The sequence below is a fragment of the Protobothrops mucrosquamatus genome, unplaced genomic scaffold (genome assembly GCF_001527695.2).
Source record: "Protobothrops mucrosquamatus isolate PMUCROS unplaced genomic scaffold, P.Mucros_1.0 scaffold975, whole genome shotgun sequence".
Classification (NCBI taxonomy): Eukaryota; Metazoa; Chordata; class Lepidosauria; order Squamata; family Viperidae; genus Protobothrops; species Protobothrops mucrosquamatus.
This window is the reverse complement of record NW_015387218.1, coordinates 176056-248144: the sequence shown is the minus strand read 5'-3', so window position 1 is coordinate 248144 and position 72089 is coordinate 176056. Positions and strand designations below refer to the sequence as shown.

The window sequence follows — 72089 nt, the reverse complement described above, 5'->3', positions numbered from 1 at the left end:
GACAACACAGGCTCATCCCCAACAGCCTGCGCCTGTCTTCAACAGTGAAGGGACAAAGGGCAGAAAACATCCTGTAGCCAAGAAGGCTCCACACACATTTGCACTAGTCAGGTGACCCTGAGGACACAAGTAAACCTCCAAACGGCCTCAATGACTCTCTAAAAGAATGCAAATGACCAGCAATGAATATAAATCCTTCCATTCCCCACCATCCAGTCAGAGCTGAAGAAGCTTCTTGGATGAGAAGCGAAACATCTTCAAAGAAAAACAAGAAAGTGGGATTCCTATATCACATCTCTCTTGAAGCATGGTGGAAAGGAGTAGAGATAGTGATGAGTAGGCAGTTATGTGGAAAACAGGGAAAATTCAGAGCAGAAGAGTTTTCCACTTCACCTTTCATAGATGTACCTGGGTAACCTTTTGACACCCAGGAATGCTTTGACCTTCAGTATTAACAATCCTTGCCTAACAGATTGAGACTATAGCCACATTAGCACATGGTGCTAAACTTAAGTAGTGCAATATATTAGCACAACACACCAAATCATTAACCCACCAAATTGGCTCTGTTCATACAACATGTTAAATAAAAAAATAAACACATATATACATACAAAACCTCTAGCCATAAAGCCCTCTCTGCCCTCCCGAGCCTTGGACTAAGGGGGAACAAAATCTTTTGCCAGTTGTGTTTTGTATATGTTTTAGTATTGTTTGGCCAGATTTCCTACCTTTGTCTCTCCTGCCAGGTCTCTCACTGACCTAGTTAAGCACACAGTGGGAATCCAGCCAGGAAAAAAAGTTTCTTTGCTTCTATCATTGAAACGGAGACAGAGTTCCTTGATTGATTAATTATGTGCCATCAAGCTATTTCCAGCTCTTAGTCACTATATAAATTTTCTCCCCAATGCTAAGATCACGTTAAACACTAAACGTGGTAGGTTAACTGAACACCTGCAGTCTTTACATGACATACAGTATTATATCCAGTCAAATAAATTAGATTATGGCTTAAGCTAGTGGCCTGATTGTAGTGGCCTGATGCTCAGCCAGAACAGAAACAGTTGACTGGTCTGGTCATCTAGAAAGAGCCTGTTGAAAGACCCTACTATCAGGTTTGTGGGATATGGGTCTTCTTTGTGTCAACCCCATTTAGGGACCTACATGCAACTCCTCCTTGTTCATATTCTATAAGCAAGTCAGGGTGTATTATTTCAGTGAGGCGGGGGCCCCTCATAGTTGTGAATGGGGGTATTCATCTACATTTAATTTTGGGGTTTAGAATTACACATTTCTATTCTCTTTATTTTGCGGTGTACCACCAGAGACCTCCAGAATTGGACAGGTTACAAACACTGCGAAATATATGAAATAAGTAAGCCTAATGCTTAGCCTAATGTGTTAGGCAAATTCATCCTTAGAATGATAGTTGATAAGCTTCCAAGAAGCTCCTGGATTACCCTGAAGTTTATTTCAAAATCCTTGCTTTTCTACAAGAGCCTGATATTTGACCATCTTAATACTTGCCAATTTTAATAATTACATGTTGCCAGTATTAGTCTCCATATTTGTACCCAGTTTCTTTGCAGACATGCTGTTGCTAGTGGTAACATATAGCTTCTATAGCAGCATGAAATATTTAATTAACTGCCAAGTAGGATAGTGATTTTTTTTAGCATTAAACTTTCCACCATATACCCCCCCTTCTCCATGGAAGAAAGAAGAAGTGAGTGTAAAATATGACTTTTCAGATTGCATTAGGCTGAGAGGTACCAATACAGATAATTGCAATATCCTTTGATACATATGTTCTATATTTACATATATAAAGGAGGTGTAAATTAATATTTCTATCTCAGACAGCAGAGAGAGAGGATTGAATTATTATTTTTGGGTATTCTTAACAGAAGGAAGATTTATATAACTGGTGTCCTTTTAGAAATGATGTAGTTTGCATGAATATTGGGTTTAAGTTCCTAAGAAAGGGGTATAAAATGCTGCTGTATTTATAGGACTATTATACACCATTGCTTTGCATTAAAGTTGGCAGGAATTTTCATATTCTCCAATCAGGACCACCCAGCCTTTTCAAGCCAAGGACTGCCACTGACATTTAATAGGATCATAGTCCAAAGAGTAGGCCAAGCTAGGACAAATATAACATTGAACTTAATTCCATTCAATTTCATATAATGTAATCGCAATTAGTTAAATGCAAGTAATAGGCTCATGTACTAAATTGCTTTCCCCTTCGTCATAATTTGGCGACAACTTTTGGAAGATTATATAAGTGGAACCCAAGGCTCTGTTGGCCATCTGATCTTCTAAGGTTAAAAGATCTTCTATGCTTGACTTAAGCTTTTCAAGTTGTTTAGCCTATAAAACCTGTATCACTGTTACCTAATTCACTTTTAAAATAGAGATGCCAAGGGTGGAACCTGGGATAATTTACAGGAAAAGTAAGAGCTCTGCTAAAAGTCAACCTCATTGAAGTCATGTCCTCTTCTCATAGCCACCTGTACTATCCATTTTTTGTTGAAGCAGCTGGGCTACAGTCTAAATGGAACTCCAGGTCTTCAACAGTTTACTCCTCAGCCAAAAGACCAACTAGACCAGCTTTCTGTCATGTGGGACTTCAAGATAAAATTTAAAAATGTTTAATTCAGGTTCAGAAATTGAAATAAATTGCAAAGAATACCTATGAGAGAAATGTGCCTCATGGCTTCAATGCAATCTGTATAAGGGATAGGACAATGCACCCTTGAAAACCTGTTTGGAAGAAGTATTTTGGGCCTTTTTTGGTATTCATTGAAACAGTCATGTCTTTCTCCAGGCTTTCATGTTAAGTATGAAAAAGTCAAGTTGCTTTAATGATTTGACCTTTTATAGCTCTAAGATTTTTTTTTTTAGGCTCATGAAAACCCAAAAAAGGTGTGGCTGCTTTAATTAGTAATAGAGAGATGCAATGCTTGTGCAAACTCTGAAGTACTTCTATTAATCACTTTCAAAGCAAGCACAGTCCTCACTGAATTCTTGACCATGTCACTGAGTGATAACCTTGATATAGGAATACAAGAATCATTAGGAGAACCATTAAGAGAAAATAAATGCCAACTTATTTCTAAGGAAGGAGAGAACGTGAGAAAGAAATTCAAAACAGTCCTGTTTCTGTTTGGTATAAGGTAAACTGGCAGGTTTTCAAAGATTCTGTTATTATAGTGTACAACAATAAAGTCAAATTCCTGTAATCAATGGGGTGTCTGTTTTCTGACCTGACCTAACTCAAAGGGCTGCCAATGATGCAGCCAATTATTCCAAGGCAACTCCTTAAAATAGTGACATCTTTTTTTCAGACTGATACAGAAGGATCTAGCTGTCTACAACACTTTTCAGAATCATCTTCAAACTACACCCAGCCATAATAAGAGGCAGCTTAGAATTTTTAGAGGTTTCTGACTTCCTCTACAATGAAATCATCACAATCTGCACAAATATATTAGAAGGGATTGGGATGATTTAGAATTAGAAAAAGATAATAATGGAATCTATTGGAAACAAAACAAGGTTTATAGATTGCCAAAATGAAAATTGAATATGAAAATTGCTTTAATCCCTAATCCTCGTGAGTAATGAAAGGAAATATAACAACAAAGTTCTAATCAAACAGGGATTATATCATATTTTCACATAACTGGTCATGTTCAGAGGGAATTTTTTGCCTTTGTTTCAACAACTTCACTTCATTGTGACAAAGCAGTACTTAGATGACATTGACTGACTCTAAAAGCTAAGTAGGATTAAATCTGGTTACTATATAGATGAGAGATCTCCACATAATTCCAAGGTTAGACTGGGATTCTGAATGAACCTTCTAAAAGAAGGCAGTGTTAATCCCATTTTTATAACTGTTGCAAAGAAACCTCTATTAAAAATAATTGCAGATCATAATTCCCTGCCAAGTTGAAAAACATAAGGATTTCCAAAAACTAAACCATCACCGAGTTTTTCTTATCTCTTTGTACATCAAAAATAGCCAGGGGCAATCACCAGGAAGGTACAATTGAAAATGTGAATTGCCATCTTTCTAGCCCTATCTATCACAGATCAAGAATGGATAGATTGGATATTACCTTGGCTGCTACAGAAGAATTGGGCTTCTCCAAAAGGTCCCAGAGTTTTTTTCTCTTCTCTGCACAGCAAGTGTTATCAAATTCCTCTCCCTCCCTGTCACGCATGGTTTCTGCTTCTCTCTTGAGCTCTTCATTCATCTGTTCCTTTTTCTGATGATACCTTGCCTGGCAACAAGATTCTAGATAAATTTCATCAATTCCCCAATAGTCCAGTTCTTGGCTGAAGGACAAGGCGCACATTTCCTCCATCATGTGCAACTTGCCTGTGCGGTAAAAGTTCAAGATAGAAGTAAATGCCCCTGGGTGCCTATCAAAGAAATATTCATTCTCCTCCAAGTTATAGTCATCACATATATCCATCAGGGATTCATGAGTATTGCAATCTCTGAGTTTACCCAATCTTGTCCGTGGTAACCTGTCCAAGGTTCGCCATAAAACCTCATGTGCCAAGCCCCCCACATTAAGCTTGACCCTTCTGGAACAAGCTTTGCTCCTGACAATCTCCATGGGATCCGGGGGCAAAGAGGTAGTAGATCGAGATCCATGTTTATTCATTCCTGCAGGCATTGCTTATCTTTAAAAGATTGAAACAGGCTGACAAGTGATTCCTGGGTCTTCACAGTTCCAGACAGGTTCTCTTCATCTGTTTTCCGGCTCCTCCATTCCTGTAAACAAAATAATCCACAGAATTACTGGTAACTTCAGCAAATTAAATTGAAAGCTTCTTCCTTTGTTTGCAAACTGCCTGTTGTCCAATTAATCAGGGAGTTATACAAATAGCTCAGTTAGTTTGCTCGAAGGAGCAGCAGAGACAGGAGATGGGCTATAAGAGCACAGGCTGCTGTTCAGTGTCATGGTGCTGAAACTGAACAAAAAGTCCTAAAGAAAGTGAACTGAAGGAAGGGAGAAATGCTAATAGGGGCTTTTAGCCACTGAGTTAACAAAGCCTTCCTACAGCCTTTGTCCAATTTCATACATTTTAGTGGTAGGGAACACTTAGAGCTATCCACTACCTAAAGTGCTGAAGATGAATTCTTTACATATCTTCTCCCAGAGCACAAATATCTGTGCTGTGTTGTTCTGAAAAGGCTGATCATCCTCATAAGCCCAGCATCCATTTTAATTCATTTCAACTTTCTCAAAATGCAAGGCATTTCATGTTTTTCATTTTTACCTATCCTCCTTTTAGATTAAAAATTAACATAAATTTTTGTGGACTTTTTTGAACGGATAAGTGCATAATGTGTTACCCTGGCCAATCATTCAAGCTATGTTAATATTTGTCATTTTAATGCCAGTTAGCCTCTTTCTTTCCTTGTACAGTTCCTTCTCACACACATATAAGCAGAGGTTCCAAGCAAGAGCTTTCTTCTTGATGTGTGGATAAGGTTGATATTGATAGGATGTTTTCTATTATCATCAGAAGCTTTGCGTTTTGGGGAAAGGATGTGTAGGAAATTAGGCCTATGGAACAAGCTAAAGGATCTGATAGTTTACTACCCTGAGGTAGTATGATTCTCAGTATTTCATCCAGAAAGACCAACAATCAAACCTCTTTACCTGTAAAGTATATATGCCATATGAACATATAAGGAAATAATCAGACACAGGCTCACCAAAATGTATATTCCATTACTCAAATATGTACTTTTCTGTATAAAATCTTAAGAAAACACATTATACACTATATTATAGTTTCCCTGGGAGAGAGAAAGAAGAATTTGCAATAATGCTGACATAAATGTTTTGCAGCTATGAGTACAATTATCTACTGATTTCAAATGATCTACCTGATCATCTATCCACCAAAATACGTGCATTTTCAGACTGAAATATCAATATGTATTTTGTATGCACTAGTTCTAAAATATCAAAGCATTGCTCATTGTACCTATGCATTTAGCTGCATTTTCCAGATAAGTTCTCCTTTGCCAAAGGGATGAATTATGTTTTAAACAGTGAACAGATTATATTTAACAATTTAAAGAAAATAAATAATATTTCCCCTTTACCCTCTTCATGTGTGCTTCTCATCTTTCTGTATGTATAAACTCAAAGACAGGAGCCCAGGCTGACATTAACAATTTACAATACCGTAATACATCTATTAGCAACCTTGCTTTTAAAACTTACATAGTTTTCCTTCTACATCAGGGGTCCTCAACCTTGGCAACTTTAAGACTTGTGGACTTCAATTCACAGAATTCCTCAGCCAGCTTTGCTGGTTGAGGAATTCTGGGAGTTGAAGTCCACAAGTCTTAAAGTTGCCAAGGTTGAGGACCCCTGTTCTACTTGAAGAACATCTAAGACAAAAGAAAACCATGGTACTTTCACAGCATTATATTCTTACTCTCTGAAAGTGGGAGCAATAGCAAACTGGCTGAAGTTAAAACAAACCCCCAGACACATGTGCATGCACACACACACACATACCCAGGTCCATAATGTGCCTAAAGAAAATCATCCCTCCCTCCAGTATTTTAAATATCCTTACACAACCCATTTGAGTTAAAGAACGTTACCTATTTTAAAGGTTGGCCTACAGGTAGCTCACTAGATGACAAAACATCAGGGCGGAGAGGAGAGACAGACTTTTGAATAATTTGCTATTAAAAGGACTGTTATGCCTTGTATGAAATGGGAGAAGTTGGGATTTAAATTTTTTTTTAATACTGTATAGTGGAAGACAAAAGCTAAAGCATTCTGCTTAAGTTTGTAAAAGATGACATCAGCAAGGGTTGAAAGAAGAGCCAGGGTGGAAAGGGGTGTGTGTGTGTGTGTGTGTATGTGTGTGTGTATTCATAAATGCATTTGTGGTAAATGGGGTGTGAGGCCATCCAGTTATCAGCTCAATGCTTCCAAACAATCTGGCAATGGTGGAGGGAGCAATTAGGCTAGCAATTAGGTAGGGATAATAAGAAGCTAAACTGAGTTTTTAGCCTAAAGGAAACAATGATGTGCATATCTTTGTACCGATCTCTGAAGGAGAGAACCCTTCCTCAGCACCACCACCGGGGACTAACTCACGAGAGTCGTCATAACAACAAAATATACATGTCTGCATGTATCCATATTTATATGTATATATTTGGAAACGCCGTCAACCCCGAGACGACTGCTCGCCTCCTCTCCTTCCTCGCACTGTTGCTTTCTCCCAGATCAGATGGCCTCAACCACAAGATCCAGCGATCCGTCGGAGGAGCAGAAAACCCTCCAGCCTCTCCCAGCCAAACCAGCCCAGATTTCCCGCGGCCCGCCAAGGCGAATCCCCGGCTCCCCACGGCGCCGAGCGATCACGGGATCCTCCGCCGCTGCCCCCAATTTCTCTTCTCCCCCTCCCCGTCTCTCACCTCGCCACTTACTTCCTTTCCCACGACCCCAGAGCAACGCCGGAGCGGGCTGTCGGCGGAGAGGAGGACATCGGCCGGGAGAAGCTACATCCTGCTTCAGCCGAAGGAGGCGAGATCGGCAGGCGGGCTCGGCGGGTGTCCTCCCGGCGAGCCGGGGAGGCGGAGTGGAAGGTGGCGGCAGACGGGGGGGGGGGAGAGACAGCGGTGCAAACCCCCCCTCCGTGCACCAAATCCCGGGACCACCGAGCAGATTGGGAGGGGCGTCAGGCGGCCCCGAAGTCTAAAACCTGCCGCTCGTTCCCGAAAGGTAAATCGCTGAGAAGGAGGAGGAGGAGGAGGAGGAAAAAAAACCCCATAAGGCCCTCCAGTGGATCTTTGAACTCCCGGGTTTATCAGCTTCAGATCCACCGAACGTGTGAACGTGGGCTCCGGGCTCAGTTAGAATGAAGAAGCCGGGCTGTGCTTCAAGACAATTCCTCCCCCTTCTCGCGTTCTCGTTTCTGAACGGAGATCAACAAGTCCGGTGAACCTCCGTCTCCCCCTCGCAATTCTGTCCCGGAGTTTGCGGACAGAGAAGTGGAAGTTGAACAGGGGGAAGAGGAGAAGAAAAGAGCGCCATCTCGAGTTCGGATGCGGCATTGCGGGCAGGGGTTTAACGCTTTGCTCTCCTTTGGAGGGGTTGCGACAGAGGGAGGCCGGCAAAATTGCACCCGGTTTAATATGGAGAAGGATAAAGTGTCAAAGGCAGGTCACGGCATGTTTTTTTTTTTTAAGAGGGGATTAAACCATCTTTGGATTCCCAATGTCCTGGAAGACGAGGCGGAAGTACTGGCGTTCAATACAGTACAGAAAATTACAGGTTTATTTTCTACCTTGTCACCTAACAGGCTAGGCTAGGGCAGTGGGGTAGTGGTGGAAGACTTCCTCTGTCGGACATCCTGAGAACTTGCTGTCAATTCGAGCAGTTGCTTTGATGGTTCAGACTCTCTCTCGAGTTGAGCTTGACTCTCCGGGGACATGTAGTATTTTTTGCAGCAGAGAAAAGAATTGGCAGAGGCCATGGAGGCCTGCGGAAGAACAGGACACTTAGCAAAATTGCAAGCTGCCTTCTTTTCCTTCTATTTGAGCCTTTTCCCCAGCATCAACATAGCAGAATTGCCAATAAAGCTGCAACTTTAAAACAGGTGTGGCAGCAGATGGGAGAAGAGCAGAGGAGACTTGTGTTTTGGAGCAAACCGCAAACTACCAAATGAAAGAAGACATTTTTCCTTCAGAAGGATTGGATGGTCCAAAACAAAGGGAAAGAAGTGTAGTATCACAGCAAAACAAGGCACAACATAAAAAGGGTGCGGGAACTTTACATGCTGGCCATTAACAGAAAAAGAAGAAATCTCAGAGAGAGCGGACTCAAGACAGAACAGTCTTAAGAACTGTTGATGCATACAAGCAGTAGTATAGAGCATATATATATACATATGTATATATGTAATAGAGTAATAGCTAACAGTAATTGAGTAGTAATAGTATTGAGTATAGTATAAGCATTGTCATAGTAATAGTAATTGGACAGTAATGGTATACAGATAGCAACATAATATAGGAAGCACTGGCGTATCGATTTCATATGTTTGCTTTTACAAAATAAGATCTGTCCTCAACCCTTATAGGGAGATATAATGAAACCACAGTTCAGGGTCCACTGCTTTTCTCTTAAATCTGGGTCAATCTAATTGGGCACAGATTAAAAAACAACCCTTGATGAAGCCCAACTCCTCGCTCAGTACAAAATGCATATTAAAACATACCAGGCAAATGGTTGATCACATCCTGTGAAGACAAGACCACCCCTTTTCCTAATAATTGATTGCACTATCAAACTATTCTTGCTTTCCATAATTTAAATCCATCATTCATGTACTATGGTTTGGAATAAGAAACAGCAGACCTTGATCATCTATATGACATATGTTTATGTACTTGAAAAGTGCTTCTATATACCCTTCTCATAGTAATCTTTTCTCAAGGTTAAATTTACCCCATTCCTTCTGTCCTTATTGTATATTCACCTCACTTCTCTAATCCATCAAAGGATATTTTTTTTTACTGTATTAGTTCTATCACTCAATTTTGGGCCATCAGCAAATTTGTTTTGTTTAGCTTTGGTTTACTATTGTATAATGTGAACCTAGTAACTATTGTGATTGGCAAACCATATTTTATGACTAGGCTTGTTGACCCAGTTCTGTGGGGTTTTTAAATAGTATTTTAAAAAAGTGTTGTGAAATGTAGATTATGCATTATATATTTTAAATAAAGTATTCTGTACAATATAGATTAAGTACTAGTAACATCATTATGTTTAGATAACAGATCATTGGAGATTAAAAAAAGAAATATATATCAGTATTAATTACGATTTAAAACTTCAGTGTTAATGAACATAAAATCATTTAGCTTTTTTATACAGAATTAAATGTAACATTTAAAAACAACTGCAGGTTGCATCAAAGTATTTGCTGTATAATAAAGGTTTTGATCTTAAGCTCATTACTTAGTATTAAGGTCTCCACTGTATTGTTACTTAATATTGTTTGTGGATATTGAAAAAAAGAAAAAGGAAAATAATTTTGACAATAATTAAATACAAAAAGAGAAGGAGAAAAAGGAAAAAAGAAAAAAAAGACCATTAAATCGTTAACTTCCCCCTTTTTTGCTTCTGGTAATTTACAATATTTGTAAACAGTTGGGTTGTGAATGTTTATTTTTATTGTGCTGTGTAATGACCCAGCTCTGTATTGTCCACCTGCTGCCCATTCACTTGCCAAGTCCCTGTGGCCCCCATCCATGCCAGCTTTCATAGCCTTTTGTGAGTTACAAAAGACTGTAATCAAACAAAATGGAGGCTGCACTCTTTTTTTCTTTCCCCATCTTTTAGATACGATCATAGACCCTTTGCCTAATCCCTTCAGGCCCAAATTGACCTGCTTGCCCCAGACAAAGCCCCCTGCAAACCCATCTAAGCCAAAGAATAGAAGCCTTCTCACCAGCCCAGCCCTTGGGCTGCCTTGACAAGGAAATTGCAACACAGAGTAACCCCAACCTTCCATCATCTATCACAGCATTTCTCAACCTTGACAGCTTGAAGATGTGTGGACTTCAACTCCCAGAATTCTTCAAGCTGCCAAGATTGAGAAACGCTGATCTATCATAGTGTTTCTCAACCTTGAGAACTGTAAGATGTGTGGACTTCAACTCCCAGAACTCCCCACCCAGCTAGTCAATTCCCCAGTTGAAGTCCACGCATCTTAAAGTTCTCAAGGTTGAAAAATGCTGATCTTGTCAATAGATGGCCTCCTCATTCCATCTCCTTTAACAGTGGACTTCCTCAGTTCTGCTACCCTCCTAAATGCCCATTTGCCTGACAATAGAACTCACCATAGGTACAAGGATATGTAGAGCTCCAAACTGGTCGGCACATCGTCTCTCTCTCGGATTTCCCACAATGTAGCCTTTAAATTCCATACAGGTAGTCCTTGCTTAATGACTATTCAAAGTTACAATGGTGCTGAGCAAATAAGTATTTGCAATCGGACCTCGGATTTACAGCCATTGTAGCATCCAGCAGTCACTTTGGGTGCTAGGCAGACCACCCACATTTACAACTACAAGGTGAGCTTCAATTCTTCCCACCCACCTTTCTCCCATCTCTGCCCTTTGGTGGCCCTGCACTCTGCTGCTCCCTGCCACTTGGAGCCAATATTGGGAAAGTTTTGCATAGCCAGCAGCTGCCTCTTAAAGGGCCAGTCATGCATGCCTCAGCAGTGGGAGAGAAAAAAATGGCAAAGGTCAGCTGGGGTGAAAGGGAGGATGCAGGGGTAAGCAGAGTGCAGGCGGTGGTGGTGTAAGGCAGCCAAAAGGGTAGAGATGGGGGGAGTAGAGAAGTGGGAGGGGGACTTGAAATGGAGATGAGCATGGCAGAAGCAGGAGAAGTGTGAGGTCAACCACAACCAGGACTACCAGAACTAAGCATGCTGTCCCATGGTGTTTTGCCTCATGGCGCTTTGCATAGTGATGGATATTCTGTTCCTAATTAGGGTTGTTAAATGAGGATTAGCTGTATAAATCTTTGCTTTTTGGAAAGCAGACTGCATATTGTTGTACTATGTGATGGGAATGAGATTGCAGAGTTCTGGAAGGGCTTTAATGAAGGAGATGAAAGGTTGTTTTTTTGTTTTTTTACAAAACATCTTGAAAAGAGAAAACTGGTACAGTATCACAGTGAGGGCTGATGTAACATCATTCTTCTTCTTAAAGAATTGTTCCTTTTGGGGACTTCTTTTTTTTAAAGGCATTTCTTTGATGTGTATATAGAGAAAGATAAAGGAGAGCAGCGTGAAGAGCATCATGATAGATAGCAGCAGCAAGGAACATATTTCTCTTTGGATGTCGGATTATAATACCCAGCCACCCCAAGCCACAGAAGTGATGGTAAAAGATACTAGGAGTTGTGGTTCAGCAATATTGGAAGACCAGAGATTCCCACATTCTTGCAATCCACAATTCTGCTGCATTTGTATATTGTAACTATGGTGACAAACTCCTTCCTCAAGGCAGCCATTAATCAGTCAAACCTCCTTACTTATTGTTCTAACATCATTGCCTAAAGGGAACCTTCTTGATTTAGTTGTAAAATACTTGCTTTGCATGAAGAACATCTCAACTTCTGCCCCAGGGCTGGGGCTGTTGAACATAAGATCCTCTACATGAAAAACACCATATTCCATCACAGAGCTTTGGTTTCCTTTTGTCGATCTGACTGAATTTCTGATTCTGACAAGGCCTTTATAACTTTTTTTTTTAAAATCACCATTGATATTTTGCATAAAAGGATCAAGAAAGCGAAGATGCTATGTTGGAGGATGCAAAAACGTCTTAATGGGCATTGTACTATAAGTTACCCTGTTGTATGCTAGTGAGACCTGGACAGTGTACAGGAGGCACGTTAGGCAACTGAATTACTTCCACATGACTTGCCTTCGTAGAATTTTGAGGATCCGGTGGCAGGATAAGATACCAGATACAGATGTCCTCCCCAGAGCAGGCTTATCATCAGTTTACACTCAGTTGATGAAAGCCCAGATGCGCTGGGCAGGCCACGTTGTAAGGATGCCAGACCATCACATCCCTAAACAGCTCTTCTATGGTGAGCTGTNAGTGTCCACATTTCTCTGTTCAGTATGTGGCAGAACATTCCGTGCTAACATCGGTCTCATCAGCCATCTACGGACACACCGTTGATGGCCCACAATCCACAAGATGTCAAGGTCTTCATCGAAAATCGATGGACGAACAACAACAACACTATAAGTTATACTTCAAGAGCAAATTTAATGGATCCTCTGAATGTAGATGCACACTGTTATGAGATGCTGAGCATAGAGGGTATGCACGCATGTTTCTGAGTAGAGCTGGATTTTTACCCTCCAGTTTTCATAACCTTTGCTGCCTCATTTTCTTTTTGCTGTGCTAATAAAGTCCATGTAGTTTTCAAAGACTGATGCAAAGTAGCAAAAGGTAATAAATGTAAGCTATAATTCTAATTCTGAATAAATATTTAATGATTCTAATGCTATGTTATGGACAAGTCAGCCAGAATAACCTGGAAACATGTGCACAGTGGGAAGAGCTGTGCTGCAAAGGGGTTTGGGGTAATTGGATACATTAAGCCTTCAGACCACAAGTCCCTGAACAGCTATAAGCATTTGTTGCACTGCTGGCTCATTCATGGTGAAAGATCTCTGATAGAGGCTGCTCCATGTCAAACCGCCAACCTTAGCTTTCATTAAGAACCACTGGCTTATCAGGAAAATTGGACTTCACATTAGGTAATCTTCTCCTGAATCTAATGTTTTTAAATAATGATTAATTTAAGGAAGATTGAACATTTTGTGATGGGAGTATTTGCTTGAGAATATACTGTATACATATCAAAGTGCACTTCCAGGGCTTGTAACTTGAGGTTTTCATATTGAACAAACTGTAAGTAAGATTAGATATGGAAGATAAGATATGGGATCTGGTTGCTCTCGATACAGCACTTGAAGATCACCAGGTTGGAAAATTTGAATTAACTGACTGAACTCATTTATTCATGAATAGAATAGAACAGAACAGAGTTGGAAGGGACCTTGGAGGTCTTCTAGTCTTCTAGTCAGGCAGGAAACCCTATACCAGTGATGGTGAACCTTTTAGAGACCGAGTGCCCAAACCGCCCCGCCCCCAGCCTGCCCTCGCTCCACCCACACACCCCCGCCCTGCTCCACCCTTACCCTGCCCACTCTCAGGGCCATCCACGGCCCGCTGCAGATCACCATGGTGGCCCTGCAGCGCCATGGTGGCCACACCCTCCGCCTGCGCCCCGTAGCATCATCTGCTGCCCTGCTGCCATGTGTTTGGTTGTGCTGCTCTGCCCGGGCTGCACCCAGGGGTGACTCTCCTCTGGGGGGCTGCTGATGAGGAGGGGGCTGTGAGGGAAGGCGGGGCTGGGGTGACATCATGTGTGCCCACAGAGAGGGCTCCGAGTGCCGCCTCTGGCATTCGTGCCATAGGTTCGCCACCACTGCCCTATACCATTTCAGACAAATGGCTCTCCAGTCTCTTCTTAAAAACTTCCAGTGTTGGAGCATCCACAACTTCTGGAGACAGGTTGTTCCACTGATTAACTGTTCTAACTGTCAGGAAATGTCTTCTTAGTACTGGGTTGCTTCTCTCCTGGATTAGTTTCCATCCATTGCTTAGAGCACATCTTGTACTTAGAGCTCATGTGTAATCTTATACAAAGAAATCCCCCCCCACATACACCCACAATTTGTTAAAAAAATATTTAGGTATTCTCAAGATGAACAAATGTAAACCTATCCAAAAGAAAGTTTGCAATAAAAGACAAGGCCAAACTTCGTAAAATTGACACTATTTATTTATGCTTGTGCTTTTATTTGAAGTATAACATTTTCCTCCCCTGCAGAGACAGTTATTGTAAAGTATTAAATGATTTCAGGGAATAACATATGATAGCATTGTTTAAAAAAGATTACTCAAAGTAATGTCCGCAATGTGTTCAAAAGCTATTTTATCCTAGTAATAGTCATCTTCTAGGACCTAAACAACTTTTTGTGGCCTTCAACTTCTAGAATTCCCCAGCCAATCGGAATTCTGGGAACTGAAATCCACAAGTCTTAAAGTTGCCAAGGTTGGACACCCCTGGTCTATGCAAATAGCCTTATCATCAGACTGTAGTCAACCCATTTACATGAATGCATGGCTTTCAACGGGGATGTGCAATTCAGGGACTAAATCCCAACTGCAAAGAAACTTGCCACATAACAGATAAAGAAAATCACTTCATACTGTAACAGGGTTGCTAAATAAAGAGAGGGAAAAAACTTAAAAGATGGAGCAAGGTTTTTGAAAAAATTTGTCCCAGGCCAGGAAAGGATGTCCTGCATTGGCACTTTCTGAAATGAATGCTGAGTACTTCTGTACCGGAGACAAATTCCTTGTGTGTCTTAATCACACTTGGCAAATAAAGTATTCAATTCACCTTCTGAAATGGGATTCAATTTCAGGTAAAAATAGGACTGCATCATGGCTGTTCTGGTAGTTCTATTTAAAAATGTTATAAATGTTATAGCTAAAATTAAAAAGCAAATGTGCTTTTCCCCTGTGGTTCTCAACCGGTGGTCCGCAAACCTCTGGGGGGGGCATGATGTCATCACAGGGGGTCCGTGAAGGTTTGAATAATTTTTTTGATTTAAATCTTGAGTTAAGTCTTGGGGGTCCATGGCCACAAAAGCTATTTAAAGGTGAAGAAAAGGTTCATAACCACTGGGCTTCTGCCTTCACCTTCTTAGGTCCTATCTATTATGCTATTCAGGATGGTCTTCTTCCTTTCAAAGTTATCTGAACACCCTGCTTTAAGATGTACAAGGTTTTGTCTAAAGACCTGAATTTAACACCAGATTCCGAAAGATTACTAATTATAGGGCCATGAACAATATTTAGTATACTGTATGTGGTGTAATGGTTAGAGCAAAAGATGGAATGGATTATGTGTTGTGGGGGTGGGATTTTGACAACTTTTTCTCAGACCTGCCTTATAGAAAATTTGTGAATATAAAATCCATGTATTCTACCATATGCTTTCTGGAAAACAAACATGCCTATTTGTAAAATAGGAATAAAATGAATTGGACTGAGAATGCTGGTAAGCATAAATATATATTAAATGTGCATAGGCATGAATCTGATTCTAAAGCCTTCAGGCATTACAAATTCTCTTTATGGAGGGGAGCTTTACAGAACATCCCTTCATTTCCTTAAGAGCTCTCCTCGAAACCCTGAGATTTGATCAAATAACAAAGAGATATAAAAAGTTGGAAATGTGACTATAGAAAAATGAAATATTGAGTTCCGCAAGCAATACGTTCATGTTTATTTTGGGAAATGTAAATCTGTCCTTTCTACAAAACATCCAATAATATATGGTTATGAGAAAATAAAACCAGTTAATCCAACTGAAGAAACAATTTAAACAAAACTAAAGAGCAATAGCAGCATAATGAACAATTTTATAAGAGTATCCTATGAGATTTCATGGGCACAGCTTCCTTTAACAGGTTGTTTTAATCAGCATTTTTCAAATTTCGTAACTTTAAGATGCATGGATAGCATCTTAAAGTCTACACATCTTACAGTTGTCAAGTTTGAAAAACACTGATCTAGCTCAACTTTGACCAGGACACCTCAATTTCCCCCCTAAAGCTTTTATTTAGTTCTAATACTGAGATTATTTGCTCTGTTAAAGATATGTGTTAAATTCTTATTTAAAAGAAATATTTTTACAATAGTATTTGCTTATTTTTGTTTTATAACAGCATCTACAAATATTTCCAGAGGGAAATTAAACAGCAAAACTATGCAGAATCTTACAATTTTTAAAAACTAATACATTTATTACAGCATACTTTTTTGTGAACTGTAGTCTCCAAAGACTGCTTACTTCTGTTTGATGCTAGAAAATGAAAGTCTAGCTTTAAGGGAAAATGTAATAATAATACTTGGAAAGTGGGTTTTTTTGCAGTTTGGTTTGGTTTCCCCATAGAAGTCATTTTTGTAGCTTTTGCCTGGAATCAAATATAAATATACTTGGTAGTTATTAGGCGTCATTAAAAGTGTAGCACTGTGTCTGAAAAAGAAGCTGCTGTACTCTGTATCAGAGGTTCCCAATCCCTGGACCGCAGACTGATTCTGGTCCGTGGCCTGTTGGGAAGTGGGCCACAAAAGTGGCAGGTGAGCGAGTGAAGCTTCTTCTGTCCATGCGCAGGATCTAGATTGTGCACGAAACCATCTCCCTCCAGTCCATGAAAAGTTTTATTCCATGAAACCAAGGTGCCAGAAAAATTGGGGACCACTGCTCTATATAATCTGTTGAAGATCCTATGAACCAGTGTTTTTCAAACTTGGCAGCTTTAAGATATGGATTTCAGCTCCCAGAATTCCACAGCCAGCATTAGAATTGAAGCCAACATATCATAAAATTGCCAAGTTTGAAAAACACTGCTGTACATTTGGAGTGGATGGATTCAATCTGATGGTTGTGTGGGCTACATATAAATTATTATGTATACTAAGTGGGAAGTAAGTTTAATTAGACACAAGGGCTAGAGTCTTACTTTTCATGAAGTCATAACAGTTTCAAGGTAGATGAACTTACTGGATTGTTTATATTCAAAAGAAGCATAGAGTGGTGGAATATAATTTAGGTTTTTAGAAAAAATTTTCTTTTTTTTTTCTTTTATATATTTTACCTACTCATGTAGAATAATATACTCTGTGGAGTTAGAGATACTAATATTTGTTTACTTATATCTGAATATTATCCTGGGATTAGGTTCGGGAAGTCCGGGGGGGTGGGGGGTGGGGGGTCTTTCATATAGCATTGTGTAACATTTGTGATGTTTTTTTTATGATGAAAAATAATAAAAATTTTATATTGAAAAAAAAAAAAGGTAGATGAACTTAGCTATCATGATTTGTAAACCATGGTCTGGGATTTGGAGTTAGGTGTGAATTTGTGTTTGTGTGTATACCTAGCAACTCCATTGACAAATTCATGCTGTTTTCTTGGTAACATTTTTTGGAAACGCCATTGCCTTCTTTCTAGGTCTAAAGAAAAGGGACTGGCCCAAGGTCACCCTGTTGGCTTGGTGCCTAAGGCAGGGCTACAAACTGAGTTTCTAGCCCATGTCTTTAACCAAACAGACACCAAAGTGGTTGTCATGTGTGAACTAGGTTGCTCTATTGTTCAGTAAACCATATTCTAACCCTAGTATAGCATAAACTATAAACTTTCTAACTATAAGACTCTTATAGTCTTATAGTTAGAAAGTCACTTAAACATAAGTGTTGCATAATAGTACTGATGCGCAGTGAAGTGTGTTTGCAAATAAGTAGGGATAAATTGTAATCCTAAAGTTAAAGCTGAAGATTAAAACACAAACACACACATATACATATAGACATACAACTTGAATAAATATTTACAAATAAATTATTGGGGAACCCAATATTGGGTTGTCTCATCAAGGCTGGAAATGGAAAGACTCTGCTGTCTACATGCCCATTCTTGGCAGCAAAATGAGAATAGTTTCCTTTCGTCTTTTTTCCAGGATATTTTTTCACCTTCCTTTCATCTTTTAACTATAATCCTGTGATTTTCTGGTAATCTTACTTCTAAGTACTGTTAGATATACTGCTTAGCTTTTCAATATCAGCCAAGATCATTGAGTGCTGCCCCTGGATTTGGACCTCACCAAGGCTAGGCTTCGTTAATTTATTTGCATAAAGAATGGGCTTGAGGGACTGAAAGAATATATTGTTACTATATTTTACAATAAAAATAATATGGGCCTATACGACTTTATTTTCCTGATCTGGTCTACTTTGAAGGCTGGTAGCTAGGTAAATCAATCATAGTCAACATATGTTGTTGCAATGAAATAGTGCCATTTGGACTACCCTAATACCGTTTTGCAGTCTTCATGAGATATTTTGGGGTGCTGTGGTTACTTGCTTTCAGCATTCCTTTTCTACATTTATTTGTCTGGAATATTTGGGAGCTGGGATGAAATCAACAAGAGTTCTGCCATTTTCCAACTCTAAGGCAAGTGATAGGAAATATGGTAAACTAGGCTACAAGTCTTCTCTATGGCTTGTAAACCTATCCAAAACTAGTCCAGCCAATAGGTTAAGAGCTTGATAATAGCTCACTCCATATTCCAAACCCCTACTTTAACCCCACCAATATTCAGCTGGACCATTGTGTTCTGAAATACCCCATGTAACAGATTACTGGTGTGGAGCATCTCCACAATTTCATTCTGACACTATCTGAGCCACTGACACTTATTCTCCCAGCCTGCCCTGCCACACTTTAAGAAAAGCGATTGGTGGTGGTTTATTCTGATAGCAGTTGACACTGGATGAGAAGGAAACAAAACTTCTGAAGTGGCAAAAGAAGTAAGAGGGAACAAGATGGAAAGAAAATGGATGTCTCTAGTCCCACAGAGAAATCATACAACTGACAGTAGAAGTCTTAAAGATCTTCTGCTGTCATTAACGGGCATCAAAGGAGGCATTCTCAATGCCAATTCCCCCCACAGCTTCTTGTGTGGACAGACACCCCAGTTCTCCTTTGTCAAAGCAGAATAAATGTTGGTGAAGTGTGGTCAACACTTCTTTAAGCTGACATAAGCTTAAGCTAGCTCCTGTGCTGAATAACTGCATTTTAATGCTGCTGTCCAGAACAGCCTGTCATCTTGCTCTTGAATGGAACTTTCTGTCTACTATTTATATTAACTCAAAAATACACTGATTTCAGTAGGTGACTTTGTGATGATGTAGTTGGATTTGCAATATTGCTTTGGGGTAGGGAAGCTGTAGCCCTTTTTGGAATACAGTTCTTAAGTAGCAAGCTAGCATGGTAAACAGTGAGAAATCCTGGATAGCCACAAATTAACAATACTAGGGTAATATAGCTGTGTCTGTTGTGGAGATAAACTTTATCAAAATGGGAGGTGCAACCAAGCGATAGAACTCCTGCCCTCTTTATTTGTCTGGAGTGCATATGGCCATTATGTCTGCCATTTTAACATCGATTCCCTGCAGCCAGACAATGTATGTGTGTTTCTCATACACACACACATGAATGAAACACACACATACACTGCTCTTGATGTAGTCAGTTACTATCTGCTTCTTTCTATATTATGAGAGGGTTTGGGGTGTTTTTTTAAAAAAAAAATTCTTGAAGAATGTAAGGATGGAACAGTAAGTTAATAGTTTACAGTAACTTTTCAATCCAACAAATTATTTTTATTCATATTTATTATTCACTGTTCATGAACTCAGAACTTAGTTGGCTTCCTAACATGTCACAAAAGGCCAATTTAAATGCTTTATGCACATACTGTATATACTATTTGAAATTGCCTACCTGCATCAACATATATATACAGAAATACTGGTTTGCAAAAACCTTTGAATATTAGCAACTTGCAGAACAGCGTAAAATGCATTTACATAGCTAAACATAAATCAGGCTTCTCTAAATTGATGCTTTAAAGGTGCATTAAATTACAAACTCTCAGAATTCCCAGCCAGAATATCTGGAGGATCATAGTTGAGAAAGACAAAAGAAGCACTGGGCCAAAATATTTTTCTGAATTCAAACTGATAAAAAAATAAAGTGCTTTTGCTTTTTTTTTTTTTTTTACTACACAAAGGAATCTCAATTAAAATCCATATAAAAGGAGTGTGGTGTTTTTGCATTAATTCCGTTATAATTGTACTCAACGAGAACAGAAATATTGTATCAGGATCTTGTACTACATTGTGAAGTATTCCTCCTACAGTCTACCCATCCCCCCTTTGCTTTTTTCAGATGAAAAGTCATTGTAAGCCTGAGAGGCTACAGAGTGATGGAGAGAGGTTAAACTGAAAAAGTAACAGCCTTACCCTCAGTAGCTTATATTACAATGAATTTCTTCTTGAAATGTTCTGAGAATGAGGTAGAAAAACTGAAGCCACCTTCACAAGGGAAGAACAGGTTCAGGAAATTGGAAGGCAGAATATGGTCTAGGATTAGACATTTGCCATCCTTTTAGTAATGGGGCCCCCAAATCAATTCCAATAGAAACTAACAATCATAGTTTGTTTGTGCATTATGCACTAGACAGAATGATTGAAGAAATGGGCCATCGCTTTACTGGGCTTTCAATTTATATCGAATTCTGACATCCGTTTCTGGCTGCAGCATTCCAAAACCGTATCTCTCCTTGTCAAAGCCTGGGATCTTCTTAGCAGAATCTATCAGTTCCAAATCAAAGCAGTTTAAGAGGTGGAAAACACATCTGTAAATAGGAGAAAGCAAAAACAAAATCAGTTTAGCCAATGATGTTGACTGTGCATTTTTTGTGCTTTAATATCAAAGAAGTAGAAATATCTAGTCTGAACAAAACAGAGGGGATATTTAAACAAAAATTATAATTGTAAACGTAAGCTGTACAGCATGCAAATTTGCACTGTGAGTCTTTATCCTGTTAAAAATAACTGTGATCGTATGATCAGAATAATGTGTGGCTTTATTTCTAAGAGACACTGGAGCTCACAGATGTAATTCTTAACAAATGTACCAAGCAGTTAAGGCCCAGAGGAACTTATTTTTTACAAACTAAGGCTCACAGATGCTTCAGACCCAGAAAAGTAGGCACAAAGGCTGGGATATTTGTAGGCAAACAGTGTAAACTCTAAATGGATGAATAAATGAATCCTTGAAATTTTGCTAAGGCAAAATTGAAGAACAGACCAACTACCAAACTGAGTGCAGGCTATTACAAATTAACAATGAACAGTAATGTATTCTTGGGTATATAAGCAATCTTATGTTTGCTGCCTGTATTATCAAACAGAACTTGCGGTTGATATTCATCTTGTGCCCTTTCAGTCTTGATGGATCACAAGATGTAAATTTTATTTATGTACCCATTTCATGAGAAGTTACTGAGTGGGTATGAACAGCGATTCTGGGACTAATAGACAACGTAATCTCAGATGGAGTATTATCTGAGTAACAGATGAAGATTTCATCAACAGTTGTAAAAATGGATTCAACCCCTATTCAGACAGTGAAACCAAATCAGATGAGTGTTTCTGTTCACTTTGTTTTGCCTTGGACAGCTTTAGCTTCTGCTACAAGCCAACCCTCGCTTCCTTTCATCGACACTATGCTAGAGATGGATATTTTATCAGTGTTATGAATTCACTTACAGTTTGATGCTATTAATTGCAAAGAACTTCCCAATGCAGGCATTTACTCCTGCTCCCCATGGCATATTGTAATACTTGAGCCTTTTTCCTCCTTTATAGAAGTCTTTTTTTTCTGTGCCGTCTGAATTGAGAAACCGATCGTATATGAACTTCTGAAAAACAAGTTCAGATAAATATTCCTTTTCATTTGAACTAACCAATATTTAAAAAAGAAACATCCTACTTAGGATATTTAGCTATATAAAATTCCATCCAGAAGTTTAAACTAGAATACATGGGAGAGGAAATAGCTATGTGACACACGATGGAGCTGGATCCGAATTTAATGTTAAAGCAGACCCATTGAAATTGGTACCAATTAACCCTAATTAACTTCAATCCCCTGAAAGACTATACGTTAACTATAATGAGGTCTTGAAACAATCAAAAATATTTACTGTTGCAAAACATGGCAAAAGAAATGAAAGCAGTTATATAAGATAAAGTCCATACGGTATTATTTTAGACTTTTAAATTTTATTTTAGTTGGGTTTTGTTTTAATACTTCCTTTATTATTTTTATCCCCCACAACTCCAATAAAAAGAATGAGAGCTCCATTCACATAGGGAAGGAAATGAATCTTCAATATACTGGATCCTTATACTTTTATTCTTACAAAAAAAGAAGATTGCAATTACTTAAAAATAATCCTCACTCTGGATACTGCTCCACTCCAAAGTAAATTTAATCATAAAGCCTTGCTGAACGTTATGAAAATAATTTGTGATACTGGTAAAAGGAATAGCAATTCCCTAAATGAATAGCTACATATTACTTTTCCCTCAACAAAAAGGCAAACCTTTCTCCTCTATGCTGAAGAAGAAGGGAAAATAGATAAAAGAGTTTTCCTCTCACAGATCACCTTTGTGTAGGTGTCAAGTAGAATATTTGTGGGAATTTTTGTATTGAGATCTTAACCTTACTTCAAGTACGATAGTAATCAGAGATTTTACATTTATATTCTTTTTTCCCAGTCTCAGGGTGAAAAAGCACAGAATTTCCTGTTTATTGGGACTTGGATCATAATATTATTGTGGTTTTCTCAGAATTGTTCCTGGGAAACTGTTCATAAAAGGAAGCAGTTCCAGTGTGACTGTCTGTTAACAAAGAAATAAATAGCAAGGTGAAGTAAAAGAGAAGCAAGTCGGGAATACTGAAGTGGGGAAGATCCTGATATATTTTTAAAGATGTGCAATAGGTTGCTATAGCAACAGCCAAACAGGAATTCCAGGATAGGTTTTGACATTCTTACTATTAATATATCATTATATTTTTGTATCATAAATATGGATCCAAACTATTTTTGTTCCTGGGAAAACTCTTGAGAGCCAGTCTTATGAGAAAAAAATATATATTTTTGAGCTGATACGAAAGAACCATCACGAGTCTCATGTTACCCACAGAAGGTCTGCATTTCTTTCTTGATGCAATCAGTTCACACGTTCAGTGCGGAGAGAGAACCCAAGATTGAGGCATTGGTGGGCTGATTTTTTTTCCCCGCTCCAAATATGGAACTAATTTTTTTTAACCATTTTACAGATAGTCCTTGACATATGACCATAAAGATGTCCTTGGAAAAAGTGACTTATAACCCATCCCTGGAGTTACAACCATTGCATCATCCCCACTGATCACATGATCACAATTTGGCCAGTTGGCAATTGGTGTTCTGTCCCGGCCTATGTGAGTCCTTGTTAACTCACAAGGACAAACTCCTCTTTTAACAAGTAGGTTGGAAATGCAGGGAAAACAAACCCCTTTTATTAAGTACAGACCTGAAAAATGTCCCAAAAGCAAAAACAAATAAAACACGATGCAAACGGAGAATTGTCCAAGGCAAACAAAACACGATTCAAACGGAGAATTGTTCACAAGCAAGGCAAACAAAACAGGATTCCATGAAACTTGAGTCCTTTGAAAACGGTTGCCTTCAGCAACCAGCACCGCCTGCACCTTCCCTTTTTATTATGCAGCCCCAAGGTGTGGCTTCTCAATGCCTTCTCCTCCTCCCTTGGAGTTGCCCCATTGCCTCCCTCTGTCCTGCTCTTGTTGCCTGTCTGTGTTTGCGAGCGTCTATGATGTCTTCCAACTGTAAATCCTCAGAGTCTGACTCAGCTTCCCCGCACAGCTGAGTCTCAGCCTGAGCACGATTGGAGGGGCCAGGCTCTTCGTCAGACTGTAAGTCCTGGAGCTCATCAGAGCCTTCCTCCGACTCTGATGACTCTCCAGGCCCCTACTCCTCCTCTTCTATTCCCCAGACTCAGCTGCCAGGTCCAGTGGCTGGCACAGACTCACAACAATTGTCAGTTGCATCTTGTGGTGGTCACATCCTGCAGTCACAAGCAAAGTCAGTCGGGGAAGCTGGGTTTGCTGAACAACTGTATCATGTACTTAACTGCCATGTGATGTACTGAGAGCAATCGTAATGATTTGTTTAAAGACCATAGTAAAAATGGTTATAAAATTGGGTTGGGTCATGTGATGACTCACTTAACAACCGCATTGCTCAGCAACTGAAATTCCTGTCCCAGCTGTGGTCATAAGATGAAGACTACGTTTGCACTGAATTCGCTGTGTTTAAATACAGTTGTATCGTTACAAGTGTTTAGCAGTGTCATTTCCAGAAATTCTTCCAAGAATAGATCTTTAAGGGTCTAGGACAGGGGTAGGCAACCTTGGCTCTTTTATGACTCGTGGACTTCAACTTTTGGGAGTTAAAGTCCACGAGTCATAAAAGAGCCAAGGTTGTCTACCCCTGGTCTAGGATGACTCACAGCAGCCAGGTTGGCATGGCTGTGTCAGTATGGATAGGTGGGCCTGACTGGGTGGGTGCACCCATCCACGTCCACTTAGCCACGCTGACCAAGCCACACCCACCCAGCTGCGCCCATCCATCCACATCTACCTGGCTGCTGTGAGTCATCCCATTCGGGATCTTTAAGGCTCCACTGCAAATGAAGGGNGGATGACTCACAGCAGCCAGGTTGGCATGGCTGTGTCAGTATGGATAGGTGGGCCTGACTGGGTGGGTGCACCCATCCACGTCCACTTAGCCACGCTGACCAAGCCACACCCACCCAGCTGCGCCCATCCATCCACATCTACCTGGCTGCTGTGAGTCATCCCATTCGGGATCTTTAAGGCTCCACTGCAAATGAAGGGAGAAAATCTGCCCACTGATAGGTATAAAATAAGCCTTCCAGATCTCTTCCCAGGATCTCAGCTTTCTAGCTTCATTACCTAACTTATGCAATGTCTACATATAGCTGTTCCCTCAGGTGGTTTGCCATTATGTCATTGCCTGTAGTTTTGACACGTCTAAGAATGCTGTGCACTAAATAATCACAGTTCTTCGCTCAGTACAGTTAGCTAAGATACATAGCATAAACAAAGTTGTCATGGAAAGCAGGATTCAGAATAGCACTGTTTTACCTCTGGCTCCTCGTAGACTTCAGGGTCCATCTGAGGGCTTATGAATGGAAAGAGGCAAAGCCTATCTCCTTTCCTCAGGTGATACTCTCTGCCAGCTGCCAGTCTCAGGGCCATGTCTTGAAGGACCTCTCGGCTGATAAAAGGAGCTGCTGTCAAACGCAGGGTTTCATTCAAAGCACTGTCTGTACAAACAGAAAACCCACAGGGAAAATTATGGCACCCAAAATAGCACTAGAGCAAAGGTGTGGGTGGGCTGTCATGACATCAATGTGCAGGGAAGATGATAGCTCAATTTACAATCGCAATTGCCACTCGAGCTCTCATCTTGCCAAATCCTTTAGAAACAGGACCGGCAATGAAGGAAGTATAATAAGAACTCTTATCCTAACTTTGGGACTCTAAGGAAACAAGCTAGAATATAATTCTGCGATTGCTGCTTCTTACTGCCAACTAGTTCTGCCTTAGGCACGAAAACTGGCTGGTGACTTTGGAGAGCTCACTCTCTCTCAGACAACGTACCTCACAGGGTTGTTGTGATTTGTTTTATACATTTCTTTATATGTATACCGAGAGTGTAATCGGATTATAGGTCTGGAAGCAGTATAATATTTCTGATACTGCAGTAGGGCGGAATGAACATAAGAAAAAAAAATTCTATACAAAGCAAACCAGCAGAGGGCAAAGAAAATACTGCAATTTCTTTTACCCGATCAGCTATTTTTTATGTTGGGAATTTTCCCGTGGAGAAAGGGCAGTTTCCAACCATACAGTTTAATCATACCTTCACCATGTGATGTGATGATATGTGTTTGTATGAGAGGTAACACTTTTTTCTATATACCTATGGTTCAGATTAATATTAAGATGCTAATAACATGGAACTTATTTTAGCCTTTGATTTTAACAGGATTACTGGTGATTTCTTTTTGTATTAATAAAGGGATTTTGTGAGGCATATGCTGATCTTTAGCAGGAAGGTTACAATTAAAATGCTTTACTGCTGGTTTTAGTAGCAGTTCTGAATACAGATCATCAGCATTTTCTTAAAGGAGAAGAGACTGGGGCAAAGAAATTATAGGAAGCTGAGAGTTAAATGTCATGATTTGAAATTACAATTATGTCTAAAAAGTCCTCTACTGAAAGGTCACTATGTCCTTTTAGAAGTTCACTTACTACATTTTAAAAGTGCTTTTTGCAAATCTCAGACTAGGGATGACATAAAATGTGAGAAAGAGGCACAGTGGTAGCAGAAGATCTTGAAAGTTAGATGAAACATACTGAACATTTTAAATTTAACCTGAGAGCAGGAGATATAGCTTTTACTCTGATTGGGTTTTGACACTGCAATACCTTGGTAGCTGATTAGGTTTATGACACCATACAGTCACATGCATAAGACCCAATTGACCATGCAGCCAATCCTCAATAGACCAGATTATAATTAAGATAGTTCTCTTTAATCAACATCTGCAATTTTGGCTTATTGTAAATTAACTCAATTTAACCCTCAAATGGGTTCTCTACACCTGGACTAATAGCTAATTTATGGTTAACAGCCACTATTAAGGGTGCAGGAACACCCATAAACAGGATAAGAGAATACTCTTTTTTAAAAACAAAACAAAACAAAAACAAGGGTTAAATGTTGGCTACTGAAAAAATTGTTGGAGTGCCTGGTTTATACAGCAAGGGAAACAAAGGCAGCTATTGGACTGCTTAACTTGACTGCCTGTGAACCAAACGGAAAGTTAGTCCCCAACTATAATGTAAAGTATGTCTACAATAATGGGATCCATAAATAATTCCATTATATCCTATGCAGAGGTGCTTTCCCTGCCCAAGACAGTTCTCATTTCAAGGTCATCTTGGAAGGGAGATTTTACTCGATTTTGGGGGGATTTTCTCTCAAACTTTGCCAATCCTGAATTTGAAAGACACTGAATCCAGGCACATACTCCTGTCGTCCTCAGTCTAGGGTGATTATAGCCACATGTTTACCAAGATAAAAAGAATGGACATAACATGGAGACAGCTAAAGGGAAAATCTGATATTCGCTGTGCTTTAAGTAACAAAAATCAAAGAGACAGACAGGATAGTGTAAGAATCTTTCCCAGATCCAGTGATGACAGTGGTAAATATTTAACTGACACTTATGGAATTAAATTGCTCAGGGCTAGATGAATGACACGTTACTAACCGAAAATGGGTGTGCTATCCAAAACGTCTTGATTGATTATCTCACAAATTGGCCTGGTTGTTAATCGTCTGTTTCTAAATAGTTTTTCCATTTCAGCTTGAACTGCTGCCATGGCTGGAGGATGTTTCAAAAGAAACAAGAGAAGCCAAAAAACTGCTGGACCAGCATTACTCTAAAAAGGAAAAGAAACAACAAAGAAATCAGACTGGTGTTTTTTTTAAATGCCAGAGAACACAAATAGAACTTTATCACAAAGCAGCAAAATCTGATCCTATTTAAATATCCTTTCAGTTAAAATCAAAAGGGTCTGTTTCACCTTCAATAAGAAAGTTCCACATTTGCAGTTTGGTAAATGAACAGGGTGGCCTTAGAACAGTGGTTCTCAACCTTTTTAATGCCGCGACCCCCAACCGATCGTAAGTCGAGGACTAAACCGGTCGTAAGTCGAGGACTAAACCGGTCGTAAGTCGAGGACTACCCAACCGGTCGTAAGTCGAGGACTTTCCCTGCCCGGGAGCGCTGTGCATGCGTGGTTCCGCCCCCTGTGCCAGCCGAGGCTAGCTGGCAAGCGGCAAAGACGGAGCAGGCCGACCACCAGCTGGCCCAACCCAAGGGAGGTAAGGCACCCGCCGGAAAAGGGGAAAAAATGGCGGACAGCCTTGCTTGGCAACCCCCGTGAAATGGTCGATTGACCCCAAATGGGGTCGCGACCCATAGGTTGAGAACCGCTGCCTTAGAAGGACTGCCTTGAAAAGCTGAGAAATAACCTAAGCCTTCTGCAGTGTTAATGATACTATGCCTGGAACTAATTGGTTGCTTTAGAAAACTGAGGAATCTCATAGTACCTAATATACTAATATAACCATATACTCAACTTGGCCTTTAGTTGTTGCTACTGAATGCCAGATGAGTCTGTAATAAGGCTTCCCTCATCCACAATTCAAATATGGATGAGATGGCAAACCAGACATGTATTACCAAGACCTGGTTGGGTCCTGAAGCGTGGGTTGCCTGTACTGAAATTTGCCCAGCTGGGTTTTGATGTGGCATCAACCAAGACTCTGGGATAGGGGTTGATTTGTGACAATTGTTATCAGGGAATCTCTTCTGACTTCAGGGCTGTGTGCCCCATAAGTTCCCAGTTGTAAGACTCAGTTCATTAAGTTGGGCTCTAGGGATCAGTTGGGATTGTTGCTGTTGTATCAACCTCCATGCTGCATAGCAACTTCCCTGCCTGCCTTGACTCCATTTTCAGGTGGAGGTCCCCAGAGTTATGGCTCTAAGGTTAATCTCCCTTCCCTGAGAATGGTGTCTGAATGGCTTTGAAGTTCATGGCTTCAATGATAGACTTGGGCCTATCCCAGGTGATCCAAAGCCTGACTCAGGACAATGGTCACATTCTAGATTTGGTGTTCCTATCGGAGCAATGGCAATGTGATCTGAAATGGTGGGAGCCTGGGCTACCCCCTTTGTTGTAGTTGGATCATATTATGATTTCTTGGGATTCTCCATTGTCATGACCTACCACAGGGAGGGTGAACCATCTGAAATCTTGGTTGCCACTTGCAATAAGGGGATGACTGAGACATTGGATCGGATTGTGCCTGTGTAACCCCTCCCTTCTCAGGAATCCCAGTACTTCCCATGATTTGAAGGAGAATTAAGAGACATACTGAAATTGAAGGGCTTCCCAAATTATCACTGCACTTTAACCCCAAATTTTAACCTACTGGTCTTACAGTGTTTAAATGAAATATTCTAGTCCGGAAACCTTTCAAAAAGTTAAAGGAGGTCCTTTTCTACTCATCCTCAACACCCTGACCCCACTTGGCCATTTGTAGTGGACACTAGTACTTCTGATTTTGCAGAAAGACATTTTAGCTATAAGATGCAGCAAAAACATAGACCTGTGCTTATTTCTCAAGAAAATTAAACTCATTAGAACAGCACTATACTATCCAGGATGAGGACTGCAAAGGTTGGCATTTACTAGGAGGAGAAATGCTGGGGAAATCTGAACATAATAACCTGGAATGCCTGCAGACTATTCACTAGTTAAATCAATGACAGAGCTAGTGGTCTTCGTTTTTTCTCTTGCGTTAGTTTTGAAATGATTTATATTCCTAGCACTGAGGGGGAAAATGTACAGATATTTGGCCTGGAAACTGTAATAATAATAGAAGTGCCCTTCCTGAGAATTTTGCATTGTGACACCTCCAATCCATTAATAAACTAGGCTGAACAGCAGTTGTCGGGGAACCCTCATGCATCCTCAGGTTATATAAAAACTCAGAATATTCCTAATGTTCATTTTCCCCAGGAACTGTATTCCTTCTGTTCTTCAATACTGAGACTACTGTTATATTTCCCCTGGTAACTTAAAAAATTAATAGGACAGTTCATTTTGGATACTAACATATTTCATGTGGTCCTGAGATGCTTCTAGTGGCCACAATTAAGAACAAAAGTAAAAATAAAAAGGAACTTCTTGCACAGTCTATCACCATGCCAAAGGCAGAAGTTAAATATGCCTCTCCCATTATAAACCTATCTGGCTATTAAAACCTGCAGATTTCATGAAGAGGTCTCTACTGTCACAGTCATTACTCCAAGGAGCTGCATTTGATTTTCATGTTCTTGGTATTTTCAAAATCTGTATCTTGCCATTTCCCCCCCCTAAAGAATGAGGGTAAAATAGCAGAGACCAAAGTACTTGATTGCCCAGTTTTTAATTTGTATTACTTTTCAAACTTATCTATTTAGTTCTGTCTTCTAGGCATTCAATGGCATTGTGAAGGCGATCTTTGTGAGGGCTAAATATATGTGCTATTTAGAGGCCTTATTTTTTTATAATATTGGTCATCCTTATGTACATAAGATCTTTTCTCAGTTCAGATGAAAATGAGACCAGCAGGAAGATGATTAGAGTCCCTCTATGACAGCCTCCAGAAACTGTGAATGCTCCAACATTGGAAGTTTTTAAGAAGAGACTAGACAGCCAGTTGTCTGAAATGGTATAGGGCAGTGGTTCTCAACCTTTTTAATGCCGCGACCCCAACCGGTCGTAAGTCGAGGACTAAACCGGTCATAAGTCGAGGACTAAACCGGTCGTTAGTCGAGGACTACCCAACCGGTCGTAAGTCGAGGACTTTCCCTGCCCGGGAGCGCCGCGCATGCGTGGTTCCGCCCCCTGCGCCAGCCAAGGCGTAGCTGGCAAGCGGCAGAGACGGAGCAGGCCGACCACCAGCTGGCCCAGCCCAAGGGAGGTAAGGCACCCGCTGGAAAAGGGGGAAAAAATGGCGGACAAAAAAAATGGCGGACAAAAAAAATGGTGGACAGCCTTGCTTGGCGACCCCCATGAAATGGTCGATTGACCCCAAATGGGGTCCCGACCCACAGGTTGAGAACCACTGGTATAGGGTTTCCTGCCTGAGCAGGAGGTTGGATTAGATGACCTCCAAGGTCCCTTCCAACATTATTATTATTATTACATCTTTGTTTCATTGCTTGGGTTAGCTATTTTGTTGTTGGTATTGTTATATGCTTTTTGTTTATTTTTTTAATTTCTTCTTATGTTATGGACCACCTTGTAGAGAAAATGGGGAGCAGAAAAAACTTAATAAACAAACGAAGACTGGAGTCCTTTCCCATTGCTGCATCTCATGAGAATGCGCTTATTTCAGAATCTAAGAAACAGAAAACAGGAAGCCCCAGCACTTCCTATTGTTCTCCGCTTGCTTATTAAAATTGAGATGATTAAGCGAAATGCAATAGAGCACTATTGTTGATAGCAAGTACATCAAGAGTACATTAAATCCAACAGAGAGAAGTGCAAAGAATAAATAATGCATGCTGATTTTGAAAGGGGGAAATGCAAGATTTTGTTTTTGCTTGGGTCTTTTAGAAGGATGGCTGCTCTTTTAATTAAAGTGCAGGCATTAAAATTGGGGTGGAGGCGAGAGAATCAAAGTGCATCCAGGCTTTTAATTATTAAACATGGTGACCAAATGGATTTATTTATGTTGTGTGTGTGGGGGGGGGGGAAGTCTCTCTTGCCACCTTGAAAACTGCATTCTAAAAATTCTTATCATCTCTTTTCTGTGTATAAGAACCGAAGCATGCAGTGTCTTTGGGAGCAGATTTGCTAACAAAAGTCAGGATAATTATATGAGAGAGACAGGAAATCTAATATTTTAGAGTAGTGCTTCCAATTATATGCTGAGAAACAAAGGGACCCCTTGGGAAACAATTAGTAATAGTCTGGACATAACAAATACCTTAAATCTTGCTGCTTGTACTTTTAGGTTAGTACGTCTACACTCTCTGCAGTAGCTTTTCCCCATCCTGTCTGGAACACAAAAGCATAGAACTGATCTGTGCATGCAATGTTTGTGCTCTATCTCTTGATTTAGTTTGTTCCATAAAGGTGTTCCTGGATGCTAGAAATCAGGATACTTTGAGTTAGGGATCTCTCTAGATCAGGGGTGTCAAATTTGCAACGTCACGTGACGTGTCGTGACGTGTCATGACTTTTTTTTTGCCATTCCCAGCAATGGGATGGGCGCAGTTTCGCTATGATGCATCCGGCCTGCGGACCGGCAGTTTGACACCCCTGCCTTAGATGAAGATTGGAGAATCTGTGCCTCTCCAAATGTGGAAGAAATACAATTTTCTCATTTTTGATAACTGATAACTGTGACTTTATTGCCTGGACCACTTGGAATCCAATACTACGTCCCTGGCTCCCTTTTGCTCAAAGTATTTTGGCCATATGCTCTAGAAGACAGGCCTAGGTCATTGGACCTTTGAAGGACATCTCAGAGGCTACACTACAAAAATAAGTTTAGGGGTCTAAATAAATTAAATATTAACAATATTAGTCATAATAAACTTATGTTTTAAAAATGCACCTCCAGCAATCCCCATCTCTCGCTTTTCAGTTGATTAACCCTAAAATTAATTTAGAAAAATGTAAGCAAAATAATTTTTAAAAAATTTTCTACCTATTTTTTTTTTCTTTGTGCCTTTGAGTTATTGTTGACTCCTGGTGACTGCATGGACTAGTGTCTGCAGTTTTCTTGGCAAGATTTTGGAATTGGTTTGTCACTGCCTCCTTCCTACGGCTAAAAGAAAGTGTCTAGCCCAAGGTCACCCAGTTGACTTTGTTTTTAAAGACGGACAAAAATTCATGGTCTCCCTGTTTCTAGGCTAGTGCCCTAACCATTACACCAAACTGGCTCTCTGTTCCTACATATACTCTCCCATATAGACACAAGAGAAAATGGCAGGATAAGAAGGGAATGAAAAACACTACTGATGATATTGCTGGGGATGGGGCGGGGGGGGGGGAGAATGGACCTGCACTTTAAAAACATGCGCTAAAGAACAAGAAACAGATCTTTCATAAAACGTCAGAGTACTGATCCATTTCAGTGGTGGGATTTAAATATGTGAACAACCAGTTCTCTGTGTGGATGCCGCTTCTGGCAGTCCATTCTGGACCTGGGCAACAAAAAATTAGCTACTGGTTCTGCTGAAGTGGTGCAAACTGGCTGAATCCCACCACTGCACTAAAGTCATAAAGAACTGCAACTGGGAGTTTTATATATTAACAGTACTCTACTCTAATCTACTTTCCATTATGAGTATAATACTATTATCATTATTATAACAATTTTATTTTCAATCTTTCTTCCTACTGGAGAAATAAACCAATTTACTGTACATCCAATTTACTGTACACATCCTGTCTCTACACTGCAGCCTCTCTTTCAACTATACCCCCTGTTCAGAGAGAATTAGATCTGATCTAACTCTGCTTTGTTTCAGCTTTGCCATCTGCAGCATGCAGGCGTCTTTTCTAGATGAGATATGGGTTAAACAACAGCTTGCCCAACCTGTTTTACATGAATTACCGCAGTGTTTTTCAAACTCCTTAAAATTGCCAGGTTTGAAAAACCCTGAATGGAGCATCTCTCATTACAGTCTGCTGTGTTCATCTTTTCTAAAACTGAAGGTAGAAAATAGGAGTGAGCTGACTGTTTGAAACCAAACATTGAAACAAAAAAAATACAATTATTGCTATAGAAACTCACATATTTCCTGAGTTTACTTATGTACCGTGTGGCAGTCAAAGGAAGGTAATTCCAAAAGGGTCAAGAAAAAAAAAATCAATCCTCTATTTTTTTTTTAGGGGTCATACTTTCAATCATGTAAATCCAATTCCAACAATCTACATGCAGATGGATAGATTTTCCATACAGGGATCCCTTTCCCAACCATATCTTGAGCACATCAAAGGAAGATGTAAACACAAAGTCCACTATTGGAGATGTTGGCAGGCATAGTATTGCTTCTCCCAATCGAAGATTGACACTATACAAACATTAATAGTATTTGGAGTAGTATACACCTGGAGGTTATTTTTTTTTTTAATCAGGGTATCTGTCATCAATGACAACCAATAAATGAGGAACCATTTTGCCCCTCAAGACCATCAAGCTTCCTGCTCAGGCACCTTTTTTCAGATACACAGAGAGACCTCATCCCATTTTCTCCTTTGCCCACTCCTTCATCCCTTCCAACACCCCACTAAAGAACTCCAGCTGGCAGAGATAAGAGTACATTATTTCCTGCCCCAAAGATTCTTTTTTCAAAAGGCAACTGGACTTTGGGGGGGGGGGTTCCCCCTTGAAAACGTTTCACTTCTCATCCCGTTTGAAGAATCTTCTTAGATGAGGAGCGAAAAGTTTTCAAGGAAAAAAACCAAGAAAAGTCCAGTTGCCTTTTGAAAAAGCACCTTTGAGACAACCATCACCTGGATGATTGAGAAACTCCATAGACATTCTTTCCTGCCATTAGTGTCAATAAGAAACAAGTGGTCCATAATGCAAGACTGATATTAACATACAACATTTATATTTTCAATAGATTATGGGCCATAGGCATGTTTTTCTACCTCTACCCTTTGTGTATAAATAGTTCATGTAAGAGGATGGAACTTGAGATTGAGAAACCATAAAGAGAACGAAATACAGAAAGTAAAATTGCATTTTTACCTGAGTACTCCAGAGTTGCAGCACCATGGCTCTAGTCTGCATATCTTCATTCACACCAAGGTCTACCAAGTGTTCCTTATAACTGTCCAACCAAACACTTTGGTTCGCTCTGCTGTCCAGTCTTTCCATAGAAAAAAAATTCCAGAGATCCTTCCTGATGTTGTAAAATTTCAACTTTTCCCCTGTACAGAGAAGCACCAAAGATATAAATATGGACAATATGTAGTTATTATTGGAGGCCTTCCTCCAATAAATCAGAAGGCCTATCTTATTTTATCTTGAGAACAACCATTTAAAGTAGATATGCTCTCAAATTTTATTACATGTTTTATGAAAATAAATTTATAATTCCTTCCTTCCTTCCTTCCTTCCTTCCTTCCTTCCTTCCTTTGTTCTGGCAAGGGCCTTTGGCGCTCTTACTGAAGAGGGATAATAAGAAATGAAAGTAGCTTTCCATCATGCTACCAGGTGAATTTCATGGATGAGCAAGAATTCGATCCTCAAAGCCAAACATTATGTCTGAGTTTTTAGCTCGGTTCACTCAGGAAGTATTTATTTTTGGGTCTTGTATGCCTTAATTACATTACATCTAGTAAGTAGGCTGAGAAAGACTATTCTATGGATTAGATCAGGGGTCAAGAAGTCAGAGGAAGAAAGAGAGAAAAGGGAGAGACGGAAGGGCAAGCAAGCAAGCTGCATGTGATTAGTGAGGCAGGTGCTGTTGCTTATCAACCTGGGACCACTGATAGGAGGTATAGTGGCATCTACAGAGTCTCTGACATTAACGTTCATTAACAGAACTGGTGATTACACCAGTTTATTTCTTCACTCTCTACAAGCTGTACTCCCCAGGTAAGTTGTTCTGGGAAGCACAATTATTAAATGTGCTTATTTTTATTTATTTTATAATTATTTATAATTATAATTATTTGTGCTGGATGTTTATGTGTTTGCTTGAGAAGGTGCTGCAATAATTGATTGATGTCAATAGACATTTATGCATGGTTTGGCTGTACATTTTTATCTCCCCTTAATAATACAGTCTATGGCAAGTCCTGGCAGTTTGCATGGCAAGATTTCAGAAGTGAGTTGCCATTGCTTGCTTCCTCATGGTTGTTGGTTTTGTTTTTTTTTTGGCCTAAGGCAAGACTAGAATTTCCCATCTTCTAGATTCTAGCCTGATGCTTCATGCACTACATCAATCTGGCTCTCACTGAGGCATATCCACTCAGAGGTAATTTCAACTTCTCAGAAATTAGAGATAGGAGTGCAGCCTCAGTGATACCAGCCTCAGGATGGTCCATCTCAGTTTTTCAAAATGTATGCACTCTGTTATCGAACAAGGTATATGTACTAGAAGACTAGGCTAGAACAGGGCTTTTCAACCAGTGGTACGGGTACCACCTGTGGTACATTGGCACCTGGCAGGTGGTACGCGACCATCCTAGAAAAGTGGTAGCGGGGGAGGGAATGAGCTGAATGGTGGCAGCACCGCACAAGCTTGAGGGAGAGATGGCTGGAGCTGCAGGGCTGTCAGGGCTCAGTGGAAGCACCAGGATCAGTGCCGCTTTCCAGCTGATTGGTGCTTCTTTGGGGCTGTCAGGGCTCAGCAGAAGCGCCAGGATCAGCACCAGGCTCCAGCTGGAGCTTGGCATTGATCCTGGTGCTTCTGCTGAGCCCTGAAGAAGCACCAATCAGCTGGAAAGCAGCACTGATCCTAGCGCTTCTGCTGAGCCCAGAAGAAGCGCCAATCAGCGGGAATGTTGCAGTATCTCCAGCGTCTTGTGATTTACATTCAGATGCTTGGCAACTGATTCATATATATGACGGTCACAGTGTCCCAGGGTCATGTGAAGTGACCAAAACCTGCTGCAACCACCCAGCAGACAGGGGGAATAAAAACCAAACATCCCCCACTCCACCCCTGCTGCCAATCCTCAACAGAAATGCTCACAACAATGAAAACCTCGGACAGGAGGAAGAGCGCGGGCGGGCTGGCAGGCAGGTGTCTTGCTCGGCTGTGGCTTGGGGGGCACTTTTTTCAGTGCCATTGTAACTTTGAACAGTCACTAAGCGAACTGTTGTAAGTCAAGGACTACCTGTACTTCATCACTTTTTTCCTTTTGGGGGGTGTCATCAAGTTTTTGACACCTTGCTAGGCGACTGGTGGTACTCGGACGTTGCCATATCCTAAAAGTGGTACAATGGGTGAAAAGGTTGAAAAGCCCTGGTCTACAAGACCCCAACGTCCTTCCAACCCTATTATTCTATGTTTCATGTTCTAGCTCTCATTAGGTATTTTTCAGTCTTAAGGGTGAAACAAATTGCAGGTAGGTCTTAGCCAACTGTGGGTGCAGATTCAGAGCTCTGCAGGTCAGAAGACCTTCAAATGATCACCATTCAGGGGAAATGGCAAGCCATAATACATTAGGTTCTGCATTTGAGTAATTTCTGCAGCAGTCAATGACAGCAATCATTTTAAGATACTTATTTTATCACAAAGCAATGATAGAAGAGACTTCAGGTTGAGGAATGAAAGGGTACATCAGGATTTGAAAAGTATAAGGTTCTACTTAGCGGTATTTTTTTCTTCTTTGAAACACTTTTACCAATTTAAACACTGGCAAGGAAAAGAATTCTGCTTATTTTGTAAGTTTGGACAGAAAACGCTGACAAAATCGTTATAAAATTATCCTATTATCTCATCCTGCAAAATGAGGAAAGCTGGATGGACCTATCCATTTGAACTGCCTGTAATGAAGTGGATCTAAAAACTTACACAATGGTGCCATCTACTGTTTGTAACTTTCCTCTTGTAAATTCCCTCTTTCTAATAGGTTGATAGTAGCATTTGAACGATAGTTGCTTACCAGTCTTTCAGGAAGAAAAACCAACACCAACAATAATAAGAACATTGCTACTTCACCTCTTTTATGTGGTTCCATTTATATTATTAATGAATCACATTTACTTGGTGGTTTTATACTGCTTTTTTGCTTGTTTTGTTCCTGGGAAAATCTCTTTAATAGAGAAGCAGCAGCTATACCTATTAGAATATTAAGTATAATATAAATGTAAAAATGTATTCAAACATGGACCTCTATCTATCTGTCTGTCTATCCTCTCTCTCTTTCTCTCTCCCTCTACCTACCTACCTTTCTCACAATGTATCCCAACTGAACATTTGGGGACGGGTAATGGATTGACACCATGTTCTTCCAAAGGCAGATATATCCAACTGAAAAATCAATAATCTGTACCAAAAATCCCCTTTATCATTTGAAATAGCTCTCAAAATGATCACATTACTTAAATTCACTACAGATACAGATCATTAAAGATATTTCTATATAACATATGTTTCAGATACATCTTCTGAAGTGAACTATGAACAATCTGTCAATCTGCTGATACATTATTGTTCTATTTTTAAAAAGATTTTTTTAACCTACCTTTATTATTTTTATGAATAACTCAACCCTGTGAGGTGGGTTGCGTTGAGAGAGAATGATTTGCCCTTGGTTACCAAATGGCTTTCATGCCTAAGGTGGGACTAGAACTCACTGTCTCCTGGTTTCCATTTCTCTAATTATTAATCTAATTCTTAATTATTAATGGAAACTAACCAAAGAGAGAAGCAACCTATAACTAAGGAGAAACTTCCTGACAGAACAATTAACCAGTGAAACAACCTGCCTCCAGAAGCTGTGAATGCTCCAACACTGGAAATCTTTAAGAAGAGAGTGGACAGGGGGTTGGACTAGATGACCTCCAAAGTTCCTTCCAACTTTATTATTATTATTATTATTATTATTATTATTATTATTATTATTATTATTATTATTATTATTATTATTATTATTATTATTATTATTTATCAGCATTTGCTCATAATTAGATATTAATATTTTTATACATATATTACTCTAAAAACTAAAGATTGCATTTAATTAAATTATAGTTACATTTAAATAAGAAGTGCAAACACATTACAGATATGTAATGTAGTTCTGGTTTCGATTCTAAGAAGTAAATTCACTTTAGTCTAGGTTTCAAAGCATTGGCGTTTTAAAAGTGATATTTCTTTACCAATGACACCCACCTGCACTTAAAGTTGACCGGGCAGCTTTCATCAAAAATCGGTCTAATTTATAATATGCATTATAAACTTCCATTGAATGAGTTCGATCTTTATCTTGACTATTAACATCTTCATAATTCTTGCTTTCATTTCCATACAATGTCAGGAATCCAGCTCTGCAGAGTTAGGAAGGGAAGGGATTAAAACAATTATTTAAAAATACCATTATACCATATATTATAAATATCATAGTGTTGGGATTACAACACAATGCTAAACAACCTCCTCTATTGAAGACATAACCAGTCATCCTATCAACTAAGGGAAAGTCCCTCTTTCCTCTCTCTCAATCTGAGTACAGTTCCTTGAAGCTAGAGCAGGGGTACCCAGTCCCTGGGCCGTGGACCGGTACTGGTCTTTGGCCTGTCAGGACCAGGCCAAGCAGCTGGAGGTGAGTGGCAGGCATGCAAAACTGTCCATGCGCGGGAAGTAGGTGCTGCACTCCTTCCCCCCCCCCCCCCCGCTCCCTGGTCTGTGGAAAAATTATCTTGCACAAAACCAGTGCCTGGTTTTCCAAAAAGGTTGGGGACTGCTGAACTAGAGATGGGGTTTCTAACCATAGACGTAGTAGGGTTTCTGTCCTAAAGCCCTTACCTGGATATTATTTGACTTAATGAAAAATGTTAAACTGAAATCTTGGGCTGGGTTCATTTCTGAACCTTGCATTAAAGAAAGCACTTCCTCTTTCAAAAGAAGCAGTGCTGTGTTTACCTGCCAACATTTATATCTTTGAAAGCTGTTCTTAGTGGCTAAGAGACTCCAAATAGCAGGAGACTCAGCATGGTTGAACAACTGTACCCTAAGGATGTGTGTCAATGATTCTACATCACTACATCAAGAGGCACACAACACATCTCCGGTCTTGGCCCTGGATTGTTCAACACATGTATAAAAGATTTGATCAAGGCTTAGAAAGTACCGTATCAACTTTGCAAAATATCAAATAGCTACAGATATTTCCAGAAATATGGATAGCAAAGTCCTTAGGGGACGTGTCAGGGTTCTGGATGATCCAGATGAGCTAGAATAATAGCTAGAAAGCAGAAAGATGAATTTCAAAACAAATACAGAATTTTTCATTTAGATAGGAAACAGAATACGATAGTATGGTATCCAGTATGGTCAACAGTACTTGCAAAAGAGTTCTGGGTAGCCTAGTGTGTCACAAGCTGATTATGACCCAACAATGTGGTAATACAAAAAAAAAAAAGGGGGGGGGGATAAAATCTTAGTTCTGTTTTAACAGAAATATAGCTCCAGGATCAAGAGAACATATCATTCCTCTCTATTCAGCAGTGATCAAACCACATATAGAATGTTGTGTCTACTGCTGGGCATTATATTTTAGGAAGGGCCATGGATCCATCCATCCATCCATCCATCCATTCATCTATCTATCTATCTATCTATCTAATTTATTGGCCACTCATCTTACCACAGGGTAACTTTACCACAGGATAATTTTAAAAATCATAAAGCATCAGTTAAAACATAAAACATTAAAACAACAAAAACCATCTATGTTAATGTGCCAAGCATGTCCATAGGAAAACAAACAATATGATAAGGAACCCAGAAATGTTGAATGATCTTGGATCTATTTAGCTGTCTTCAGGAAGACATGATAGTAATTTTCCAATATCTGAAATGATGCCAGGCAGAATTGTTCAGAAAAGAGGACAAGAATAATAGATTTAAATTACAGAGAAGTAGGTCTCAAGAATAATTTTTTTTCTCATTCTAAAAGCTGTAATTGGGTACAGGTCTTGGTAGTTAACAATGAAATCTACAGTCAGTTTGGGACAAGATTGTGTATGGAAACTGAATCCTACATTCTGAAACGTGCTCATGGTAGTTCTTTGGTCCCCTACTGGCCTAAAATGTTCAGCTGGTATTTGAATGTTGCTTTTTCATGACAACATTTCCTGTGCATGTTACACAAAGTTCATTCACGTGCAGCAATTCAATAAGCCCTTTAATCAACATTATGCAGCTTTGTAGCTCCATTGTGTGAGAGGAGATCTTTGAAAGATTGAATATAAGAGAACTTGGTTTCTATTTCTTTGTTTAAGGAAAAGATGCAGAACCGATTCCAGATACCAGAGGAGCCAAATGAGCTCATTGGAACTCCCTACCTTGTTCTGCTTTTGTCAGTTTCTTTGTTTTTATACTTTGACCACGTGTAGACAGAGGCAGCAAGCAACGCAAGTGGGAACCGTGCCACATTTCTTTTTCCTCCCGGCACTACTCCATTGTTTAACTCAGAGAGGAGAACAAGCACAGGTGGTGCTTGACTTATGACCACAACTGAGCCCCAAATTTCTGTTGCTAAACTCAAGTTGTCAAGTGAATTTTATCCCATTTACGCTCTTTCTTGCCACAATTGTTAAGTGAATCACTGCAGTTGTGAAGTTAGTAACACAGTTGCTATGTGAATCTGGCTTCCCCATCGACTTTGTCTGAAGGTCACAAAAGGGATCACATGACCTCCCGGACACTGTAACTGTCATAAACATGAAACAGTTTGTGAAGCGTCTGAATTTTTATCATGTGACCATGGAGATGCTGCAATGGTTATAAGTGTAAAAAATGGTCATTGTAACTTCAAGCGATCACTAAAATAACTGTTGTAAGTTGAGGATTGCCTGTGGTGGAACAGAGGAACAGGAAAAGTCAAGAAGTCAAGAAGGGTGAAAAGTTGGTCTTCGATCCCTCATTGGAGGTCCTGTTGGAGGTCCTCTCAAACCTTCATACTGAACCCAAGCAGACCTCCTTGGAAACTTGTTTAAGACTTACAAATGTGTCTTGTTAATTTTTAACACTTGAGAAATTGTCAAAAAATGTGTAAAGGAGTTTCAAATGTATATTGGAAATGCAAATGCAAAGAAGGTATTTTTTTTAATCATTTCTGGTGAGCTTATGATAAAGCATACTGGGATCAAACTTCTGCTTCGATTCAGAAGATTCTTAAAATAAATATAAATAATGAAAACAGAATTTTTCCTTTTAGGTTTGATGGATAAGGAATTTTAATGAAAATTCAGAACTTTGTTATTATACGTGTTGATAGCAGCAAAAAAAATCTAACATATACAAGGATGGCAAAACATACTAATTCATTGTTTTAATTAAAGAAAAGGATTATAGCTTTGTTTCTATTTGAAAACCACTTCTGGACTTTTTGCTCCATTCTGAAAAACATTGAAACTTTGATTTTAGTTTTGATGATTAGAATTATTTTGCAAATATAGAAATGGTTTGAAATCTTGTGAAATGTAAAGCAAAAGATCAATGTTGTATTATTTTTGTAATCTACTGCACAAAGAAAGTCAAAAATCATTATCTTTTTTCTCTCTTTGCACTTTTCTTTCTTTTTTCTGTTTTTCTAACTTTTGTTCTTATGTATTTTTATCTTAAAATGAAACCTAATAAAAATATTATAAGGGAGAATATTTATAGCTTAGGGTTAAAATGAGGGGTCCTTGGTGCTTTCTAAACTTGTTGTTTTCTTGCAGGCAAACTAGGTAACATCACCAGTGCTGCACTAGGAACAGCATCACTGCTGCATTAGAGCACTGATGATGTTATCTAGTTACGTCTGCAAGAAAACACCCAAGCTCAGAGTACCAAGGACCCCTAATTTATTAGTTTTTAAAAAAGGACTTAGAAACATTACACTCACCTGAACATAGTGCTGTAGGAGAGCTGAAACAGACCTTCCTCTTTCCACTGTCTACCGGCGCAATCAGGGCCAGGAAGCAGGATGTTTTGTAAGTTAAGGCACATGGCCTTAGTCAGGCTGTCAAGGTTTTTGTCCTTCAGAGTGCTGTAGAATAAAGCACACAAGGATACTTTGTGAAACTCCTTTCTGCTTTCTGCGTGGATTCCCTGAACTGAGGTTTCTTAAATAAACCTTAGAAACTTGGCAACTTAGCTGGAAGTTATTCTGAGTTTCTGATAGTCTGATTCAACAAAAACCTTGCCTTGGTGGAAAAAAGATAAAATTTATGCCTTATACCGAAATGATGAAAGATTTCCTGTGGGCAATCTCCATGGGGGCAACAAAGATTGCATTATAACTCACTGGGGCTTAGTCCCAGGTATGTTTAGGATTGCAGTTTAAAATAATTTATGCAATGGGGTTTTATCAGGGATCTCAAGCCAGTAGCTCATTGGCTGCATTCAGCTTGGAAGTAGTTTTCTGCAAACCACAATACTTTGTAAGTACTGATGCTGCTGCCTAGCAAAAACAGGAGTGTTACAAATCCATGCAAACAGGGCCATGGGAAATGCTCAGGAAGAGGAACTTGGGAGTCCTAGATACAGTGGTAAAAGAAATCTGCCAAAAAACAGTCTGATCCTCATAAGCAAACTCCAGTGTAGGATGGATGGTAGAAGCAAAAGGAGTCAGCTGGCACCCTCATCCTTTCCTGGAAAAGTTAATTAAGAAAAGTAGGTCTTTGGGACAGTTCCATATAGAGTGTGGAATGTTCAGAAATTTGCAAATGAAAAGTGTATGTTTTGGGAAAGTTATGTATAAAATCAACATAATTCCAGAATAGCATAGGGCCGGTTGATCTAAACAAAATGAACATTTGGATTGATAAATACCCTAAGCATAAATTACAGATAACCTTGTGTTCATTAAAGTACAAGAATGGATATATTAAGGAAAGGCAATTTTTTTGAACTTTGTTTTTTTAAATGGATTCACTACAAAAAAATAATTAATGGCATAACATGGTTACATTTATACCAATCTGCATGTGTTACTTGTAGGTCTTCCCAAGTGCTGGATGCCCAACTGCCAGGTGCCGATACTAGTTCTGGATGAACTGTAGAGATGGCAAAACACTGCACGACATTTTGTGTTGCTTCTACAGCAGCATGTCATGAATGGGAACAAATTCATGGGGAAACTTTGACGTAAGTTGATCCCAGTGCCATTCCATTCTAGACAAATCCTTGGATTGAATTTCATTTCATCCTCACAGCTGCTCTGTGAAGGAGATCAGATTGTGAAATGAGGAGTGGCAGTGCCACTGAAAGTTCATTGCTAAAATGAGTCTTCATCATGTTTTGGGGATACTAATGTTGGCTTAATGAACCAAAAATGTATCAGCTGCTCCCTGTATTGCTCCAGTAATATCCCAAGGGACCAGTTCCAGTTGTTATTTCGGCATATCCAGGCAAGCAGGAGATTTCTCAAGCTTTCACAAGGAATATGCATGGGAAAGTCATGCTCCCTGACATAATTCACTTGGACTTCCAATCTAACATCCTTAGTGACCCACAATTCTGAAATCCTTCCAATAAGAAAAATGATAGAAAAGAATATTTGTAGCTCAGGATTAGACGGTGGGGTCCTTGGTGCTCTCTGAGCTTGCTTGCTTTTTTTTGCAAATATTTCATTAGCAAACTAGGTGACATCATCAGGGGTTTGTTAGTAGGGAGGAAGTTTGAGCAACAAACCTCCCCCCCCAACCTTACTAGCAATGATGACGTTACCTAGTTTGGTAATGAAACATCTGCAAGAAAACATGCAAGCTCAGACAACACCAAAGGCCCCACACTAAGAAAACTCTTACAAATTATTATCAGAAGAGGCAGGATGTACACAAACCCGTACTGGTAGTGTCTTTCTCATCAGGAAATCCCTGGTTCAAATTTCAGTTCTGCCATGTACTCACATGTACTCACAGGGTAAGCTTAGCCCAGCTGGCTCAGGAATTCTGGGAGTTGAAGTCCACGAGTCATAAAAGAGCCAAGGTTGCCTACCCCTGCCTTAGTCCAACACTCCTTTCTAGTCCCAGCCCTCTCCTTTCTATTGGCAGTTCAAAGTCAGCAGGCCCCTATCTAATAAAATTCCTTACTGAAAGATAGGCTGTTGGCTTCCTTTATGATTACTTGTCAAAGAGCTTTTGAAACAGGCTTGTTCTCTCTGGATCTGATTTATTAATTTGTTTCTTTCTTTATTAAATGTCTATCCTGCCACGATCAAACAACTTCTGATTTTACCTCACTGTGAGCTATTGAATGAACTCACCAAAAGGTTCATTTAGATGTTAAAGAGCAAGGAAATTAGGACCAAATACAGAGTGAAAAGGACTCCGAGGATCCATTTCATCTTCAACTCTGGATCCAGGGTCGGTCTCTTCAGATGGAGGTACACCAAAGCTTCCTTCAAGACTGTTGGGGACTCCTCTCATGAAGGAGTCAGAGCCAGTGGTTACTTCTACACCCATTCTTCACAACAGTGAAGATTGGCAGGGATACAAAAGGTAAGTGGTAAATGAAAACCTAGTCAGCACCTATCCACTTCCTTGGAGGTCACAACCAACGTGAGCTCAAGATAACATCACAAGATGGTACCCCAATCACCACAAGGGACTCTACCAAAATAAGTGTTGTTTTCATACTCCTGCATGTTCTGAAACACCTTGTTTGAATAAAATCTGAAGCACAGCCCAGCTCTATTATCAGCAGTTAAAGACGATGTTCTTTTTAAGCTTACTGTCTCAAGACTGATAATGCTTTTGATTGGAAGGAAGAATGTAATGTAACTGAAGAATCATTTACTGCATATAATTCCTTATCTGAGTTTTATTAACAAAGCTGGACAAAGCTGGTCTATGCATTCCAACAGATCATCAAACATTATAGATGAATACTTGACCCCCATTTTTTTCAGTATTTAAAAGAAGATGCTACCCCATGTGCTGGATCCCCTGAAATGAGAATTCAGAATAGTCTATAGAACATAACATGACTTTTTTGATGCATGTACTTCCCATATAAAGTTTACACTTACGGTCTTAGCATGGCCTTTTCCTTGTTAGAATCATAATTGGGGAGCGTCACATCAAACATCCGTTTCATTAAAATACGTGCATATTGGCCAAAGTCCAGCTTGGCACATGATTCCCAAAGCACCACTTCGTAGGAATGCGGATCCAATAAGACAGTTACAAATTTTCCTGCAACTTTAACCTTAAACAAACAATTACATTTAATCATGAAGAATTAATTTAGTACATCGATTAAAAGATATCAATGAATTTTGAAAAAGAGAGAGAGACATCTCATTATACCCTGCTTTCAACTCTAGTCCCTAAGAATCTAAGGATTCCTACTAAGCAAAACACTGAATTGAGATCTTACAGTTTATCCAAAGTCTTGCATGAAATTTTTCAATAGATTCCTAATCCAACATTTTGCTCAATGAAAACCAGACCCTGCTTCAAGGATGGAGAACTTGGGAATGCCCAGGAATTGAAGAGTGGAGCTAGACTAATATCTGGAGGGTATGTAAACAGAGTGCCTTGACTGTCCTGAGAATCAAGCAGTGGTCTTTGTAGTGCGTATGAGCTTGCATATTACAGAAAATAATGTATTATGTTAAAAAGGAGATGAACCTAGAAGACAGCTTTAGAGGACATGTGCTTATACTAGGATACATTTTAAATGGTTCCTCAATCTCAATAAAGAGATTGCCCTATAAAGAAGATCCCTAGAATCACTATATGAACAAGGACCAGAACAAATGATTGATTCATAATTCAAAAGATTTTGGAACTGAGTGAATAGTTCATGTCCCTTAATGGTATCAATTAAGCTGGCTGGGTGACTGAGTCAGTCATTCCCTCTCAGCTCAGCTCACCTCACAAGGTTGTTGGTGAGGGTAAAATGTTCATCACTTTGAGTTATTTATAAAAAAATAATAAAGGACACTTCCCCCAACATGGATAGTAGGGATTACTACAGTAAGAAAAGAAAGAGGGGGGGGGGAAGAGAGAGAGAGGGAGGGAGAGAAGGGGGAGGGAGGGAGAGAGAGAGAGAGAGAGGATGGAGGGAGGGAGACATAAAGATTCCACCAACTGAAACTCAATTCACATTCCAAATTTATTTAATTTGTACGTGTCTGCATATGACTAAGTACACAATTTTTGTGTCCCTAGTAAAAACATTTGACTAACATTTTTGGCACCACATATTGTTCTAAATCAAGGATTAACTTTGATTCCTAGAAATTGTGCAACTGTTGAGGAATGCTGAGAGCTGTTATTCAGGAACACCTGCACGATCAAGGATCACCCACCTCAGTTTTAATTGATTTTGTTTTTGCTCTGGCTTTAAGGAATGAATAGAAGTTTCGTACAATAGAATTAAAGAGGGAACGATGGAGATTTATTAAAAATCAATTTCATCGGGTCTCCTTTCTTCTATTTTATTTGAATCTTTATCTATTTAAAAGACATATATTCACAAATGTTGAGGAACACTGGTAGCTAACGCTAAATATAATATTCTAAAGAATCTCAACAAAAGCCTCAAGTGTTCCATTCCATTCCATTCTTAATTGTAATCAATAATAGCCAATAATTACCATTTGAAAAGTAAGGTTTTTATACTTATTCTGAACATCTGTTAATCAGAACAGGAATGGAAATTTCAAATCCTGAACTATGGATAATATCCTCAAATCAATTCTATGTGTGATTCTCAGATCTCTTTTCCCAAAAATGCTAATGGTCATCCATAGAAAGAGAGCAAGGAAGGCAAGCAACAAAGCATGGCCCCCGGTCCAAATTCTGCTCTTTAACATGATATAAAAGGGGTGGAACTTGCAATGGCATTATATCTTATACTTCGTCATTCTGATATCATCGCAACCACCTGCATATGGGAATAGGCTGGCTATATTGTGCTTTTACTTTGGAAGATGACTGAAAAACTGTGTTCTCTTCCATTGGAATTGTATTCTCAATTTTGGGTAAACTGCCCTGGAATTTTTTTATTTTTTTTTTGATGCAGGGGAAGTTTAGAAATTATGCAAATACATAAATAAATGGGTCATTTAAGGAACTCTTCTTTTTGAAAACTTCCTGGTTTCATCTGCCATTAAATAAGAGTGTTTGATTACCTAAAATCAAAACAACTTTCCTTTTGTATAGACATCCTCTTTCAGTGAAGATTAGCAGGTCATCATCTAGAGATGATGATTTTTAAAATATAAGAGGAATGCAGTTGTCCTTTTTTTGCCCTTCAGTTAATTCCTTGATTTATCTTGCCTCTTCACATTTGGTGGCAAAATGATTCCCATAAAATGCTAGCAGATGCTTCAGTCCAAAAGCTGATATATTATTAAGTGTTTGGAGTGAAATGGCAGCATAAAGGGCTTGACTATTACCTAAGCATTGTGGGAGAACAGTAGATTTGAGATCTTTACAGCATTTCATCTGCTTCATCTGACTCCCTAACTTACAAGGGTGAGCAAGTGCTAAACACATTTACTATCCCTATTTGCTAATAATTCCTTTCCCTGGCTAATGGCTATGACCCTTGACCATCTTAACACATTTAGATAGATGGGAACAGTACTAGCAGTAACACAACTATGCTGCCTTTTTCTCCTTTTAGATCAGGGGTGTCAAACTGCCAGCCCACGGGCTGGACGCGTCATCGGGAAACCACGCCCATCCCATTGCCTGCAATGGCGAAAAAGCTCCGATACGCTACGCGACGTCACGGGTTTGACATGTCTGTTTTAGATTTTCAGTGGAAAAAGAAGATGGAAGCACCAATGGGAAAACTCAGATGGCTTGCAAGTGAAAAGTGACATCATCCGAGTGCTGTGTAAAAGTCCACCAAAGAAGCACTGCACCTTTATTTATTTAAATCCTTTATTAGATTTATACCCTACCTTTATGTAAGGACTCCAGGCAGTTTACAAGATTTTCAAGGCAGCATTCAATGAAGGCCTATTAACACTGTATCCTGCAGGAGATGAGTTTTGGCACCCTGAAGAATATGTAAGTACTATAAATACTCACCGTGAAAATATCGCCATGCTTCTCTTTCATCTCAGACAGGAACTTGGCAGCATCTTTACCAAATGCCAGTGCATGCCCAAGCCAAGGAATGTGACCTTTATCAAGTGGAGGTTCATCGTTCCGCCTGGAAACCATATCAAGATAGATAATTAACCACGTTACTGTTTAATCATGCCCCATTGTTTCATAAAATACTTTGTCTTGCATTCTTAGATGAAGTTAAATAATACAAAAGCTGAAAGCTACAATGTGACTCTGACTCTACACTGAGCTCGTGGCAAAAGAAGCACAATTGTCTGCAATCCAGGGCTCTTTGGGGCAGATGTTGAGACCCATTAGTCCAGCCTGATGCAGTGGTATGCAGCACCAGAGCCCTGGGGGTTCCACCTCTTCAATTGTTATGCTGCTAGTCTAACCTAAAATTGGAGAGAGAGAGGAGAGGAAAGAAGAAGAGAAGAGAGAGAAAAATTGTGCACAGAGGGAACAGAGAAGCTAGAGAGAAAGTCTGGAGAGAAGAATTAAGTCTGCAGTTGCAGTAGCAATAGCAATAGCTCTTAGACTTATATACCACTTCACAGTGCTTTACAGCCCTCTGTTAGCAGTTTGCAGAGTCAGCACATTGCCCCAACAATCTGGGTCCTTATTTTACTGACCTCATAAGGATGGACGGCTGAGTCAACCTTGAGCCGGTGGGAATCAAACTGCTGGCAGCTGGCAGAATTAGCCTGCAATACTGCATTCTAACCACTGCGCCACTATGGCAGTAGTTGTTAACTCCTGCTCAGGAATGTCAAAGATGCTTTTTCACGAGACAACTGGGCTTTCTTGTTTTTCTTTGAGGACGTTTCGCTTCTCATCCAAGAAACTTCTTCAGCTCTGAAAGCTTCTTGGATGAGAAGCAAAACATCTTCAAAGAAAAACAAGGAAGTCCAGTTGCCTCATGAAGAAGCATCTTTGGGATAACTATGACCTGGATGACGGAGAATCTCCATAGGCATCCTGGTGAGGAGAAGAAAAGTACAGGGCTAGCTTTCCTGGAAGAGGGAAAGTAAAGACTCAAAAGGATAAGAGCTCCACCCAACGCCAAGAATAGGAAGGAGGGATCCATCTGGCCATAGACTGTGGCTCCACCAAAGAGCCAAGGGGGTAGATGTCAGTAGATAAGCTCTGGTCTCAGAGAAAGACTGCGTAGAAGACTCTGAGAAGGTTCTTCTCCCAATGGACAAGCAGGAGATGTTTAGCTGAAGTTCCAGGAAGAGGTCAAGCCATGTCAAGGCCAGAAACTGGGGAAGGAGACTAACAGAGTAACAGAGTTGGAAGGGACCTTGAAGGTCTTCCCCCTGCCAGAGGCGTAGCGTGGGGGGTGCAGGGGGGGCCGGCCGCACCGGGCGCAACATCTGGGGGGGCGCACTCGCACTCGCAGCTCTCTGCCCCTGCCTGGCTCACTCACTCTCTCTGCAGTGCTGGCTGTGCGAATCCGATCCGAGCCGCCGGGTCGCCAACGCCGCCCACTGTGAAGGGGGGCGCAAATTACTTGCCCCGGGTGCTGACAACCCACGCTACACCACTGCCCCCTGCTCAGGCAGGAAACCCTATACCATTTCAGACAAATGGTTGTCCAGTCTCTTCTTAAAAAGGGACTCAGAGAAAGGAAGAGGAAGCAGGAGAGCTAGAGGGGGATAGTCCCTGGGAGGGAGACTTAGGAGGAAACCTGACACTGGCTGAATACCAGTACTGTGTTGTACATACCTGTTGCAAACACTACTGTAAATAATGTCATTGTATATAGTAAAAAGCATAAAAGTTTCCACTGTCTTGTTTCTCCGTGTCAATTGCCATCCTTGCAAAACAACTGCTGTGACAGAGATATCTGTAAAACAGCCAACTGAAGAATCTGTAGCCCAGGTGTTTGGCTAAATAAGAAAGGAGGGTGAAGCTTTGGGCAGCCTTATTTAAAAAAAAAAAGGACTATTCTAACTAGGTAGGCTTCCTTGTACATGGAGTTCCAAAAGTCTAATTAGTTAGCGGGACTGAAATTAATCTAAATTGCATATAGGTAGTCTTTTACTTAGAACCTTTTATTTATTGACCATTCGTAGTTATAACATCACTGAAAAAAGTGACTTATGACCATTTTTCACATTTACAATACTGCAGCATCCCCATGATCACATGTTCAAAATTCAGATGCCTGGCAACTGGCTCGTATTTGCAACGGCTGCTGTGTCCCGCAGTCATGTGACCATCTTTTGTGACCTTCTGATATCCATAAGTAATGAGGAAGCTAGATTCATTTAACAACCATGTTAAACTGGAGTGATTCACTTAACAGTTCTGGCAAGAAAGGTCATAAAATAGGGCAAAACTCACTTAACGACTGTGTCACTTAGCAACAGAGGTTTTGGGCAAAACTATGTTATAAGTTGAGGACTAACTACATAACAAAAGCATGTAGAACAGAGCAGGCAGAGTATCCTTTGTGCACCAAGCAGACCATATCAGAAAGGTGGTATTCAAGGCTTTGAAAGATCCATACTGAACCTCAGCTGGACTGGCCTTTATTAAATAGAGAATTTCAATTTTAAATACAAAATGAGGTTAGGCTCTCCAAAAGAAAGCAGATTGTTTGCTGCAGTTACACATGACAATGATTTGTGGAAGAGACATTCTTCCATCATCCAGCATTCTCTGCTGAAGATTCCAGGTTCAATCCTAACAGCTTTATAGCAAGCTAATAGAAGACTCAGAAGGGCTGAGAAAGACTTCTTCCTGAGGTAGATTTCTTCTGAAATCTAGCATTGGGCTAGATAAAGCAGTTAATTTATATCAGTCTTCCCCTTATGGTGGCAGTCTGGACATATGTGGATGTCAACTCTCAGAATAGCCATTATAGAGAATTGTAGAAATTGAAATCCACAAATTTGCCTATACCAAAATTGGAGAAGATTGGGATAGACCAGTCCAAGGCAGCTTCCTATGTTCCTATCATCAGCAATCTTTCATGGAAAATATCCAAAATCCTTCCAAGATATACTGAGGATCATCAGGGCAAAGCAAATTAATTATGATAGACATGGGAAATAAGAATAGCTAAGACTGCAAAGTGATTTGCTTCTAATGCTAAACTTGGTGAAGTTTACCATCCTCATTATGGTAGAGATAATTGGCATCATATGGCAGAAATTTAGAGAGAAAATTAAATTTTAAAAACTGTTTAAGGGGTGAATTATTGGCTTAGATAACTACCCTCCATATTGAGAAGACAGAGCCTTATTAAGATAAATTATACTTTAGATAAACGTATCACAATTTAAAAACCCCTGTCAAAATGTTTCATGTTTGTGGTTAGCAGATGGATTTCCCAGAGTAATTGTGCCATGTTTAACTGTTGCAACTTGCCAGTATGAACATTAATTTAATCGGATGCAGATGTCTGAAATTAATTGAAAGCACATTATAAATCAGAAAAAGTTTGTACATATTTAACATAGTCCTCAGTACCAAACAAACNTAAAAACCCCTGTCAAAATGTTTCATGTTTGTGGTTAGCAGATGGATTTCCCAGAGTAATTGTGCCATGTTTAACTGTTGCAACTTGCCAGTATGAACATTAATTTAATCGGATGCAGATGTCTGAAATTAATTGAAAGCACATTATAAATCAGAAAAAGTTTGTACATATTTAACATAGTCCTCAGTACCAAACAAACGCCGCAATCCTGAATTGAAGAATCAAAATGAAGGAATTCCTAAATAAATCTCTCCAGACTTAATTTGGTTCAGCACAGTTTTTGATTTGTTGAAGTTCTGGCTTACGGGGGTTGGTGAACATTTCACTATAGGCAGAAGTCTAACAGATGTAGTTTTTCCTAGTATAGGGAAAAACATATGGAGAACAACTTGAGATGCTTCATTCATGAAAGAAATGAAAGCTGTGTATTGGCATATAAAGTCATAGCATTGGTCCTATTTAATTGCAGATTAAGTGTGGGAGAGGATTATATTTCAACTGATTGAACTGAAAGCACAACAAGACATTTAGCCAAAATTAATGGCAACTTTAACTGTAAGCATTTGATGTCTTCCACTTTGAATATCTGCTATTAAGCATTAAGGACCAACAGTCACTTTATACTGTCATTTTATATCAGTTTGGCTATTGGAATGAAATATAACTATTTGTTCCTAATCTATTCCTATTACTGGGAGATAAGTAGAGTTTCCCTTGAGATGAATTCAGCTTACACCCACTTCATGGATATGAAGTCCTCGATTTAGGATCACAATTGGGACCTGAATTTCCCTTTTTAAGCAAGGTGGTTGTTAAGTAAGTCATGCCTGATTTTATAACATGTTTTGCCGTGGAAGTCACTGCAGTGATTAAGTGAATCTGGCTTCCCCAATTGACTTTGCTTGTCAGAAGCCAGCTGAGAAGGTCACAAAAGGCTGTAATGGTTCCCTCCGACGTTCACTGAGAAAGAACCGATTCTGGTGAGCACCAGGGGGAACCAGAGGGACAAGGCGAAATGGTGCAGGAACCGCTGGGAGAATCTGAGAAGGAGCAGCTGGATGAACAGCTGGCTGGGCCATCTGGAGAGGGAGCACAACTGCAGACGGTCAGAGCTGGCAATCAGCTACTTGCACAGGGAGGAAGAACAGCTGCAGTAGAAGGCAGCACAGAATAGGAGGAGTTGCCACGTTCACCTGATTCCAGGGCGTGCAGAGCTGAGTGCAGGGAAGTGCAATGGAGGTCAGCAAGGCTACTCGCAAGGAGGCAGCCTCGCCCCTCCTATTTATCTCAGGGTATGGAACTGGGTGGTTGTCAGAAAAAAACCATTCATATTCCGTCATTTGTGTGTGCTCTTGACCACTTTGCCTGTGTTTGGACTTTCTGTGCTTTGACTTCATTGTTTTCATTTGGATTTTCCATGCCTTGACTCTATTGCCTTTGCTTGGACTTTGCTTGTGTGTGCTCTTGACTTTATTGCCTTCGTTTCGATTTTCCGTGCCTTGATTCCATTACTTTGTTTGGATTTTTCCATGCCTTAACTTCCTGGATTTCCCATTGACTTCGGTGTGCCTGGATTTCATCACCTTTGCTGGAATTTGGTTCTGCCCATGGATACTTGGGTTTTTTGTGTTGTAAAATTAAGTGAACTATGAGTGGCTGGAAATGGATCACTGAAGGACTGCACTTGCAGTGGAACCTGGGGAATGACAAAGGGGCTTAATGGTGCAAAATAAAAATGTTGAACCCCGCTTGTGTGTGCATGTGTAGACTGGGACAAGACAATGCCTATCACATGACCCTAGGATGCTTGCAACCATTGTAAATTTTGATCATGTGACTGTGGAGATGCTGTGATGGTTGTAAGTGCAAGGACCAGCTGTAAATCACTTTTTTCAGTGCTATTGTAACTTTGAATGGTTGCTAAATGAACAATTGTAAGTCAAGAACTACCTGTAGCTTTCTTGATAGCAATACAAAAGTGACTTGCCAGTGCCGCCTTCTTCAATGTTTTTCAATTTTAGCCAACATAGGCGGGAAACTGCTAGGAAATGCAGTTTCCTAGCAGTTTCCCGCCTATGTACTAACCAGGTCTGAAGTCACTTTTCAAGCTCAGACAAACAGCTTCTATTGAATAAGTCAGTAGGCTATTCTTTAATTGCGAATTTGATTCTCTCATTTATACTAATCTACTCATATTCTTCTGTAACACTAGGCATATCCTAATCCCAAAGCAGAATTTTCAAGCTCTGCAAAATCCTCCCTTGCCAGTTTTATGCTATTTCTTTCCTTCACCATATTGTATACGACCAAATTCAGAACGAACTCAATGCTGAATCTATGCTCATGTTATTATTTCCTCCATGAGTTCTGAGCCACTTTCATCCAGTAAAAATGCTAAAATAAAATATAGTTAATACATCGAATGAAAAGCATTTTAATCTATTCTTTTTCTACATCAAATCCTTACTTTAGGTGGAACTTCCTCCTATATGGTGAAACACCCACCCACGTACAACATGGGTCCTCCTTTGAGAAAAAGTTCAGCCTCAGATACAGATCTCGTATTTTTCAAGCAATCTGTTAACATACAACTATCATACTTGAAATATAGAACAATCCATGGAGAAGAAAGAAAATAGATTTACAGGTATGGGTGAAACCGCATCACTGTTTTTATAAAGTTACAGCTGTTTTTCTGACCAAGAATGAAAAGGATGAAGCAATCACAATTCAATGTTTTCCTAGTTTTAGTTTCTAGAGATTTGCTGAATAAATTCAATTTAATGTATTTCTTAGTAGTAAAATGTTTTTATTTAGCCCAAAAGATCACATAGAGATTAGTTGCTAACCAACAAATTAATTCATATAAACTATGGGCTATCAGCAGTTTAACTAATATAAACCATGGGCTGTTTGATTCTAAAAATAGAGAAAGTTATTTTGGTTGCGCTGCCATTCTGCCTTCCTCTAGATTTCAGCCCAGACGGTAATAAATTACAAAAGGTGTTTCCTATTTCCACAAGGACAGAAAGAAGGAAGGGCTTTCCAGTTTATAAGATAGAGAACTCTAGTACAATGTTTGCTAAAGACACCAACAAACTAAACTTTTGTAGTTTGCTCTCAGTGGAGCATTAACCATCCCTCCTTCATCAAATACACACCCTCGGGAAAAGAAGCTTAGAACATTTTTATTTATTTATTTCACTGTCAACATTTTGTGTATACACTGATGTATAATTTTAAAATTATTTTAAAAATTACATTTAAGTATTGTTTCCAATATTATAATAATCCATGAAAGATGAAAGTAGCCAAATGATAAATATGTAAATTACATAATTAATTTCTATTTTTTCTTGAAAATAACTTGCCATTTATTTAGTGTATGCATATCCCAGATGGACTTGCAATATATGTTAACATTTCATTTCAATTAATAAAACATAAATGTTATGATCTATGTCCAAATACCAATGTCTAGGCCAGGAGTGTCAAACTGCCGGCCCGCAGGCCAGACGCATCATCCCAAAACCGCGCCCACCCCATTGCCGACAATGGAGAAAAAGCTCTGATACAGTCACGTGACGTCGCGAGTTTGACATGCCATCTAGGCCATCTAACCATTGAAGCGCAGCATTGTTTATATGAAAAAAAAAAATCAGATACTGGCCTAGTATATAACCTCAGCTGACAGCCAGTCACTATGTGATCTACATTTTGACATGGGACCCCACAGTCACACTGAGGGGAGGATGCTATGTCCCATTTATGCATTTATCCCAGCAGACGCTTGTGAGGTGCGAATCCTGTTCAGGATTGTCCACTGCTGGCATGGTAGTTCAAAGCCTGGCTCTGAGTCATTTATATGTCTTCCTATATCAGGATGCTCAACGACCCATTTGGCTTTCCATTGGGAATCAATGTTAAACTTATTGAGCAGATCTTCTGCAAGTGCCAGTGGGGGCTTCCTGGATTTGAGCCTTATGCACCGGTAGGAGTGAGTTGTTCATAATTTTTTTGTATTCTCTCATTAGTGCATTTTGCCTTCATAAAGCTGGCGGTGCTATAAGGCTCAGAACAAGAACCAGCAAGTGGTTTTAATACATCTGCTTATAATCCTCATGGTGTTGTTGAGTCTGGCGTCTGGCTTACTAGTATGGCAGCTGTGAAGCCATAAAGAAGCACAGTATTCTGCTTTTAAAAAAGACAGTGTGGTGATCCAAGATCCTGTTTAGGTACGCACCTTAGTGAGGCTTGAAACTTTTTAACAAGGGGAAGCTTGTTAAAACTTCTGACTCCGGAATTGATCATAATGCAGGAGGCTGGGTGAGTCACAAATAAGTGCTAGGTACAATGTGACTTCTATTCAGTAGCATGCCAACTGGTGAATTTCCTTAATCTATTAGGATGTTCTTTGCCAGCCCATTATACTATTTAATCCCCTTCACTTAATATATTTATCAAATCCACCGCTTTCATTTCCTAACTGTGCTCTGGGGAGGCCTATGTAGACCTAATAGGATTGTTGGAAATAAATGTAAGATTTATAGGCTAGAACTTTGCTCCGCAGTGTACCCTCTTTCCAAGTCTTCCCACTTCATTAAAAAATAAACTTTAAAATGTATTGTCAGGGGAAGAAGTGAGCCAGTTAGTGACAAGAGAGACATGTGTGAAATGGCATCCTGGACATTAATATAATATGTCTTCCCCAGGGCCAGCTTTAGGTTAAGACTAAGTAGACACTGGCTTAGGGCATCAAAAGCACTTAGGAGGAATCAAAAACAGACTAGAAGAAAAATGATTAAATGTTAAATTTAATGTCCTTTATTGCAGGAACATAAAAATGTTAAAATAATCATTCTAAAAATGCAAATTCTCACATTGGCAGGCAGTTGGTGCATAGTTAATGTGATCTAGGGATGCCATATATATACCCTTGAACTGATCCTTTCAAAGCAGATTTCCTACTTTAGATATAAGACATAAATTCTGATATGATGCTGCATTTTATATAGATTTCTTTTCTCCTCCTCCTCCTCCTCCTCCTCCTCCTCCTCCTCCTCCTCCGCTCCAACAGGTCCCAAGAACAACAACTATCCAGAAGACTGCATTGCTAGGAACTGCTAAGATCCTGTGCAGAACCTTCGAACTCTCAGGCCTCTGTAGAGGACCCAAGATTGAGGAAGACATAAACCATCCAATATTAGGATGGAAATGCAATACATCCAACTGCAGCGTAGACTGGGGTCACCTTGATCAGGAGCCAGCAGACAGTTTAAGGTTGCTGCTGCTGTTTCCTCTTCATTCTTTATTTCTGTTTATTTATTTACAGGATGTATGTGGTACTCCAATTGAAATACACTTTCTATCTGCACAGAGGGTACCACTAAGCAGATCATATCATCTGGCAGCTTTTCAAATAAATACTTGGCATTTGTAAAAGAAGGCATATACCCAATTCAAGAAAGGTTGGGAGCATTAATGTATCCTTTTGGTTTTACCTTGTTTGTTTACAGTTACTTCCTTCAAGACATGGAATAATATGGGCTGAAATTCTGTAAATGTTTTCCCTATCCGTTCTTTCTTATATAATTAAAAATGTATATAGGTAGCCAAAGTAATTTACAACTAATTAGTCCTAGAAAAACTTGCACATAAATCTTGAATCTTATAGGTTGAAGTAAGTCAACTTTTAAGCAACAGAACTTACTTTGAATAAACATGAAGAATATTGCACTACAATGCAATTATAGAAAACCACATAGCTCCCCCTCCGAGTTAATAGAGAATTTATTCAGTATAAAATCCACCCCCATTTCTAAAGACTTGGATAGTGCTTAATGTCACTCAGTATGTAAAGATAGCTTCTTTCTTTTAATTTGAAATATGATAGAATTTTTAAAAACTAAAAGGGACATTTTCCCAGTTTTCTCTTACTAAACAATAGCTCTAACATTGGAACATACAAAATGTAAGTTTAAAAAATATAATCACAGCATTAAACCATTCATATATACACATACAATTGCTGGCTTTTTAAAAAGAAACATGCATGGAATGAGTAATTTTAGATATGTTGGGTCAAAATAATCAATAGAAAACTGAAACAATGACATAGTGGTAGAAGAGCAATTTTTCCAAAGAATATAATACCAGAGATTAAGAGTTGTTGAACCCAGCCATTCTTAATTTAACAAAGGCTTGCCAAAATTGTGCAAAACTCAACAGAGTTTGATGGAGACCATTTTGGTAGTCAGATGATTTAACACTGCAGAGGCGGAGATATGAAACAGAAGATCAGGGTGTGTCACATGTGAACCAGACCCACATGAATAGAGTTCAAACTAGTTACCTTATTGTTCTTTGCCATTAATACAAGAATATTCCCATACTGGCAGTTTTTGCCTCAGAAAGACTAGATAAGGCTCAAATGCATTGGGGGGGTGGAGGAGTGCTCTCTTGTATTTACATAGTGAGTCCAGGCTATGGTTTGGGATGGTTGCAGTCCGAACTATAAACTCTGTTGTACATACCCATGAGATCATGATTAGAAAGTGTGGTTCTCTAGAAGTTTGAGTGAAGTTTGAAAAGTTTGCTTTTCAAAATATTTTAAGTCTATTTTAGGTCTTATACTTCATTTTTTTAAGCAATCATACAAATTGTTAGCAGTTGTGAGTCCAGGGAACTCAGAAATGGGGGTTGCTATATTCTCATCCATGGGCTAAATGCATCAATTACTTTTAAAATACAAGTAGGGAAAGCATAGGGATAGTGTTTCTCAAACCTTAGCAATTCCCCAAGATCCAAATATCTTAAAGTAGTCAAGTTTGAGAAGCACTGAAATAGAGCATGACTTTTGGATTTGGCTATAAAGAGGCATCTGTGTGAACTTTCCATTTTAATAAAATAATATGTCACATTTTTGTGGGTGCTTGTGTTATGAGCATGCTTTTGCTCTTTTGTCTGTGTTTGTCTGTAGGTGTCTACTAGATAAATATTCTTTGCTCTGGATCAAACGACCAGGAGGGAGGACAGTTTAGAATGGAGGAATTGGCAGTGTTCTGTGTGTATTGGCTGACTTTTTCTGGATTTTTTTTTCCTTACCAGATCCTAGCAGGAGTCCATCTGTTTTTTATCTTGGTTTTTCTTTTGAGAGCTGCTCTTATACACGTTGAATGAGGTCCCATTCTGCACAGTTTCCAGAGACTTATACAGGCAAGCAGATTGACAGAACTTGGAGCCTCTATATAAAATTACTTTCCAACATACTTAATTTCCAACATTCTGTTGGGTTGGAAAGAATCAGTGCATACATTTTATCAAAATAAATAGCTGTCAAGAGGTATAAACATATCTTTATATATATAACTAATTTTCCTAAGAAGTCTTTTAAGCAGCTGCTAAAACTGTTCTGTTATGGTTATAGTCATTAACTATTTTAGAAAGTCCCTTTGTTTTATTTTAACCTTTCTTTCTTACCAATTTTGTTTAAGCTGATTTTTTTTGCTATATTTTGTTTTTATGGTTTAATTATAAACAGCTCCAATATACATTGGTATGGTTTGCACACTGCACTAAGCCATGATTTTAATTCAGAATTTGTATGGTGAGTTTCACAAATGGCAACCTATATCATAACAAACCACAATGCAGCTTAAAAGGATGTGTAAAACCACTCATATAGTAGAGGGGAATAGTGTTTCAAAATATTAATAAAATTAATAATATTAAGAAATAAACTTTTTATGATATGGAATGCCATCTGGTCTTCCAGATGTTGCTGTCAGCTTCCAGAAATTTTGCTATTTTTTTGTGCGCACACACGCACACATGTATGCACAACATATGCATCTAGTTTTGAAAAGATCAGCACTCCCTTCACCACTGAAGGGACACTGCCTAATTCCTTGGAGATATTCTTAGAACCTAAGTTTTATATATAATGTTCTATTATAAAATCAAATGTTCTATTATAAAATCAAATTATTACGTGTTTTTAAAAAATCATAAATAGTAGATATCTTATTGCTTTTCTATTTTATATTCTGAATAGATTGCAGAAAATAGATGTGTCTGAACAAGTCAAGATCCATGCTTTCAAGGAATAAGTTGAAGGAAAGGACTTTTCAGGTCTTCAGTTCTACTAGGCATTTTCATACATACATACATTAAGTACGTGCATATGAAAACTGTATCTGTATATTAATGGAAGAAAATATTGTTCAGAAGTACACTTTATCCAGGTTAGATGTGACATTTGGATAATGGGTAAATCTGAAATCGATCAAAATTGGAGAAAAATTCTAGTTACAAACCAACAAGATGAGTTCGATAACAATAGAGCTAGATTGGACTAGTAGTTAAGAAACCATGCTAAAAAGTAGGAGATTGTGAGTTCAAGTCCTGTCTTAGACAGCTGGGTAGCTTTGAGCCAGTCAGTCTCTCTCAGCCCAATCCGCCTCATGGAATTGCTGTTGTGGGGAAAATAGGAGTAGGAAGGCATGTTGGATATGTTCACTGACTTAAATTGTTTGTAAAAACGATAAAGGCAAGATATAAATAAATAAATAAATAAATAAATAAATAAATAAATAAATAAAAATAAAAATAAAAATAAATAAATGGAAATAAATAAATAAATATTTATGAAATGGCATTGTGAGGGGGGTTGGAGATGTGGGGATAGGGTGCCTTCCAAATGATGGGATGCTAATGGGACAGGTAGATACGGGGAAGAGGTGGCTCCTAAAACCCCCTGCCCCATGCCATGAAGGGCTTCACAGTTTAAAACCAGCAGCTCATAGAGCATGTACTGATTGAAGAGTGCACATAACTGCCTATGGAGCTGCGTTCTGTACCAGCTGTAGATGCTTTTGAATTAACCATTTTTGGATCCATACAACATACTGTATTCCAAATTCACCAAATAAATGTAGCTTGCATAACCTGCTAAAGCACAAATTCCTCCCATGATTAATATCAAACAAGCTTAACATGCTATACTAATATAGCAGCCATGGCTTACCTGGCTTAAGTTAAATCTTTTGAGGTTGTACAAACCAGGCTTTTCAAAAGAAGTTGTGAGTGGCATTTTCATATGACAATGTGAATCTATTGCTCACTTAAGAACCACAGACATTCTTAGACATAAAAATAGAATCACAAATTGGCACTTGATTTTCCAAACTAGAAAATTATGCTATTGGAACAACAGTAAGTACTGTAATACCACTGCCACCAATCAAGAAATGTAGAAACTCTGGTGGATGCCAAGGAAAATACTGTGGGCAGACTTGGGGACTCCAACATAAAATAGAATATTTTGTTGTCAGATAATCTAGCTCTCTTCTCAACACACACCCAAACATACCAGGTGAGATTTGAGACCTGCGTAAAAGGTACATGCTATGTGAACAAAGAGGTTGCATAAACAGATTATCCCAAAGCCTTATCTAAGTCCACCATCCTGGGAAATCCCAGGAATCTGTCAAACATAAGTTCCCTCTTACAGACACACCCTTCAGTTCCTATTTAAAGCAGATGGGCTTAGATTCTGTTTCCGGAAACAATGCAATCAAAATCAGTATTATTTTTTAAAAATCATCTAATATTCTTATTAAAAAGACCTCTCATTTATTAGCTGGTTTCACACAACCCAGCTGACCTACAGTGCTATTGCCTTTTTATATTTTAGCATTTTGCAGGAACCCAGTTGGCATCATTTTTAACTCATGACATAATAGTTTATCATTTGTGTGAGTTTATCCAATTGTGATTTATTCTATAAACTACAGTTAAACATGATTGTATGTGTAAAAAGTGCATGGCTACGTCAAGGCTACTTTGCCATTGTTTCATCTAGGATGTTTTTGAGATTTCCTACCTGGGCCAAAAGCCCTGGTATTTCCAAGTGATTTTTCCACCCAACTGCTAACCAGACTCAGCCTTAGCTATTTTGAGATCAACTGAGGCCATCTCAATGCTGTTCTGAGAACTCCACTGATTAATCACGCACTTAGCGATCAGAAGAAGTACTGGTATTGTATACTGCTCACAAAAATAAAGGGAACATAAGACAAACATAAGACATCCTACACTGCTGTGTCCCCTTTATTATTTTGAGCAGTATATTTTGTTGCCTAGCATTGACTTTCCCATCAGTAAGATTGGATGATCTGGGATTCCCGGTCTGATGATGGAGAAAAACTTTACCTGATCCTGTTTCTCCACCTTATAATTCAAATTACTCCCTCGTCATACCTTCCCGCAAGGCTCTTGCCTTCCATTACACTTCCCACTCATTCCAAACATCGTGAAGTGTAGGTCTCTAACCTTCGCACCTAACCTCACCTGTAAGGGATGGAAGTTCCCATTCACTGGTGATTTCCCACACTTATTTCTGTGCTCTGGAGTGGCTTTAGGTGGCCGCTTCCTCCACCTCGTCGGCAGCGGGTCCAAGTCCCCCCCCCGGTTCCGGCCCTCCCCTGGACCCCCGCGGTATGGATCCCGCCAGAGACTCACCGGGTCCTCCCGCTGAGCGAGGTCACCAGCAACAGGAGGAGCAGCAGCAGCAGGAGAAAGCCCAGCCAGCTTGCGCTGAGGACGAAGGCGCCCATGGTCCGGGTAGACGCTCTCGCTCTTTCCCCGGCGCGCTTTGTGCCGCGTCTGTGCCGCTCTCGCCTTTTTCTCGCCTCCGCCTTCTTTCCGGCCCCTCGTGCCCCTGGCGCTCCCCTTCTTTGCTCTCCTCGCCCGCAGCCCCTTTTTGAAGCGCTCCGCCTCCGCTCCCGGTCCGCGTTTGGGCTTCACCTCAGCCTGACCGCAGAGCTCGCTTTGCGGAGGGGAGGAGATCGCGGGAGATCGCGGGCGATCGCGTCTGTCTTTCCTCACCTGGCTTCAGCTCAGCCCGAAGGGGTTGCTGAAAGATCTCAATCTCGTTTTTCTTCCCGGTGTTTCGAGAAGAGATTTATCGGGAAAGAGGAAGCCGTGGGCAAATCCCAGGGAGTCCAGATTTCCTCAACCGGGCGCTCTCCCATTACTTATAGCACAATTGGGATAGGGCGTGGGAAAGGAGCAAAATGGGAGCAGGTTGCTTCAATGCATTACAATTCACCCGAAAAAGCAGCTCATAAATTGATGGGTTGATCTTATTTATATGGCCACACATTGCACATAGCGTGACAAAACAACAAAACAATTTCAGAAACGTTCAAAAAAATACAAAAAACATATAATATTTTAGGGGGCTAAGAGACAGCATCATATTTCAAACCATGGAGCCACCTAATCAAAGTATTGTCCCCTTGAGATCCCCAAGCCTGTTGGCACAACCAGATTTTAAGAGACTCCCAAAAGGTCAAGAGAGATGGGTCAATCAACCTGGGGGGGGGGGCAGGGATGTGGAGGACCCCAAAAGAGCTTTTGTTTGTATGGATTATATTTCTCAATATCTACCATATTAAAAGTTAATACTAACATATTCATGGAATATTTATTTATTGTATCATGTAAAAAATACCAATATTAAGCTCATTAGACATTAACATATTTTCATGAACAGAACAATATATACTGCTCACAAAAATAAAGGGAACATTTTACCATGGAACTGAAGGGGTTTGCGTTCCCTTTATTTTTGTGAGCAGTATATTTTAACAAAACATGAGAAGAGCGATTGTTTTATTTTTGCAGATATCTTTAATATCAGGCAAATATTTTTTATTTCCTGGACATCTGAGAAGGTCTTGAAGGAACCCCAGGGGTGCTCAGATGACATTTTAAAAAAAAACTCCCAGAGGAACAATCCAGTTATGTCTATAGGTAACATTTCCTAATGGAAATATTAGAAGAATGTATTTGGAACAAATCTCACTTGAACGTACTGTGGGAAGAATCCAGAGAAAGAAATATTAAAAAGGCAGAATATATTTCCCCAAAGGAATAATGGAGAAGATCTTTTTAAAAAGACAGAAACCAGCCCCCAGAAATCAGCCCCAGCCTCTAGGCAGAGGCCACCTTTTAGAAATGCAAATTCAATAATCCTTTCAGAAAGATCTACATACCCCCACCCAAATTCCAAGGACAGGAAACATAATAGGATTAATCCACCGATTCCAAAAAGGGCATACTCAGACTCAAGTCAAAGTACATGACACAGGAAATACAAAATCTCAAACAGGAAAAACTCCAAACAAAAGCTCAAGAAGATATAAAAACCCACCACTCCCAGCTACATGTGGTCAGTTTTTCCCAGAGCCATCTTTCTGTCTGGCTCTCCTCTTCAATAAACTGCAACCTTCTTTCTAAAGCAGTCTCCATTTTGTTTATTCCTGGCTTGGACTGGAACCTGATGAAGATTTTTCCTTCCAACATTACAGTATAGTAACTCATATCCTTTTAGCTCATAAACTTAAATCAACGTTATTCTTACATTAAGGAAATTGGTGCTCAAAGGTCAAACGTTGCTACTATTCTGGGAATGCAGCAAGGTGACATTGTGATCCTCCTCCCTCTCTTGGCAAACTGATTAAAGAAGGGAGGGGTGACAGTAGGTTCTGCCTTTAAACTGGGAAATACATCCCTTTCTCTTTGTAGGTTGTTGTGAATTTATTGACTGATTGACTAATTCCAGTTCAGTGTCACCTCACTCCAAACCAACAAGGTAAAGAAGACAGTAAAAGAAATAAGACAGAAATCCAAAAAACCAACAGCAAAATATATGCAATAGATGCCAAAGACATCTAACCTATGCCAAGACTTGGGAACCAGAAGGCCCTCTGGTTCTGATTGCCAGCCTGCAGGCTTAGATAAACAGTACACACCTCTATTAATGAGAGATGGCTTTGTGATGCATGGAGTTTCTCCAGCCTCTGCCATTCCTAGAGAGAGAAAATCTCTCTTTGATTTATCTCTGATGGACAGAACTCCAGAATTGTTCATGAACCAAGGTTGGAAAAGAGTGGAGATTTTCATGTTCCCATCAGCCTCCAATTAAAATTTGAATATGGATATCTCCAGGCTCATTTCAGGATGATGAAAGCAGCATTATGTTGCAAGATCTTTCCCTTTGAGATGTGCATGTGACATCATAATGTACCTACAAAGGGGACAGGGCTTGCCTCACAATAGTGTGGCTTTGCTTTCTTCAGACCAATCTATTTTACCCTTCACAAAGATGTAGCTGGAGAAACGTAGGGAAGTAAACAAGGAAACTTCCATATTTCTATTCAGGTACAGAGATAAGAGCCAGTTTGTTATACAGATACTCCTGGACTTAGAACAGCTCATTTAGTGACAATTTGAAGTTACAATGCATTGAAAAAAAAACTATTGGAAGAAGGTGGCACGGAAAAACCACTTCCCAAATCTTGCTCAGAAAACCTCCAGGGGTTAATCAAGGCAGGCACCAGAAGACAGGACTGACTGGAAAGTCATACACAAATGATAAACTGCAATGTCAGGAATTTGCTTTAGGGTTTTCTCTCTTCTCTGTGATGCTTTATACTCTGTAACATTTGGAGAATTGGGTATAATTTCAGCCTTTCGTCATCCTTCAGGCTGTGTTCAGGATGATATATCTTTTTCTTTTAGCATCTTCTTGTGATCTGATAATAATCTCAAACCACTCTTGTTTTTTTAAGAGATTAAGGCAGACAGTTTTCCATTGTCACAGGCCCACATCATCCTGTGGTCTGTCTGGAATATGGTATTTTTGTTTGGATTTTTTCTTTCAAAATTAATTTGTAAGCTGATGCATGATATGATCTGGGCAGTTCTATATTTTATGTTGATATTACATTGTTATACTTAAAGTAAAAAGGCCCTTTGTCTTTTTAAAACATATTAATCATTTTTAAAAGAATAAAAGATAAAAATAAAGGTGATAAAAATAATTAATGCAGAAATATAATACAGTATCAGTAAGTGGACAAATGAGTTAACATGGTTGTACAGTTAGTGCTCAAGTGCTAAGGAAATTAATGATAAAAAAGTAAGTTGAATTATTTAACAATAGAAGAAAATATCTGAGTGCCCAAATCTCCACTGTTTTGTTATTTAAAGACACAAAGAAAAAAAGAAAGACTTCTAAAACATTATAAATAAATATTTAGTTTCCAACTTCCCGTTTGTTATACTCCTACAATATACAATTTTATAAACATTTAAAATGTTCCTGTATTTCTGTTCTCAGTCCTTTAGTCAATTCTTTTTCCTCTTAAAAACTATTCTTTAAATATTTATATCTGCCTTACTGCATAATATAAGGTAGATATAGAAGCTATTCTTGCTTAAATTTGGTAAACCTGGGTTGTGAGTATGTGCTGTTGAATTGCCATTACTTCATATTTTCCAAGTTGAAGTTCCCAGTCTTATATTGTTGGTAATGTATTTCTTTTCCAATGTTGCGCTAAGTTTATTTTCAGGGTTGTTAATATATATTTTAGTAAACTATATTTTTATTAATACATTTTGGAATTATCCCTAGTAAAAAAATCATAATACTTTCTAGTTTTTATTTCTTTTAAAAAAAAATAAAATAAAATTAGATTTGTTTCTTTCTTGTGAGATCGAGCTGGTTCCCAAAGCGGGGTAAGAAGGATTGATCTGCACCTCTTCCGTAAATGGCCAAAAGATGTTGACCTTTTATTCACCAAGAAAATAGCAGATGTCTATCTTCTATCCTCTCTCTCATACTTTGGGCTTGGGTTGGGTACCAGGTAAGGTGTCACCTGGAAGGTAGTTGGTTGCAGCAGGAACTGCCAGACCTCTACTCAAGCAGAAGATGGGGTCAGGATATGAAAACCCAGAAGCCTTCAGAGAGAGGAGATTTGAGCCTTCAACCATGTAAACCTGAGCAATCTACCATATAAGAACTTGGAGATTCTTTGACAAAGAACAAATATAGGTTACTGTATTTAAGGAACTGATCTAGAACGCGATGCTCTTCCCATCTCACAAATGATCAAGAGAGAGATTTGATTTACAGAAAGTAAAAATCATATAGAAAATAACTTTATTTGTTTAGTCATACACCATCGCAGGAGAAAAAAAAATGATACTGATAATGAAACTATGCTCAGAAGTATCATATGTATAACATGTACAGATCAATAATGTATTCAAAAGACTCATAACTTTCTTTTTCTTTACCTGCTGAATTGCCTATACAAATTAGGCAGTCTGATGACCAGCCAACTGAAACTCACATACTTTGAACACACTATGTACCCAAAAAATAAAATTATGCTTCGAAAGACTGAAGAAAATAAAATAGAAAGCAGTAGATACAGTGGATTGATAATATCATAGAAATTACTGGAATTGGAAAATTTCTGAATGGGAAGTAAATCATGATGTGTGCATCCATCCATGCTTGAAAAATTTCTGAATGGGAAGTAAACCATGATGTGTGCATCCATCCATGGAATTAAACTTTACTTTGTGCAACCTAATTAACTTTATTATAAAATTTTTATGATTGCTTGAATCAAGTGTTTCTTCAGGTTCCAATTCCTATCTAAGTATTATTGTTGTTGTTATTATTACTAGCACTGTTCCTCTTCAAAGAATCTATCCAGAGCAGTAGACAACAATGTAAATGTTAGACAAAATAGTAGGCAAACAATAGTAAAAACAATTAATCCAAAAAACATGCAAGAATTAAAACAAAACTCATCCTTAAGGTCATCCTTTATTAAGTGATATAAACTATTCCTTTAACTGTGTATGGAACTAACAAAAGAGTGAAACATGAGTTATATCTCTGCTTCTATGGATCCATGAGGATAGGTACAAAGGTCCCAAAACTGTACAGCTGTTCCAGCACTGATGATTTTGCTGCATAACAGGGAGCTAGTAAAGTTCTCTTTATAGACACAGTAGGAGTCCCAACTGTACAACTCAACCAATTATCTGATATAAAAAAGAATATTTCCTTTTCTTCCCATTTGAACCCCACCAATCGTTCCACCAATTTATTCAAAATTAGAGATGTCAAAGATGTACTGTATAAGGGAGAGTCGAATATAATTTTGGGGTTTAGTTTAAACTGTTTATGATATTAGAAATACTGTGTATTATTGTTATTTTTCAAGTAAGAGGTTGATGTATTTTATATCTGTGTAGTGGAGAAAATTGAAAGTTATTCTTTTTCTTCCTTTCTCTCTTTTCTTTTCCTTTCCTTTTGCACCCTTGTTTTTTCTTTTTCTTTGACCTTTCTTTTCCCTAACCCTCTTTTTTAAATTATATCCTTTTGAAAGATAATAAAAAAAGAATTGATCCTAAAAAGAGAAAAGAAAGAAAATTGGAGGGGCTAAATGGGAAATTAGGTTTTCCTGCATCTGTAACAAATTTGCTAATTTAATCATTCTCATAATCTGAAGATGTTTTCAGAAAGCAAACAAAAACATTGTGGCTTAGATTATTTCTTTCTCTTAAAGCGTGGCTTGTATTAGTCAACTATAAGAAGTTAGTCATACATCTTCCTCAGTCTGGTTCTACATGATCAGGGGATATGAGGATTAGTCCAAAATGTTTGTGGATTGCAGGTCAGGAAAGCCTGTTTTATTTCCACTGATAACTGATGGAATTTAAACTTTCACTGGGCATGTTTCACTGATTCCAAACTGATTCCTTGCTTCTGCGATGCCACCTTCTCATTTGGTCTTGGCAGTGGAGCCAATTATTTATGTCTCATGAAAGCATATTCAAAACAGCAGTAAAACTTAACTTTTGTTTGAAATGTTGTAGAATTTGGGGGGCATTCAGTTTCAATGGAGCCTCTTGATTCATTTTATCTCTGAGGTTTGGGACTTCAGTCACCCTTAGCTATTCTAAGGGGGAAAGTAATTTGATGGCTTTTCAGTTCCCCATCCTGGAACGGCTTAGATTTCCAGATATGTAATTAGGAAAATATACAGAGCATGAAATAGGAACTTAGGTGGGACGAATTCAGGGCTTTTTTTGTCATAGAACGCCCAGAACGGCATTCTGGCATCTTTTTTGGATGGAACCTTGTAGGGTAGGCAAGGCAATTTGTATGACGTGTGTGAGTTCCGACATCTTTTTTTTTCTTTTACAAAAAAAGCACTGGACGAATTTATTTATTTCACTTTTGTATGGGAGCCCAGGTGAGTAGCTTTTTTTTTAACTGCAGGACTAGTGGCAGTTGTGTCTTCAGCTCCTCAGTATTTAGAGCAGAAGCCTTTTAAAAATCTAAAGTCTTAAAGGTCTGAAACCTCAGACTCCTTCTCAGAAAAGTATAAACACATAGGATATGGACTGTGTTACGGAGGACGCCAATTATGTACCAGTACACTTATCAAAGTATTAAATATATATATAAATATATGTGAATCTTTATGAATGCATTAAATCAAAAGTAATTCAACAAGGCTTTTTAGTGTATAATAGTTTTTGATAGTGAGATGTATTAAAATTAACATTTTTTGGAATCAAGAGACAATAAATAGCTTCATTGCTGACATTCATTGTTGAAAATAGCTTCATTGCTGACATTCATTGTTGAAATGAATTTCCATTATAGGTTAGTCAAAACAAAGTTGTAATTATTTGGCATCCAAATTCATATCCTGCCCACCCCCGCCTCCAAATTCCTCTGGTTTAGAAGTTGCCAGAAGTGCCATTATCATTTATTTCAAGCCATTTTTGAAAGACTAAGAAGTAGGAAAAACGGCAACAAAGTAATATCCATTATCCAGAAATCTAATTTGCATTTGGGTTTTTTCCAATTTATAATACAGTTTTTTTATACTGTAATGTACTTGTGATTTTTAAAGAGACTTTTATTATCATTACCACTATTAAAACACTTTCAGGAAACTAACCATGCTAAAATAAAAGAATATGGCATTAGAATTTTTGTTAAAAAAAACAACCTAACTATTGAAATTTCAATCCTATTTCCATGCAAGTGAATACTACTGTGTTCCGCTGGAACTCACTCCCAAGTAAGTGGATATATCCACTTATCTGTGTTCAAACTCTATTAACCTGAACGTGGTATACTCCCAAATAAGCTTGACTGGAATTTTTATTTTTAATTTCCTTTTAATATTTTAAAATACTAGAAAAAATATTTTAAACTGGAATGAATTAAAGTTTGATCAAGAGCCAAAGTACTAAATAGGACAGTGATTCCTGAAGAAACATGTGACCATATTTTCCATTCAAAATATTACCAAAGTTTTCACCACTAAACTGCATTTGCCAAGAAACAAGTGCATGCATGCATACAGCCTGAGGTTAGAAAAGAGGAAAGAAATCCAAATGGTGGAGTTTCTGTGCTGTTAACTTTTTGACCTGGCAAACGTCATCAGCCACTCCCTGGTGCACCTAGGTGCATGACTTAACAGATGAACACTTCCTAGGGAAGATGACACAGATGACTTGAATAGCTCAGCTTGGTTACTGTTCCATTCAAACAGGAAACTCCTAATGTTGGAGAATGGGTTTAGGGGCGAGGTGGAGAAAAACAAAGGCTGGAAACAATTTCCTTGATCCAATTTCACCAAAGAATCCAACTACATCTAGGGCATCAATATAATAAATTAACAACTCTCTTTTTGCTATATAGATCTGTGGAGAATAGAAGAGAGATGCCGCACAGTCACTTGGTCAACCTATTCTTCACATTCATCAAACATATGCCTTCTTACTGGAGAAGGTGGAATCGAAATATACCTGGATTTGTGCCTTGTACCTTTTTGCTGTTTCCCGCTAACATTTTTGCCATTGTTCTCTAAACCTACACAAAGAAGCTGGTTGTTCATAGCATATTCCCATATCTCTGACTCTGGGCACTAGTCTTTCTGCCATATCTGGGTATTCCCCTTCTGTTCCCTGTCTATATGCAGAAACAGGATTCATCCATTCAAATTTTCCACTTTACGCATCCACTTTGCTTCTTCTGCTAGGATCAAAGCTCCTCCCGTTTGTAAGTATGTCACGTGGTGTATTTGGACCACACACCCACACAGCCCTAAATTGTGTTTCTAGTTGGAATCATTTACCTTTGATTGAATATATACCATGAAGTCACTGCCAACCTTTAGCAACCACATGCATTTATCTTTAATGTTTATTTTTTTTAAAGTGCCCACCAGTAGTCTGCTCATTTTCTCATAATTTCCTTGTCTTGCTAGCAAAGTATATTCAGATCTTGCCTCACAAAATATTCCTTGGCAGTTTGGGACTTTCCCTCTTATCTGCATGTTTCATTAACTGACCCTTTAGGAATAAGGAAACACTCATTTAGTAAATCCATCCTCCCCCATGTCTTCCCAAATTCCACATCATCATGTATGTAAGAAGGCATTGGGTGGGTATGCTCACTCACTTCTTCCTAAACTACCATCTGGGGTTGAAGCTTTGCCTGATTTCTATGCAGGATTGCACCTTCCAAAATTCTTTTAAACTATAACCACATCCTATTCCAGCTATTGTGACTAATTCTACTGAGTACAATTTAGGCAGCTTTTCGTGAGCTTATCCTGTTTTTGTATAAATACATCTGTTTCCATCACTCCCCCATTTGTTTGTAGGAGAAAGCCTTTTGCTTCTTTCTCTTAAAACGAAATCCAGATGTTATTTTGCTTGGCGTACTCCGGAAAAACTCTTAGCGGTAATATATACCCTAGAGTTAGGGTGTGCCCAGTTGATCCAAAATTGTGCTAAGTGTTTTGTGCACCATATTTGGATGTAGCAACAACAGGAGAGATGAGAAGGCACAAGAGAAAAAGATGAAAAAGAAAAAAGTCAGAAAGATTGGATGTTGAGAAAGAGTTCCCCCCCTTTTTTCCCCTTTTTAATTCCTTTTCCCAAAAGGGGGAAAATGAAACAATTGATTATCAAATATTTCCCACTGTATTATTTTTAAGTGATATAAAGTGAAGAAAACATGAAACCAGGTGAGTTCTAGCCCTGCCTTAAGCATGAAAATCAGCTGGGTGACTTTGAGCCAGTTACTCTCAGCCCAATCCATCTCATAGGGATG

At 39.1% G+C, this 72089-nt stretch overlaps 2 protein-coding genes across 2 annotated transcripts; both read right to left on the bottom strand.

Moving 5' to 3' along the window:
- Positions 1 to 4097: 4097 nt before the first annotated feature.
- On the bottom strand, positions 4098 to 4697 carry LOC107290827 (potassium voltage-gated channel subfamily B member 1-like). Its single transcript, XM_015819753.1, has one exon. The coding sequence runs from the start codon at positions 4695 to 4697 to the stop codon at positions 4098 to 4100; it is 600 nt and encodes a 199-aa protein (XP_015675239.1).
- Positions 4698 to 19919: 15222 nt separating this feature from the next.
- PTGIS (prostaglandin I2 synthase) lies at positions 19920 to 48745 on the bottom strand. Its single transcript, XM_015819750.1, has 9 exons — positions 48568 to 48745; positions 45546 to 45724; positions 42417 to 42560; positions 38696 to 38850; positions 34594 to 34775; positions 27536 to 27707; positions 25338 to 25519; positions 21866 to 22017; positions 19920 to 20949 (listed from the first exon to the last, which is right to left on the bottom strand). Exons 1-9 carry the CDS (start codon positions 48700 to 48702, stop codon positions 20802 to 20804), a joined length of 1449 nt encoding a protein of 482 aa, XP_015675236.1. The 5' UTR covers positions 48703 to 48745; the 3' UTR covers positions 19920 to 20801.
- Between the last annotated feature and the right edge of the window lie 23344 nt (positions 48746 to 72089).

Coding starts and splice junctions, on each gene's coding strand:
- LOC107290827 (XM_015819753.1), bottom strand. CDS start 4,697: ATGCCTGCAGGAATGAATAAACATGGATCTCGATCTACTACCTCTTTG.
- PTGIS (XM_015819750.1), bottom strand. CDS start 48,702: ATGGTTTCCAGGCGGAACGATGAACCTCCACTTGATAAAGGTCACATT. Junction 38,851..42,416: donor TCCTACAGCACTATGTTCAG/GTGAGTGTAATG, acceptor CTAACTCTGCAG/AGCTGGATTCCTGACATTGT. Junction 20,950..21,865: donor GCAATTAATAGCATCAAACT/GTAAGTGAATTC, acceptor TCCTATTTACAG/ATGTGTTTTCCACCTCTTAA.